We start from the raw sequence: 72,089 nt of genomic DNA, 5'->3' as shown, positions 1-72,089 counted from the left end.
CGTCGCACGTTTTCTGTACATAGGTGACGACCTATATCGACGCGGCCATAGTACCCCTCTGCTGAAATGCATATCAGGAGAGGAAGCTGACTACGTCATGCGCGAACTTCACATTGGAATCTGCGGTTTTCATTCAGGCAAACGTACGCTCAGAGCGCGCGTTCTTCGCGCAGGATATTACTGGCCAACAATCGATCAAGATTGCGAGACGCTCGTCAAAAAGTGTATCTCCTGCCAAGCCCACGGTCAAGTTGCCCGCATTCCCCCCGAAGAATTACATAGTATCATATCTCCGTGGCTGTTCGCTCAATGGGGACTCGACATAGTCGGACCATTACCCCTGGCCAAAGCACAGAACAAATTCCTCCTAGTCGCCGTCGATTATTTCACCAAGTGGATCGAAGCCGAACCCCTATCTATTATCAGCGCTTAACGAGTACAGAAGTTCATCTGGCATTTAATCTGTCGATTTGGTCTACCACAAAAGATCATCACTAACAACGGTCGACAGTTTGTCGAGCGCAAGTTAGAGGAATTCCTCAGCAGTCTGGGCATTAAACATGTAACCAGCTCGGTGGAACATCTGCAAACGAACGGCCAAGCGGAGGCCGCGAATAAAGCTATACTCATTGAATTGAAGAAGCGACTTGGCGAAGCCAAAGGTTTATGGGTGAAAGAACTACCTGAGGTCTTATGGGCATACAGATGCACCCCACACGGCTCATCCGGGGAAACTCCATTCAACTTAACTTACGGCACTGATGCCATGCTCCCAGTCGAGGTCGGAGAGCCCTCGCTGCGACGACACATCACCAACCTAACCATTAATGATGAGCAGCTGCGGATGAATCTCGACACCCTCCCCGAGCGTCGAGAAGTCGCCACCGTTCGTGCTGAAGCTCAAAAGAGAATGCTCTCCCGCCGCTATAACACTAAGGTAAAACCCCGCGCGTTCAAAAACGGCGATCTGGTGTGGCGGAAACGGGGGGCAGCCAGGGTGAATCGAGCGCACGGAAAGTTAGCGGCCAATTGGGAGGGGCCATTCCGCATCATTGAGGACCTGATGAATGGGGCATACCGTCTCCAACTCCTGAACGGACAACCTGTTCCCAACACGTGAAATGCTACTCACCTCAAATTTTATTTTAGTTGATATTCCTTTATATTCATGACACATTATTCATTTCAGTTCAAAACAATGATATATTTTATTATTATTTCATTACATTTTCTCATTTGTCGAGTCCCAGGTTTAGACTCCCCTGATCTCATTCGACATGTTACATAGTCACCACCAAGCAACCCGCTAATAGCAAATGCTCAACCAGATGCACGTTCCCCTACAACACATCCGCACCTGGTTGATTTGGACAACTCCCACTGGTAGATGTTCTCCCTCGAACACCCAGTTCCACATGGGATACCTTCCCACTGGTAGATGTTCTCCCTCGAGCACCCAGTTAAGTTCGAGATACTAATCCCACTGGTAGATGTTCTCCCTCGAACACCCAGTTACGCAGGGGATACAATCCCACTGGTAGATGTTCTCCCTCGAACACCCAGTTAGAGTCGGGATACTGATTCCCGGGTAGATGTTCACCCTCGAACACCCAACGCATCCGACCTAGACGCTCGTTCATAAACTCTATACGCATCTATCTCACGCCCACACAAGACGATGGTGTTCATCATACAACACAAATATAAATGCCGAACCGAAATGCATAAAATTCAAATATTCAAGTCATCAACTATGTCCGACAACACATACAGCACATAAGCACACAAGCACATAAGAGTTTCAATTCCTAATCTATTACAATATTAGGCGACCCGACAGCGTTCTCTACGGCCGCCGCCTCAGCTGGTTCATATACGGCGATCACCTCATTAGGCTCGTCAGCAACGATCGCCTCTTCATCCATACCATCTTCAGCCTCCATAAAGGCATCTTCCGGAATTTCACACAAGGGCTTCAGTTGACCCTCGTACACGTCCTTCCGAATGTCGAACGCCACCCCCTCGGTCGACACCTCAAGCAAATGTCCGACCTGCCTTAGAGCCTTCTGAAAACCCCGGGTATGTTCAACCACTATAGCTTCTTTCATCTCCTCTATTATCTCCTTGTCCTCAACCGACTCCGCCCGCAAATCATCTCTCTCCTTGGTCAACATCGCCATCATCTTCTTTGCCTGTTCCAGCTCGCGCGACACTTGGTCGCGCTCCTTCTTCAAAGCCAGACCAGCGGCTCGGGCACCAGTCAACAGCACTTCGGCCTCGCTCAGTAGTTGCTCCGACCGTTTCTGCTTTTGATCGCAGAGGGCATGAGCCTCAGTCAGCTCCCTCAATTGTGTCTGCGTTTTCTCCAGCTCAACCCGCAATGCGCCTCTGTCAGAAGCATATGCCATATGCCAAGCTAGCATTTGTGCTCGACTCGCCATCTCCAACATGGCGTCGGCTATTTGTTGCTCAGTCATATTCTCTATCACCCTCTTTTCCGAGTTATCTAAGTTAAACTCCACCTTATGACTGAGGGTGAAGGACGGATCCCATACGCCGTTAGGGAGGGGACACTCTGTTTCGTCTGCAACCTCCTTCCTCTTCTTCGATGCTGCGCCACTGGCGTCGACTGCCTTGCCCCTCCTTTTTCGTATCAATGGTTGCTCTTCGACGACCATTGCTTCATCGGTCGACACCGATAGCACGACCGGACCAGTTGGTTGCGCTTGTGTACGCCTGAATGAAGACCCGGGACGGTCAGCTTCCGTCTTCTCGGTGTCGATGGATTGAAACCAGTTTCGGACACTTCCTTTCCTCCCCATTATCTCTGCGAAACAAAGGTCACTCCAGAACAGTCAGCAACAACAAAGCAAAAGATAAAAATAACAAGAAGAGAAACATACCAAATACCCTCGAATCAGCGTCGTCGTGCTCAAGGCAATTTATGAGCCGACGGGAAGAAAAGGGGCGTGGCAACGCCGTCAACACATTCAACGTCTCTAATTCTTCGATCGTCATCTTATCCTCGGCCCACGAGGTGAACCTCAGCGGCTCCTGCGTCCAGTACAGTGGGAATTTGGACCTTCCCTCTCCATCAAAAAAGTGCCTTCGCCCAGAGTCGAGGATCGACACTTTAAAGAACTTATCTTTAAAGCCCATATATGACTGCAAATAAAGCTCTAACAGAGCATTACCCGGCTCGGAAATCAACGACACCCAACCCTTCTTCGCAACCGGTCGACACCTAAAGAAGTACAAAAACAGTGCCACAGTCGGCCTAATTCCCAAGGCCCGACATAACACGGCAAATGCCTGCATGTACCCCCACCTGTTGGGATGCAACTGACTGGGTGCGACATTCAGGGTCTTCAACACATCCATTTGGAAGGTTGTGAACGGCAATCTCAGATACAAATCATAAAACGGTGAAGCATAACAGTAAAAGAACTCGTGGGAGCTATTCTCCCTCCCGTAGAACACTCTCTCATCCTCACGACAGGCAACCAATTTCACACACGTTTTATAGCCTAGGGTTCTCAAAATACAACTATTTTCTACCCAGTCTACTAACACCGCCCTACTCCTAAATCGACTACTGAATTCGTTCACTTCATGCGCCGCCCAGCCGTAATCCCCACCATGAGCCGGAACACGTTCTTCCGGGCCTTCATTCCACACGTTTCCATAAACAAACGCGCTCTCACCACACGGCACAGTGGTGATTTCAGGGCATTCCGCCGTTGACGACGGCCCCGGTATATCGCTACCGGCTCTCTGCCCCTTTTCTTCCATTATCGGCAGTAAGCACACTAATAGGGAGAATGGATTAAGATTTACCTGGCGAATCAGTCTCACAACACACGTTGACGGTATATGAAGACAGGTTCCCTCACAAAACCACCACGAGAATCGTCACCGGCGCACAATGCACTTTTCGTTTTTCAAAAACCCGCGAATGATGAACTCCTCTTATTTTCTTTCGTCTTAAAGAAGCAAGAGAGACAGACCGCCCTGCGCCGTAGGATTCCTTCAATCTAACGGTTTAGATTTCGTGACTTTTCACATTCTCCAGAGGCGGGAAACCCTAAACCTTACCTCAAACGGTGCGTAGCGCTTCTCCCATAACGATACATTCACCGTCCTACAGTAAACTCGCGGACCCAACCCACGCTTATTTACTCGGACTCGGGGGGCATTATGTATGGTAGGATACCTAGAACGACCGATCGCCCACTTAATCGACCACCCACTTAGTCGACCACTGATGGTAGACAACATTCGGTTGTCCTCAGTCGATCGCCCACTCAGTCGACCATTGATGGTCGACAGCATACGATCGTCCTCAACCGATCGTACACTTATTACGATCGATTAAGGACATCCTAGGATTGATCTCCGCCCCCCTTCACAACAATCGTCGTAAACGATCCTTATCTAACGATCGTCTATTGATAGATCTAAAGGGCGGTCGATCAGTTTCGGTTCGAATGGACATATTAATCCTGAGAGAGCGGTTAAACATATCCGGTTATAGTGCCACAAATCACGGAGTCAACTGACCCAATATCTAGCACGACTGAACAGTTATACTCTCCACAACCAGATTCTCAACCAACCGGAAGTTAAGGTAAACGGTTCATTATTACTAAGATAAATAAGCGAACTAAAGGAGAAAAAAGGTACATTTTTCCCCTAGAGAGAGAAAATTAAGAAAGAAAGTAATATCTTCTTCTTTGAGTAAACGGAAAATAGTTAGATTGATCTTTCGTTTGACTTGAGTGTCGGAGTGCCTTTGCAGGTACCCAGCCCAGCTTCTCTCAAAGAGCTTCCGGTAGGAAGGAGACGCGACATCCACAGCATCTGGGAAGGGATTGGAGGTGATTTACTGCGCGCATATCTCGGCCTACACAATTCTACCGAAACAATACTGATTTAAATTAGTTTAAAAATTATACTAAACTCAACCTAATCCATTCACCACTACTAATAATACAAGATAATTATTTGTTATTGCTAAACAATGAATAAAATATGATATCATATTCTACATTAACTGAAAAAGAAACCTCCATTAAACGGTTGACAGAAGAATTTGCTAAATTGGTTGAAAAATTATATGCATTATTCACGCATGTTTTTGAAGGAAATTAAAAAATATTTTTACCTATTAAAGAACAAAGTTTTGTTTCTTTTTGTTGTGGACAATAACTCGTAATTGTGTATTAAAATCGTAGAAGAAAAAAATTGAATAAGAGATGTGATAACACTTATAAGATTTTTTATTTTTGTAAAACATCATTATCGCATTAAATATTTTGTAATAAAAGATTGAGTTAGAAAGACAATGATGCATTATTTGTGCATAAAGAAAGACAATAAAGCATCTGATAAAGGTATTTGTTAGTTTACGTATAGCATAGGAAATGTGGTTCTCATAAGAAAATGAAAAGGGAAAACACAAAAATGTGCATCTTATCTTTCAATGTGACTAGTCATTTCTTTAGACAGTAGGTAGCTACCATGTATACTCTTTCAAAGTGATTAATAATATAATTAAAGTCAATTTGCCTTAAAACCGGACTTCCATTTTGTCCAATATCAACAACAAATTGACGTATGTCTATTATAACTATTTATTATTATTTTATTTTTATTTGCCTTAGTTTGTATCACTGGATGCTTAAGGGTTAAGCAATGGATTTTCACCACATAAGATAATTACTTTACCTGCTCCATTATATAATAAACATATTTTCATAGTAACACATATTAAACCCTAAGCGTCTCATTCAATCATATGATCAAACTCAGCGTTTTAATCTTCTAACAACTAATTAAAAATAACTATTGTTTTTATTTATTTATTTATCTATCCTTTTATAAGTTTAAAAAAATTACATTAATTTCTACAACTCATATCATTTGTTTACCCAACTCTCAATGTTTTATGTATTTATCCAACGTGGGAAAGAACTAATAATAAATTAAATATGATTTTACTTTAAATTAGAATTAACCATGTATTACCTTTTGGAGAAGATAGATAAAATTAAATATTTGTTATATTTTATTATAAATTTATATTTTTTACATATTCTTTTAGTTTTGATATATTGTTAATATTCCTTCCGTTCAATAGTTTCACGTCTTTTAATAGTTAAGATTAAAAGAAGTTTAATTTTTCTTTTAAAGGTTTAGGAATTGATATCAGAAAAAGTTTAAAAATTTATTTCCTCTTTCAACCTTTTTAAACATCTTTTAAAAATAAAATCATGACAAAATTACAAACTTCCTATTAGAGAATACCTTTTAATTATAACAAGATTTATCTCATCATGGATCAGAACAGTCAGTATATTTTTTTTTTCCATCATTTTAGTTACATCATATCTTAAGTATGACTATTAAAAGAGTTATTATAAAATTATCGATTTATGACATAAATATATTTATTTTGTGCTAATATTTTAATTTAATTGGTTTATATAAATTCATGGGATCTGCGTGTGGAAAATTTGGGACAAATAATGGAAGTATTTTTTTTATTCTCATCAAATAATGAAGCCGGGTAGTGAATTATGGTACATAATATTGTCTCGCTTGAAAACAACTAAGGCTATGATTATTTGATTTTTTTTTCATTGTTATTTTCATTTTAAATGAGAGTTGTTATTCTTGAATTAATTGTCGGAATTTTTATGGATATTAATAATTAAGGACACGTGCCTTACAAAGATCGAGTTTTCGAGTTTGCTTTTTAATTAAATCTATTAAACGGGCCGGTTTTTTATTTCATGTCATATTGTTGGTACCCATTTTACTAATTACACTCCCTTATTTCTCTTTTTCTGTATGTTCTCTCCCACATTCTTCAGAGATATCTTTGGAGGAGAAGGCATTGGTTAAATATAGATTCCACCAACTTAGTTTTCGAATTTAATAATAATGAGATATAATTAAATTAATATTAATGGTACATAATAATAATAATAATAAAAAAAATTTGGTACAATTTATTTATTCATTATAGTATCAACATGTTGTCATTTTTATACAAAGAATAAATTGAAATATTATTTACAATTTAAATGTGAGTGGAAAGGCGGTCTCATAAAAAATATTATTCAAGGTTTCAATAGAGATTAATCATTGAATAGACTCAATAATAGATTTTCTATTCAATAACAGTTCAAAAAACTGAAATCTTGTTGATGACAATTATAAGTGATTTTTGAAACGCAATCAGAACTTTCAATGAATCTCAACACTTTAGAACAATATCCTTATCAAATGCTAAATACTAAATATTATACAAATATAAAACAATATAAATTCAACAGAATTACTTTTTTTTTTAATTCTTAAAGCTAATGATCTCATTTTAGAATAAAAATAGAAATTGGATAAATATATAGATTGTTGAATCATATTTAATTTAAACAATAAGTAATCATTCATTCAAGATGTGTATATTATATTATAGTTTAACATATAATGGCTTCAAAATTTAAAACTAAAAAGAGTATTAATTATATTTATGTACAGAACCTTAACGGAAAAAAAAAACTATCCAATCGCATATTATTACAATATAAAAAGTAGTTTAATCATAAAACAGCTTAATATATTAAAAAGGGTTTCGACATTTTACTGAGCATAGTTATTTTCTCGTAGGGTTTAACCAAAGTTGCTGAATGGGAAATATCCAGAAAGATTTATACCAAATTAGAACCATTCAAAGGTCTCCATGTGAAATCCTATATCCTAATTTATTTTATTGTTTCACATCAAAACCATGTGAACCCATATCAAAACAAAAGACAATGAAGTTTTGGACAAGATAACTCATTTTTGGAAACTTCCACAAGCAAGTTTATCCTAGTTTGAATTAGATGCCTTTCGTACAAGCTTTTGCTAAAAGGGACAAAGTTCTTTGTGGTCGGAATTTGAATTCCGAAAGGTTGAATAATGCGTCAGACCACAGTCATAAAACAATGAGTTTCAAACAAAATTCAAAGTTTGGAATTTTCCAAATAACTTGAGGAATAAGTGATAATGGTTTCACATTAAATAAAAAGGATACACAAATGTGTAATTTCCACAAGCCAATGTTATTAATATTCATGATGCTAATCATAGTAGAAATTGTCCACTCCTTCTTCACTCAATTATCTAAATGTAGAAATTGCGAAGTTTTCTTGAAATATTTGATAATGTGATATTTAACAAGTAATCTTGAAGCTTTGTATCTTATAAAGCAACCAACAAATATAAATCTAGCTTTACTCGTATGTTTGAAAATTTAGTTTTATTTCTAGAAAAAGCTTGAAATAAACTATTTTATATAGTTCATAGGATGAATCATTAAAATTGAATTTAATTCATTGAAATGCTCATCACACCACATAATTAAAACCGTTGAAAAAGTGTTTTAAAAAAGTTAGTTTAAGTGATTAAATATGAGAGTCTGTAAAAGCTTTTAAGTGTTTTCCGGTGAATTAAATTACTTAAAATGTGATTTCGATTGATTAAAAAATTATTTTTGCTTTTCTAGTAATTTGAAAAGCATTTTATTTATTAAAATTATGTTTAAATATATTTAAAACTTTCTCACTTAATCTTTAATAAAGCAATCCAAAATTATTCATTTACATGATCTTTGCATGATCAAGGCAATAGAACCATTTACTCAATATTAAACCTAAAATTACAACTCTGAACAAGCAATCAAATCATAATCATAATTATTTGACACAAAATTGAAAGCATAAAATCTTATAATTTTGAACCAACAAACTTTTTTTATACAACCACTCTCATTCTCATTATGTAATAGTTTGATACTGAAAGATGCAGTATCATAAAATAGAAACTTTCTTCTCTTTTGTCATGATCAAATGTAATACAAGAGAAGAATATATAAAAAAGACTTGTTCATTAATAGTTATAAGAAGGGGTTGGAAGGAAGTCAACATATAGATCAAGTAAAGAAATAAAAAACTAGACAAAGGTAATAACACACCAACAATAAGAAACTACACCCCACCAAACAAGCAAAATATAACAAGGAAGTAAGGTAAAAAGACAGACAATATACACACAAAAAAACCTATTTTCCCATGTGAAGTAGCCTCGTAGTGATTTGATTCTGAATAAATTCAATTTGTTCAACAATATTAGCAAACTCCCTCTCCTTAAACTCATTATGTTGTCTCTAAGAATTAGTAAACCCGACCACTTTATCAATTGTTCAAAGGGAGAAAATAGGCTTCCTCTTATTAGCTTCACTGACATCTCATGTTCATCAACAACACCCTCTTCGTGTTCACTAGTGGGTTCACCATCCTTTATAAACCAAGCCCTTATAGCTTTCCCATAACCCATCTTGTGCAAAGTAGCATTACTTATGAGATTAGATTTCCCCATAATCTCAAAAGACTGCCCAGTTTGAATCTTATTGTGTTTAAGTACTTTGCACATGAATATAGAAAATCTACAAATCATTCACTCTTAATTTATGTGATCTTTGACGAGACAGAATCATAGATAGTATATCACATTTAATTAAATATAAATATAAAAGATTCACATTACTTTCAATCTAAAATTTGAAAAACTTATTATATAAATAAATTTATTTGAATCGATCACCAAAATAATCAGCCAATTATGAATATTTTGAAAAAAAAATCACTAGAAAGAAAATACAACATCAATGAAATATAAATAATATTTTCAATCTAAAACCTTAAAATAATAAATTTATAAGTCTTCTTGTCTAGTGTTTAACTTTCTGATTTTTACTTATTTAATTTGGAATATAAAGATTTCTCAACAATTTTTTATTGATTTTAAATTTGTTTTTTATGCCATACAGAAGGTTCAAATCCCCGTTATTCAGCAAAATATAGTTACTGCCTCTAGGATTCAGTTGTCTAACAATAATAAAAGCAAGAATCTTGTATCGGTCTTCATGTCTCCAACATGAAATTTCCGAAGGCTTTGATTTGAATCTCTTATAAACCCGAATTTCACTATAATCCCCGACAACACTAGTGTTTCTTTTGAAACTTCTATACCATCACAAAAAAAAAATTATAAAGAAAGAGTGTCATTTATTAGTGTCAAAACCCTTAACTTAAAATCATAAGGTAGCCTCTTCAAATTTCAAACAGGTGTATATACTTCCACTAAATCATGATAAAATGGGGTTAAGAAGCTGCATAAGGAATTAGCAAGCTGATACAAGTCATCAGAATGCTGATAAATTATGTGAACTATCTACATGATACATGGCAATAGCACCGTCTCAAAGTGTTAGACAATGGAATCAAAGAGAAGTTGGAGCTCAATTAGGATTACATAAAGTTGAAGTTATGTAGTATGGGAAGTCAAAGTTAAAATTGGAGTCTAAGTTTGAAAGACAATGTCCCAATTATATGTATTCTGTTATTTCTTATCTATTTTTAATTATCTTCTTTATTATCATTTTTTTTCTCTCATCCATACCAAGCAAATTATAAAAGTTAAATCATAAAACCTCACGATCAAACTTTGTATAATTAGCCTTTAACAAGATTCTCATACATTGTCATTAAAACAATTGATAAGATGTAAGTTTGTTTATATATTTTTTGAATAATTTAAATGTTTAAATTGAAAAAAAAAACATTTAAATTAGTTTCTAACCACAATTTATTTAAAGGGTTTTTTTTAATGGAATGTCTTCAAAATTAGTTTAAAGTAACAAATTATTCTGTTTATTAAGAATCAAAATTAAGAAAATATTAATAGGTTTTTAGTTTCTATTTTTTCAAATTCTACTTTTTATTCTTTAAACAAAGAATTAATTAATTTGGTTGATACACTTTTCTTCGTTAACAACTTGTCCCAGTTTCAAATGTAACTATTAAGTGGTGATGGCACCATCACATTAGCTGTCATGGCAATAATTTATCTGCATATGATTTTTGAATAAATTATATTTTAGTTTATCATCTTTTCAGAAAAATCAGTTTTACTTATATAGTTATGATATCAGTAGGTTGATGTAGCTTTCACACATCATACATAAAAATAGTATCTGATTAGGGAGAATAAAACAACAAGAATAAAAAGTAAACAAATTAATCAAAATTTAATTGGGGAAATAAAAGAAAATTTCGTAAATAATTATACAAAGTGTTAAAAATATTAAAATGTACAATCAATTGTATTAAAAGATGAAAATGTGAAAAATAATTTATCCAAAAAACAAATTGATTATAAAAGACTTAAAAATGTCAATTTAAAAGCTTAAAAATAAATCGACCAACTTTTCATTTACGGACTAAAACTAAAATTTAGAAAAACTTAGGACCTAGAAGTATAATTTAAAAGCGTTTAAGGACTAGAATCATATTAAATCTGAAATAAATATTATGCTTTCTTTTAAAAATTAGATTTTAATTCTTTCAATCAATATCCTTGCCACAACCGTATCGATGACCAATTTTTAAACTTAAGGACGTGCAAGTTTATGATGTTGCCTCGATTACTCCCACCCCTTTTTACTTATAAATTATGAGCATAATCTGTATAGATAAGCACGGCTGCTTTTAGCTTTGGATGAATCGAGGTAAAATGGCACTGGATCAGTACTTTATTCAAAATATTATGAAATAAAATAACTTGTGGCATAACATCCAATTTCTACTCTCAAACTACAGTTGGTTTATGCCATTTCACCTCCTTTCACTCTTCATTAGATGCTCAAACAAAACCACATAAATATTATGTTTTACTCCATCAGAACGCTGATCAACCTCAATGTTTTTTTGTTTTGTCTACCTGACGTTCAAATCTAGTCTGCGAGAGTAACAGTACATCCTTAATGCTTCAAAATATGACGATGATCTCATTCTCAAATCAATATGAGATAACACTTTCCCTCATTGTGTTAAACTAAACCGTAAAATCTAATTGACCTAAGGTTTTTCGAAACCCAGCATAGTGCTTATTGCTTAAACAAAAAGTGATATCATATTACACGATAGATTATGCTTATTAGTGATACAAATTAAGATGTTTAAAAGATATCCTGACATTTTATTTACCATTGAAGTAAACACATGGCTAGCTAACTAACTACACATGGGTAACAACAAAAGCTATACAAACAACTATGTTTTCTTTGTTTCTCCATGATCTAAGACAGTGTAGAGTTGTCCAAGCCCAGCCAGTCAGTCACTTAATCTCTCCTTTTCTTCTTCCTCTCGTTTCTCTCGCCTGAATTCTTCAACTGTGAAAGGATAACGGAAACCTTGTTTCAACACCAATTCAAAGGTAGGGAACAGAAAAAGAAAACCAATAGAATATTAGAAAACCATTCACCAGTCCAACTCACCATTATAATAAGAATTCGCACAAAGATTGCAGCCAAATCAGTGAACAGTGTCAATGCATGCTTCACATAATCCAGGTCACCAAAGTGAGCCATCTCAATAATTTCTTGGGTATCTACTATGACGTAGCCTACAAATACCAAAAGCCCAAAGTACAACTGCAAAAAATGCAAATAAGTACACCGGATATAATACAGAACACGAGAAAATATAGAAGGATTTTTCTATGTATCTGTCATACTATTAAATTGATAGTTACCTCAAACTTAAAGAGCGCTATTGAGCTCCCGAAGATAGAGGAAGCAAAGTGCAACCACATAAGGATGGACAGCCCAGAAGAAAGCAAACCACCAAGGTAGATATACTCCCTACGCCTTGCAACTAAAGCTGCCGCAGAGAAAGAGCCAAAAGCCAAGGAAGTCGCCACGAAAGCACTAAAGATAAGGCTGGAGAATGGAACAACAATGTCAAACCAGCATCCAAAACTATAAACTAGACACATAAGCAACTGCACATTTATCACATAACATTAACTTAAGAAAAAGGTTAAAGTGAGAGGGTAAGGTAGAGAATGGTATCACAAGACAAAACGCTTGCATGTTGCAACACACTCTTTCAAACCTATTTCTCCTAATGTGTTTTCTTACACATAACCAACCAAGGTAAAGCCAGTAATTCACATCGATTGAGCAAAGAATGCAGAAGCAACTCTCAGTAGCTTCTTGTTTAACACAGATCCTGTGTGGTTGGGTGCAGAACTGAACAAGTATTACGTCTCATTCCTAAACTAGTGGTCCTCACATAAATTTTAACTAAGAACAGTATTATTATTATTGTATTGCTAACACTCCTCATACAAACTATTGGGCAAAAAGAACATTTTGGGGTTGTATGTATGACAGAACAGTATTTGCATACAGTAATGATATTCTATTAATCACATAATCAACCCTGGAAGACAATGATACTCATCAGAAGACTCCACCAATTACAGTAAACTTTAAAACATGGTATTAATTTATTACAGACAGATATGAATAACAACATTGTTGGAGAATATGATCTAAAGCACATTAACCAGAATAAGAAGAACAAAGAAAGGCATGTTACACTTCGTAACGAGTCCTGTTTGCTCCTACATCAAGCACCAATCTAAATAAGAAGAAAAAAAAAACGAGAGAGCACGCTTAGCATCTCTCTCTCTAAACAAGTAAGGGGAAAGGACTAAGGAGTTTGACAGGACCATCATGATAAAGAAAAAACGTGACTTATTAAACTATATACCACGAATTAAAATCATATGCAGTCACTATGGGTCCAAATAAGCTCCACTAATAAGCGAAGGGCACAGCCAAAACGTTCAAAAGAATCATTTTTAGCATCAATGACTCTAACAATAGTAATTAATTAAAAGTGTCCAAAAAAGCAACAACAGGTCATACCTAGGATCAATGGCTATCGCCAGATCAATCAGAGGTCCAATGGAAGCGCCCTGAAACAGGGCAGAAGCCATCAACAGAGACAACCTCTTTTGCTGAAAAAACACAGAACAATGAGTGAGAACAACGTCACATAAGATTTACGGAGCAGAAATCAGGTAGAATCGCATTCAAACCTCTTCAAAAGGGGGTGTCGATAGCAACCAAACCATGGTTCCAATAGACCCCACCGTAGTGAGAAAACCCCCAATGTTCCACAATACATGAAGAAAGGCTCCGACAGCAGCAGCCACAACAGCGCAACATAACGTAAAATAAACCTGAAATCAATCAAACAATCAAATAGATTCAGAATACACATACAATATGAGACTAACCGTTTGCACACCCAAAATCAATTTCCAATCCGAGGGGAGACTTAATTAGTAATTACTCGTTTGATGTGATTCTGAACGACCGGAGAGATCTCGCGGAAATTCTTGAGAGTATCGTAACTCCAGCGGCTTCTCGAAGACGATTGGGAATTGAAGAAAGCCTCCATTGAAAACAAGGAATCTTATCGTTCGCTCAATACAAACACAAAAACAAGCACAATTGATTCGGCACGAAATGGCTCACGGTTATATATAGGGCGCGTTTTTTTTTTTAATTCTTTATTAGGGTTCGGCTTCTACCAAAATTCTAGTTCTATCCAGAAAGAACCACACCATCCATCAGGGCGCGTCGTTCCTTATCTAATCACACGCGTTATGTAATGACTTCTTTTAAAAGTAATATTTGTAATATTATTTTGTATTTTCATAATTACATATAGGTAAATATAATAATAACTTTATAGGTAAATAAATATAAAAAAAAATCGAGCCTCTTTTTGTATTATATATGATTAATTTACTTTTTTTAATAGAATATTACTATTGATATAAATACATATTAATGTATGGAACTAAGAGTAATCATAACTAGAACTTTCCCTTAGTAGAAGAACATCTATATTAAATGTACATATAATAAAATTAATAACTGCTTTAAATATAAGTCACTTCAACTCAATAAAATAAAGTTTCGATAAAATGAAATTTATACAAACGAATAACCCAGGAGGTAATTATTTATAATACTATAAAATAATTTAATTCTATAAACATTTATAGTAGATAGAAAGTCAGTTGTCGAAAAGTAATTTAATATTTTTTTTGGTAGATAAAGTAATTTAATTGATTAAATATGTTATGCCATCGTTCTATAGAATATTAAATGGGTAAGGTAATGTTAATAAAAGAAGAAAGGCTCTTCGGTTCATCTTTTGATCAGATTTGCATATTATTTAGTTCTTAAGTGTGGAGATTATAGCTCTTGAACTTTGATAAAAACTATACAAGGAGTAAACAAAAAAATTTATAAAGGTGTAAGAAAATAGATCAATTGATTTTTTTATTATTTTATTCTATACCAAAACCTGATTGAATTTGATTAAATTCTTTTTATAATAGTAAGTGCAGATAATAATATCCGTACAAAAGTAATCTCCGCTTATTTTATTAAAATACTTACATTTTAAATTATTAATAAAATACATATATTATTCTTAACCTTATGTGTGAGCACTTTTTACTTTCTTAATATATACTTATAATTTATTCTGATCGTTACTTTATATTTACATGAAAATTAAATAAAAATGTTATTTTGATATAACTCACACATAAAGTTTTAAAATTTAAGATAACATATATGACGTATATATTAAAATAATGTTTTTCCTAAATTCTTACAAGCAGCTTTTACTATAAATCTTATTTATATTTATTAAAAAATGTATTAGTTGACTTAATAGCAAGGTGTTAGAATTTATCTTTATAGTGTAAAGTTAAGTCTGCAATTTTTAATAAAAAAAATCGAAAACGGTTTGTATTGACTCCATAACTTCTTGCATTAAGTCATTCTTTATTTTCTTTTTTGCTTTAAATATTTTTGTACAAAAGTTGGGAAATAAATTGCTCTAATTCTTAATTTGACCAAATAATGTTAAATTAGCATATATCAAAGTTGTGTTTTTCATTGAAATTATTTTTCATATTATTTATCAAAAGTTTCATCGCTCTAATTTAATCCTGTCTGTTAAAATAAAACCATAGTTATTTAAAATATTGCATGATTTCTCTAGTATTCAAAACAATATTTTTATTATTTATATTTTATTTAAATATATAAATACAAATACAAATATCTGCATAGAATGATAAATTTTCTAATGCAAAATAATATGTAGGGACATTTTAGTAATTTTGGGTAAAGGATGAAAGTAAAGAAAGTTACTAGGGTATTCCATTTCAAAAAGATTCATATGAAGATACCTATGCAACTCATTTTTAACCAGCAATTTGCTTTATTAGTCTTCTTGTTATTACCGTTCTCTACGGTTATAACCATGAGATTGACTTATATAATCTATAAAAAGAATAATACGAAAAAACATATTTAGTATAAATTACTTTTTTAAAAACTTTTATAGATTTCACAATAATTTTTTATAAAAATAGTTTAAAATACAATTTTTATACTTGGAATCTTGCTCACTAAGATAAATATCTTATTTCTCCTCTAATATAAGATTTTGTAAATAATAAATTTTATATTTAAGATTTTCTGTAGCGATTCACAATTAAAGATGTTATTTAGTATATTTAAAAATCATGAGTACTATAGTAATTAAAATATGTTTAATTCACCAAAAATATTTTTATAAATATTTAAATTGATTTTATGAAAATTAAAAAGAAACTTGATATTTTGATTAATTGTCATATCAAATGATGTAATGAAAAAATATCATATTTTGATAGCTGTACAATATATTTCTATGATTTATTGATAACCCACATCAATGTAAGAAATAGTAATATTTTCATTTTTAATAAAAACTATTAATTTTTAATTAGAAAAATAGTTAAACTCGAGTTTACTTTTTATAAATTTCTAAAATTACTTTTATATATAAATAAAAGAAAAATGTATATTCACATTGCTCCCATATGAAAAACCAAACATTGAAAGCAGTCTGCTGATAAGGAAAATCGGTAGTGTGTGTTGGAATTCATGGTTGAGCCAGCACTCTTCCACGCGTCTTAGCCAATAACAAGTTGACAAGTCAGCTTTTACACAGGCATACAAAATATTCAATTAAGGTTGTTTTTGTAGAATAGTACTAACTACTTCTGGTGACGTGTTTGTTCGTTGCTATAGCTAAGAAAATATGCAAAAGAAGAAAGATGTCATTAAATAGAAAATTAACTTTTTACAATTAAATGCATAAAAGGGGTCTGAACAGAAAACAAAATCATTGTTGTAAAGGAAGTTTCCAAAGCAAACCAAACAATAATCAGACGTGACCCACAAACATTATATAAGTGGGTAAGGAAGATAGACCTAAGAAAAATCATAAATTTATTATTAAGTGATATTAAATTTTTTTAGCTTGATTTGATTTAAGTTTTGTTATTATTAATTTTTTTTTTTATTTTTACTTTAAAGATTGATAAGGAATATTGTATAGATTTATTTAATATTGTGAATCTTACTTATTTTAATAAATAATGTTTAAAAATTTATTATTTCAACTAATTTAATTAAATAAAAGTAAGTTTTTTAAAAATTTTGAAAAAAATTGTTAAATAAATCATTTCTTATACACAAAATAAAGACTCACAAATAAAGGTGAACAAAATGAATTATATTGAATTGCACGGTTAGAAGTTGTATTGAACTAAAAACTAGTTTACTTGAACTTAATTGAAAATTAGTTCAAATAAGTTTAATTATTTTTTTGTTTTACAAACTGCAATGTACTAAACTAAGTTAAAATTTGTTTTCTACTTTGACACACAACACAAATTTGAGATAAGTCGAAATAGGCTAAAGGTTGAGACATATTGGGTTGAATCAAGGATCGAGAAAAATCAACCTTACCCAAATTTGATATGGGTCATGCCAAAGGTTAAGATAGGTTAGGTGAGACCAACTGTCAAGATGGGTCATACTCGACTTAAGGTTGAGATACATTAAACATGACTGAAGGTTGAGATAGGCTAACATGGGTCAAAGTTTGAGACAAGTCAGGTCAAGCCAAAGATTGAGATGAGCTATGTTGGGCCATTGGTTGGGACAATCTAAGTCGGGCCAAAGGTTGAGACGGGCCCAATTTGCAAAAATGTTGGGACGACCTTAGGTTGAACTTCTGTCGAATTATGTTGGAATATCCATGGTCAAAACTTAGTTGAGTCAGTCATCACTGCAATTTGGTCATAATGACCTAAGTAGAAAATCGGCAGGGACCACCACGTCCAAAACTTGTTTAAGTCAGTTCTAACCAAAATTTGACTAAGTCGTCCCCGACCGAATATCAAACGAATTCGACTAAGAAGATCACAACCAAAACTTGGTAGAGTCGGTCTCGACTGAAATTTGGCTTAATACGACCGAGTTGGTCACAGTCTAAACTCAGTTGAGTCGGTCTTGATGAAAGTCTCTAACTCAACCACGACTAAAAATTTATCGAATTTCGTCCAAATAGCCACAATCGAAACTCACTCGAGTCAGTCCCAACAAAAATTTGGTTGAGTCAACCCCGATAAAAAAATTTGGCTGAATTCAACTGGGATAACCACTATCAAAACTCGATCGAGTCATTCTTGATCAAAATTTGATTGAATTCAACCAAGTAGGCTCTGATTGTATAAGACCCATGAAAAATATTTACCTTAATAGTAACAAATTTATTACTAGTAGTAATAAATTTCTTTGTGAATGGAAAATATAATTAATAAGTTTATGTAAAAAATAAAATGTGGAAAGCTAAATAAGAAATTTTTGTAGCTTAAATGATAGAAAATTGTGGTGATTTCAAGAACATGGGTTCAAACTCTTTTCTACCTTTTTGTTTAAAAAAAAATTAAAATAGTGATAGTGGATAAGCACTCCACGTTTGAAGTCATTATTGAAGGATCAGATATGTCAAGTGGTGATTAAAATATTAATATAATAAATAATATTAAAATAATAAATAATATTAAAAAATTGTTAAATAGTAAAATTTTTGGACTATAAATAGCCATGAGAGGGGAGGTTATTCTGCACAAAGAGAGGAAGAATCAAGTGAGAAATCTTGAGAAATAGAGAAGAAAGAGTTAGGAAGAAATTTTAGTTGCAAGAAGAGTAGAAGTTCTGGAGGGTTTTCGGGAAAACAAATTCTAAGCAAGAGATTAAGTCTGGAATAGAGGTAGGGGAGCTAACCTTTCTAAGCTTTTATATTATGATTTAGTATTGTTTTATTATTATTCATGTCTTGAAATTCTGTGTGAATATTGTTAATGAAAAACATATGTGCTTACTGTATATCTATCTATATTGAATTTCTGTGTTAATATTATATGTTGTTGTTTTGAATCTGTAAATAAGAAATTTGTTAAAAACTAGTTGAGGAACACTTTGGTTAAGGAAAGACTTGGTACTTAAGTTGTCCATTGTGACACATCTATCTTTCCTGGAAGTCTACTCGATAGGTTTTTAACTTAAATCCTATTGAACAGATTAAGTATTGTTAAACTATTAGGCAATATACTCAATTGATATAAAATATATGATGGATTCATCTTTTTGGAAGGATAAGAAGATGTCTAACTGGCTATGCCAGATTCAATTCCTTAGTTCCCCAGAACGTTTATATTAAGGTTATAATTGTGATAGTAGGATAGAGGAATCTTAAAAACCGGAGTTGGTACATCCCTGATCATAGAGCAGCCCTGGTCAAATCCAGTAAGTTGTGACTAGTCATATGTACTGGCGTTTATGGTGAGTTTGATTTGTCAAACATTTGATTCTTCTCCGGTGACCATTTATGGTGATATTTTAGTATTGTTAATTTATTTTGTGATATATTCATTTTGTATGATTTCTGTGATGATTGTATTTTATTATATTGGATTTGAATTTATCCATCTGAACATGATACTAGTATTATGGGAATATTTTGTAATGGTATAATATGAGTTGAGGAATATGAGCATGGTATGAGTCTCGTGGAGAGATTTTGTAATGATATGGTATTAGTGTATATGTTGATTTTGAGGGTCTTGTTGTTGGAGGTTATCCTGATACTAGTATTATGGGGAGATTTTGTAATGATATAATATGATTTGAGGAATATGAGCATGGTATGAGTCTCGTGGAGAGATTCTGTAATGATATGGTATTTGTGTATATGTTGATGTTGAGGGTCCTGTTGTTGGAGGTTATCCTGATACTCTAATAATCATCCAGTCTCAAGTAGAGAATGATGAATTATGTGGTGAGAGGGGCAGGAAGTCCTGGTCTATGTGCCGGTTTTGGACATAGTGTTGAGGACTAACCTTGTGGGTATGGAGTATTTTGGAAGTGTATTTGTAAGAAGAAGTAGAAGTCATCACAAGTGCATAACCTCCCGTGACCGCTCATCAACGTATCATCCGAATGAGTGTCTATTGGGTATTGTGGGATGAGTGTCTATTGGGTATTGTGGGATGAATGTCTATTGGGTATTGTGGAATGAGTGTCTATTGAGTATTGTGGGATGAGTGTTTATGGGGTATTGTGGAATGAGTGTCTATTAGGAATTGTGGTATGATGGGATGAGTATCTATGGTGCGATTGTTGTATGATGGTATGAGGGTGTCTGACATAATTATTATATGATGTTTGTTGAGTGTATCAAAGTAATTATGCATGTTTTATGAATGATTTGTTGCATGTTAGCTCACCCTACTTGTTTGTATTTGTGTATGTGCGATGATCGTATAATTCGTTATACGGGAGCAAATGAAGGAATGTCGTCTGATTCAGTGCCAATGAAGAAATAGATAGAAGAATAAATTAGAAGAATTCGAGTTATATTTATGAGTTTGTAATTGAAATCTGAGTTTAAAATATATATATATATATATATATATATATATATATATATATATATATATATATCAACTATGAATTATCAAGTGTGAGATTATGGAATGTTACCTTAAATATAATAATACAATATGTGATGTTACATATTGAAATTTTTTTGAATTCGACCAAGTCAGCCAAGACCAAAACTTAATCAAAATTTTTTAACCAAAATTAAGTTGAATTGGCTACAACAAAAATCAATCAAATTCAACCAAATCAACACGGATTGAAAATAAATTGAATTCAATCGAGTCAACTCAAACTAAAATTTCTATCAAATTAGCTTTAATGAAACTAAACTACAACATTATATTGTAAGTAAAAAATATGAAACAAAATAATTTTAAGTTAACGAGTAGGTAACTGAGTATATTTAATTTTTTAAAAACTAAACTGTAAAAAGGTACTATTCAGTTTTTAATCTAAATAATTCAATATTTTTAATATAATCTAGTGTAATTAATTATACGAGGTCGATAAAATAAATTAGTCGGCATTTCTTTTGTAGAACTGCCAGTCTAGTCTGCTTTTGTGAATTAGACCATCTTTAAGGGAAGAAAAAACCCTATATTTTCTTCATTTTTTTTCTTCTAATAATGAATAAAACGTATTCACAATTTCTGATGTTTGAATGTTAACTTTCACTATTCAAATTTAGGACTTATTCTCTTATATTAGTTTTCTAGTGGTATATAGGAACAAGTGTTTTTAATTCAGAGTCAGAGAAGTAACTCCTTCCATAGAATAGGTTTTACATTAATGAAAATAATGTTTCTCACAAAAAAAATATAAAACAGAAAATAAAATCGGTATAATTAAGTTAAAATTAAATTATTAACAAGTTAAAAAATAATAAATTATAAATAATAAGATGAGAGATCAGTTTTTATTTATTGGCATTTTAATTTTTCTCTTAAAATAACCAATCGATCATCTTAATCTTATGGAAATTTAAGATTTTTTAGTATTTTTTAAACCTTTTCTTATTTAAAATAAAATAATAAATTTTATATTAATAAATTTTATTTTTATGTCATTAAAATTTAAAATTTTGATATTTTTTTCAACATTGTTCTATTAATTTTTAACGTATCGTTTTAAATTGATGAAGTTAGTAAAATAAATATATAAAAATAAAAAACTACATTTGATTTGTCGTGAAATTGGAAAAAAATTAAAGAAATTAAGTTCTATAACATTATGAACACTTCAAATATGTATAATGTGAAATGTGGTGAAACCTGCAAAAGCGTCTAAACAGTGATGAAAAATAATCTTCAAAAACACAAGGCAATGCACATGTGAAACCAATAATACAAAATTAATTTCCCAACCACTCATTGCATCTACTGTATATAACTTCTCCATCAATTTTCAGCTGTTGCATGTGAGTTAAAAGACAAGGAGAGCATGCTTTTGTGAAGTACATTATATATACCCTAAACCTAAATCAGGAGAATATTATCAATCTCTTAATAGTTAGCTTATTGTGTCGTGAACCTCTTCCTCTATAAATATTTATGAACACCATATTTATTAATGATTTATATTCAATTATAATGTTTAGTGATAGTTTATTGTGTATTGTTTAATGTTTATTTATAATGAATGAAATAATAATATTTATATAAATTAAAGTACGATGGTTAATATTCAATCTAAGGTTTATTAAGTTTTTCTAATATATATAAAAGTTGAGTATAATATTTACGGTTAGTTCATGATGAGTTTGGTGAAAAGTATTCATTCTAGTTTGTTTATAAGACAACTTTTTAGTGTTTGTTAAGAGCTTTTAGGCTTCTTTATAAACTTGAACTAAAAAAAATTCAAAATGTGAAGTTGATCTACGAACATTTAAGAATTCAAAATATGAAGCTGAGTAGAAACATTTAAGATGTGAAATCAAGCTAGAAACATTTAATTTGTGAAGCCGACAGAAAAATGTTCATGATAGAAAGTCAGGGTAAAAATGTTTTAAGTGTCAAATCAAGTTAAAAAGTGTTTAAAACACATTGTCTTACTAAAAGTGTTCAAGGCACAAAGCTAGGCCAACAATTCTCGAGATACAATAGAAAATCTTCAAGAAAAAAAAAATAGAAATGCTCACTGCTAAAAAAAACAAAAATAATAGACAAGTATATATGTTGTTAGACACACCTTTTCTTTCAAATATAAGAAAATATAATCATAAGAAAAAATATATGTTGTAATATACTAAGGTGAATTAATATAGTTTTTCTTTTAAATTAACTTGTCAATATGAAATTACTTACTTGTATTTTATCTTATGTATCAGTATAATTTTATTTATTTATTTATAGATATTTTATATGAATAAAGTTAAACACCAACATATTAAAAAATATAAACATTGCATACGTAAAGTTTAATAATAAAGAAAATCACGACTTGTGTAGTCAATTTTTTACCAACTTTTGTCTAATTCATCTTACTTATAAAAAATGACTTGTGGTTACACCCATATGGATATAGGAGGTGCACTTGAAAAGAAAATACATTATAATTTCAGTCATAGAGGCCTGATTGTGCCCTCAGATATCAAACAAGTGTTGGAGTTACACCCATATTTGTCAGAGAAAAAACATAAACAAGATATAAATTCTAATTAGATACTATGATAGATGATGTTTAAACTTTAAATTGTATAGTTAAACAAGAAAAAAAACATTTAAAAAGTATTCATATGCCCAAATAAAAATAATAACATGAGAAATAATATGAATTAAAACTTATTATAATCTTGTTAATTAAATTTTACATAATCCAAGTATACGTAGTAATAATTACAACATAATATCCAGTTTATAGATAGATAATGAGAATAATTTGTTTTTTAGTGGTTATATTAATCATGATAGAAAATAAATAAATTAATAGTAATCCTCCAAATATATGGATAGCTAGTCACCTAACTTAAATGAAATTATATTTAAGTTTATACAAAACTGCATACTCCTGAAAGTCTATGTAATTAATTAGATGCTAATATACTTAATCTTATAAACAAACAGTGATTGAAGATTGGGGTCCTATAAATCATCAATTGTGGTGAGGTCCTAAAAAAATTATATGTTCATGTTACTACTACAAGAGAGTAACACAAGCCAGGTGTAGCAGCCAAGGTGAACGGTGGTGACCGCCGAGTCGTTCTACACCACCGGTCTCTCTAACTCCACGTGGCAGTCTCTGAATTCATCAATCATTGCCACGGTTTTCTCTCTCTCTCTCTCTCTCTCTCTCTCTCTCTCTCTCTCTCTCTTTCTCTCTCCCTTCCGCCATTCTCGCTCCCCCTCTTACCCCTCCCCAAAAAGCTCTTCTCTTTCACCACTCCGACACCAACCAACCGTTCCCATCCCAACAGCAACATCAACCATGTCTCGCCATTGCGACCTTTGTGCCACCCCACCTGGGATTCTGCTATTACGAGCCAAAGAATGGAACTATCACACGCACCGCTACATGGTGCTGTTCATCACCTTCCTTGCCTACGCCTGCTATCACGCCTCCAGAAAACCCACCGGGATAGTGAAGAGCGTGTTGTGCCCGGAAAACGAGGATCCAAAGGACGGTTGGATACCCTTCAACGGCTACGATGGACCATCAAAGTTGGGAGAGATCGACGTGGCATTTCTCGCGTGTTACTCCATTGGGATGTACGTGGCGGGCCACTTGGGAGATACCCTGGACCTTCGATTGTTCCTAGCTTCTGGAATGATCGGTAGCGGCATATTCGTCGGGCTTTTCGGAATGGGGTACTTCTGGAACGTCCATTGTTTTTGGTTCTATCTCTCCATGCAAATGATCGCGGGCATGTTTCAAGCCACGGGTTGGCCTTCGGTTGTAGCCGTTATCGGTAACTGGTTCGGAAAGAGGAAGAGAGGGCTTATCATGGGAGTTTGGAACGCGCATACTTCGGTTGGTAACATTTGTGGCTCTCTTATTGCTGCCAGTGTTTTGGATTATGGATGGGGTTGGTCTTTTGTTGCGCCTGGTGCTTTGATCGTGTTTGGTGGGGTCATTGTTTTTCTGTTCTTGGCTCCTTACCCAGAGGATGTGGGCTTCTCTTCTTCTTCTTCTTCTTCTTCTTCTTCTGTTCATGTTGCTGATGATAAAGAAGCTCTGGTGCATAAAACTGGTGATGGCGCTCTCAGACACGCGTCTGTGAATAGAAAGGGCATTGGGCTTGTTGAGGCGTGCATGATTCCAGGAGTAATACCTTTTGCGTTGTGCCTCTTCTTCGCCAAGCTTGTTGCCTACACGTTCTTGTATTGGTTGCCGTTTTACTTAACTCATACAGGTAACGATTGATAGGCAGATTTTATGGTGTAGCTTCCCAACTAAGTTACAAACTATTTTCTGTGAATTGATGAAAGTTGAAAATAATAGTTTATGGAACCAAATAATAAATGTTTATATCTTCATTTTGCAGAAATTGGAGGAAAGTATATGTCTGTTAAGTCTGCTGGAAACCTTTCAGCCTTGTTCGATGTAGGGGGCATTGTTGGGGGTATCCTTGCTGGCTATATATCTGATAAACTCAATGCCCGTGCTATAACTGCGGCTAGCTTCATGTATGCAGCTATTCCTTCTATGCTTTTATACCAGCATTATGGAAGTGTTTCTATAAATGCCAACATTGGTCTTATGATGGTGACTGGATTATTAGTAAATGGACCTTATGCTCTTATCACCACTGCTGTCTCTGCTGACTTGGGCACACACAGTTCTCTCAGAGGTGATTCTCGTGCTCTAGCAACAGTGACTGCCATTATAGATGGTACTGGTTCTGTTGGTGCAGCTGTTGGTCCTCTTCTCACTGGGTTCCTGTCAACAAGGGGATGGACTGAAGTTTTCATGATGCTAGTTGTTGGTGCTTTTATTGCGGGGCTTCTTTTGTCACGATTGATCATAGCAGAAATTGGAGAGAGAAGTAGTGGAATTCAAAATCCTGAAGGTAATGAATGCTTCCAAGTCATGTCATCAGTTTCAGTCCATGCCTTTCTTTTATCAATCTTGTTCCTTTTGCATGGAAAAATCTATTTGATAAAAGGATTGTCCAACATACCCCAAGCAAAAATGGGGTTAAACAACCCAATCATGACTGAGTTTTGCAATTCTCTTTCGTACTTTGAGATAGTTGATTATAGGTGATGATTGCACCAATAAACTATCATAAGCTCTTTAACCTCGTTTTATCTGGGTTAAGTTTGACAATCTCTGTCAAGTAGGTTGTCTAACTTGTCCGAAGTAAAACTGAAGTTAAAACACCCCATCATGACTTATTGGTGGAATTCTTTTATGTTCTTCATGATTATAGGCTGTAGGTATTAATTGCACCGATCTTCTATGCATATACTCACTCACATTCATGTTGCATGGAACATGTTGTGTCCTAAGGCGTTTGTTCGTTTTCTTTGACTAGAGTATGAACAAATAGCATTCTCATGTTTGAATTACATCAAACTCATAATATTGAATGTGTGCATGTGTTATCATCCCTTGTGATGTTTTTGACATGCTGTTTGATCTTTGGCAGCCACTGCATCTCAACCGCTTCTGGAGTAGGAAAGATGACACTGATCAGGTCCTCATGAATCATTAAATCTAATGCTCAATACATGTGTTGTAATGTGAGAAAATTGTACAGTTTTGTTAATGACATCGTCTCTAGCCTGCAGCACCCACTTCACTGTTCATTTTACAGACGATTAAATCATCTAATAGACTTAAAGTCCATTCATTCAGCCTTCCGATCAATTTTTTGTCTATACTGTGGAAGGTTTCAGAGGATCTTGATTCCTTTGCATCGTGAATTGGATGTATGAAGGGATAATTGCGGAGACTGACTGCTTGTACTGAGTCATCTTGACACTAGACATTCCAAAGTGTCATTTATTACCTTAATCCTTGTGTGACACTGATTCAAGGAGCCACCACTTTCAATTTTGTCAGCAGTAGATTAGGATATAGAGCCAAGTTTCTTCTATCTTGTTCACAACCCAAATCCCCCTCCAGCATCTCAAATTTTGTTATCACAAGATGTTAGTCATTTCGGCTCGTGTATGAAAATAAATAGATGAATAAATCTCGGTATATAGTATGATTCCTATGTTACTTTTGGTTGTGAACTCTACTTTGTGTATGAGTAGCAGGTAAACCATAATTTCTCTCGCCTTCGTTATGATTTTCCTCCCTCCTCAGCCTTCGTTATAATTGAATTGTATCAATGTCTGTGTTTTCTTTATTCATGAAGTCATGATGTACATTTTAACTCAACATATTTCGACCGTGCTTTTCATTTTCCTGTTTCTGAAGAAATGGCTTCATCTGATATACGAGGACTCTGTAAGAAACAAGTGTAGATTTAGACCAAAGGAAAAACAAGTGGCTTTGCAGTTGGGATGTTGCTAGAGACTGAAACAAAACTAAGGTTTTTGTTTCATCTTACAATAGGGTTTATTAAGCACTGTTGAATGCAGAGGATCAAAATCAATGCTTAAGGTAGTTTTAAGTCTTTTCTGAAGTGACAATTCTAAAACTGAAATCACTTCCGATGCATTACAGCTAAATACTTAAACCTGTTTATTCAATAAAATAAATAAATTTAAGCAGACATTTAACCATTTAAACTCATAATTAGAACTCATCTTATGTTGAAATTTTAAAGGCTTGCAAAAGAAACAGGGGTCCAAAAGAAAAATGATACCTACCTTAACATTGTATAGTGGATCGACACCAAACAAAGGTAGACAGCCAACGCCATTAACATCGTTAATGTGAAAGTGACAGATGGATAAATCCTTTACCAAAGTTCAAACATGCATAAACATAATCCTATGATTTGATAGAACAACAAGGGCTGCAAAAAAGCACCCCTTCTTTCCTTTACATCAAGATGCAGTTCTAATTTTAAATTAACGAATGTTAATAGGTTGTTTATAATATCAAAATTACTCTTAGGCATATTTTTTAAAATATAAATATTTTTAATTAACTTTTCTTAGGTATATTTTCAAAATAACTCCAATATATCATTTATTTTCTACTTCAACATACTCTCCATTGCCTAATTTAACTTCTAAGGCAAATGAATCTATGTTAATGAAAGCCTTTTTTATCTCCAGTCATATATAACTACTGCAAGTGATATCTTTCATTTTTTTTCTTTTATTCTCAAAATCTCCTTTGATAGATTGAAGTTTGACTCTTTTCATATTTGAATCTCACTCAAATTCTTATTGAAGAGTATTCTATTTTGCTATCACAATCCTTGAAAATATGACTAACAGTGAGACTCCTTAAATAATTTCAAGAACTTCAAGGGAGAGAAACAATGATCACAGCAGAGGCCTTTTCCTCCAGACATGGAATTACTACAACGTTCCCATCAGCAGCAGCAATTGATCCAATCCAACGAGAAACAAGGACAGGCTTGTTTCCTTCATGAAACATTACGAACTCTCCAAAATCATTCCACGTGCCACCACTGATTTCATTCTTTAGGCTTTGGTCCAACACTTTCTTACAGTATCCACTCTTTGAGTGACCCTCTACCTTGATCACCTCACACGATTCTTTCACAAACAAACTAAATTCTGTCCACACCCTCTTGTCAAGCTTTTTCTCTGCTTCCTCAACGCACAGCATGGCAACTTCCCTCCAAAATTCCTGGTTCAAATTTAAGTCTTTGCCAATGAACTTGAATGCCATGCTCTGTGCCTTTCTGCATCTGGTGCGGTTGATCACATCAGCATGGAGAGGCTCGTCGTTTTTTACGAGAAGAGAGTGATGAAATATGGGTGCTTTAATCTCTTGTCTTTGGAGTAACATGCTGCTGTGAATGTCAGCCCAAGTCTTGAGGAAGTTCTCTACCACCAACGCATCTGCCAAGAGAAGGCTGCAGCTAATACCTACTGTGTATCCTCCACATTCAAACCGGGTCACCTGAAACAAAAAGCAAAAACAAAAATCAAAAGAGTCCTTCAATTTGATGCATGATTAATATATAACTCAGTATGAAACCTTATGGTTAATATACACACGACCTTATCCATCTCGAAAAGCTTAAGGCTAAATGATAAACACAGCATGCTCTACTTGCCTGGACGTAAAAGAGAGGAGAGAACTGAGGATTGTGTTCATCAATTTCCTTCCAAAAGACAAGCTCAGCCTCAAGATGCTCCTTTTCAGCTCTCAATGAAAGAAACTCTGACAAGACCATGGGGAAGCGAACCTCGTAGAGTCGAATGCCAGAATCATTGGACACAATCTCCAACACTGCCTCGTCCTCATCACTGCCCTTCCTTTTGAGCCTCCCAGAAAGAAGTGGGTGTTCCACCAGGGCACTGCCTAATGACTCTACAATCCAACCAGCCAAAAACTTATCACCCTCTTCCTCGTTCAACGACTCGTAGTAGAGAACGATTTGGTAGCAACCATGAATGCCCTTTATCTTCATAATTGAGTCAGTGTCACTCATCAAAACCTGGCGAACTCGTCGTGGTTCTGACACCTTCAGCGGTCGTACACTCAGCACGGCTTCAATCTGCAGCTTTGGGAGGTTTTCGCTGGCATCACACACAGCCATTGTTTCTTGAACAAATCAGTGTTCATTCTGGCCATATTTATTGGGAAAAACTTTGGTTAGCTTGAGGAATTCTATTTTCAAGTATGTTCTAATTTTCTTTTACTTTTATTTATTTATATTACTATCAATAAAATTACTTGTTTTTACTTTGAAAAGAAATTGATGGTTGTGAGTAGTGTAATACTTGACAAAATAATCTATTTATCCCATTTTTATTATATATATTTATTAACAAATCTATCCATTCAATACAATGATAAAAAAAAAAGATTAAATCAACTTCCTCCTTTTAATTTTATTAACAATTAATCATCCATCATGACTACTCAAAAATCAATACACTAATACGGTTTTAGCTTTTTAAATAATGCAATATGTTTTACTTTTTAAGAATACTAAAAATATAAAGACAGTTATTGACACAAAGGCTAATAAAATTACTTTCTTTTTTCACGGTTTTCATATTAGACACAATTTTCATTTGGTACTAAGAATATTTGTGAGGCTTCCGGTTTCAACTTGTTTTGTGCTTCCAAGTCTATGGAAAATTTTAAATTTTGTAAATTTGTTTTTAATATTTTTAATATATATTTATGTTAAAGTATATCTTTTTTATGTTTAACATATTTTTGTATCTAGATTTTACCTTATTATTCTGGATGTGATAATATAATGTATTGTTTTTATGCTGGTTTTGTATTATTTTGTATAGGTATAATATGTATAGGTTATAATATGTAGGAAGAAATAAAAACAAAAAAATAATATTAAAAAATGTTAATATTAGATTTCGATTATAACCATAATTGAAGAATAAAGTAGTATTTAGTTTCAATTCAATAAGAACCAAAGCCAAATACCCTATTTTGCTTTAGTTCTAGGAGACCCAAAGCCAAATACTCTGTTTTGCTTCAATTTTTGTTAGAACTGTTATTTTGTCTTGATTTTTGTAAGAACAGAGGCTAAATATCCTATTTTGCATCGGTTTTCGTAATAATTATGGCTAAATATTTTTTAAATTAAATATATATTTTTTTAAATTAGAAAGAGTGTAAGCTTGAGTTGCTATTTGAATAGTAGTCTTAAATCCACATTTTTTTATATTTTTTATTATTTATTTATAGTTTCATGTTTCTGTTATATGGAATTGAATCGTAATAAAGACCTTTATACTTCTTTTGAAAACTGAAACAAAAAAACCATCATTTTTTACATCTGCTGGATATGCTTAAATTATAGAATCGATAAAAAATGTCCAAAATAATTAATGTGAAAACCAATTCCTGCACTAGTGATAACAATAATTAAATGACAAAAATTAATTCAACCAATTTTTCATAATTAAATATTTCTTATTTTCATTCTTTTATAAAGTGTTTTGAAATTATATTTTTAAATTTGTTTGAAAATTTTAAAGCAAATGCATTTTAAGAACTATATTGTTCTTACATAGTCAAATATACTCCGTTAACTCTTCAAATCCACTCCAAGCATATTCTTTGCTAACTCCAACTTCATATTTTTAGACTAATATGTCTTATGTCGCTTTTCTTTTGGATCGAGTGTAACATCCCGATTATATAATAATCAATATTATATAATAAGGACGTTAACATTCAAATATAGAAAACAGTCGGAATTTTGACGTGTAATTAAATGTGAGAAATTACAGTCATCCAAAAATAAAAGAAACTGAAAATTTAAACTTGAACAGTTGAAAGGATTAAACACTACAAGTGTTTAATCAAGAAATTCTAAGAAGACTACTCCGCAACATCAGCAACCTCCAGCTCTTGGTCCAAGGAAACTCCACGACAAGATCTGCTCCCATCCAAGTGGATGATCATCGCCAAAGAAACATACCCAAACAACACATAACGAAAACAATGCAAGGGTGAGCTAGATATAAAAGCATGTTATACATATAGCATAGGTAATTAATATAATCATACTTAGATTCGTATAAAAGAACAATTAGAGCATACTCATTAAACCACAATTCACCCACTTACACGACATGCAAAAGTCATTCAAACATGGTAGACTAACATTACAATACTTGTTACTTTATACCCCGACTTGTTACTTTATAGACCGACTCGTCCGGACTAGAATGTATGTAGAGCTGGGGCGGGTTGTGCACTTGTGATGGCCCCTACTGCTTTGCAAAGCCATTGCCGAGGGGTTTCACCCGACCATACACAAGGTTAGTCCGTTACCGCGGAATAGACCTCCAGTGATAGCGTCTACCCTAGGACCTCCCACTACTCCCACCACACGCGTCAATCCTCTCTAAGTGAGAATGAAAGACCGTTGGAGTGTTAGGGATAACCCCCCATATGGAAGCCTCTTACATTCATTCAATACACTAACCGATCCCACCGAGAGATCTTAATTTCCGATTAAATCCTACTATTTTAAATCTCATGATATTTCTTTTGGATCAACAATGTACATCATAAACCACTTATAACCATACACTTCCAACCAATCTGGATCACATGAAGATGCATTCATAAATTATAACCGAAATATTTAATTAACATAACTTACTGGATGAGAGAAAACATAACAGAAAATATCACCACAGTAAATCCAACCTATCTCTTCCATTCACGTAAATCACATCACAATATATATTCCAAACATTCCTCATACTTGACAATCTGTTAAGCAAACAACAATAATCAATCCAATACACCTTACCAGACAATAACAGTCCTAAAAGAACCACTAAACAACACAAAACCCCGTAACTCATACTTAGACAAAGAAAATGGCTTTGAAACCATCACCAACAGTTCCGGAAGGGTTCAAAACCTCCAAAACGACTTAAGAAACGTCCAAAACGGACACCCGAAACCCCAGAAACTATCAAAAACAAAGACGAAACAATTTTCTGCGAACACCTCGCGCCCGGGCGCCATAAGAGGGGCGCCGGGCGCCATAAGAGGGGCGCCGGGCGCCATAAGAGGGGCGCCGGGCGCGACTTTCTGCGAGACTCTCGCGCCTGGGCGCCACCGGGGGCGCTGGGCGCGAACCAGAAGTCGTCCAGCCCCATACCAGTTGACAGCAACCATTTTGCACCTGTTTTGATCAGTTTGATGACTCTAACAAGTCACAAATGACTTACCTAAGATATCCCAATAGCCCAATTGTACTCAAAATCCTTACTTCCCAAAATCACTACCTCACTTCCTCTCAAAGTGACCCAAAACTCTATCAGCTTGTTCAAAACAGTGTATACTTTCCTTACCTTCCACTTGATCACCCCTCCAACATAATACATACATCAACATACCAATCTCAAATATCATTTCAACCCAACCACATCCACAGTCACAAATTTCCAGCATACAGTTCATACAAAGATCAACACATGTATTGTTCATACAACTCATAGAAAAGATCTAGCTCCCCTTACCTCTTGAAGACTTCCTTTGTAAATCTTTGAATCTATCTTCTCCATGACTTGCAGCACCAAGGTTTCTTTCCCACTCCAGCAACTATGAACTTCACCTTCCTCACTAATTTGTAGCAAGAGTTTTCTCTCCCATTTCAGAACCCAGTAACTCATTTTATCTCTTACGCCTAATGCTTTTCTGAATGGTGCCAAAGTGAGAGCAAAAATCTGAACGTGTTGCTCCCCATCCTCCAAATAAAACAAACTCTTCCCCTTTCCAGGCAATTGGTGCTTCCCTCCTTGATTTCCTCTCCCAAATTCCTTTTTAAAATAATTGCACTTCAATCATACAACAAATGGGTGTCCCCACCACTTAAAAAAAAATTTGAGGTCCTTACATCGAGTAGAAGTGTGTCTATAGAAGCTTTGACATTCAAGTACGTCAATGATAGTTAACACAGTAATAACAAAACGTAATTAATTTATCTCAGGTATCATGTTATTTATACAATATTTATAGGTCTTTTCTTGAATGAGTTTGATTCGAATTAACTTGGTTAATCTTTGAATAATCATTATGCTAATCATGTCTTAACTTGACTTATACAATATTTGTTATGTAGATTGATATGATATGGTCAAACACATCATCTATTCTCACAACATGTGGATCGAGTACATCTAGACTCATGTGGTTGAAATGATATTAAGTGTATTAAATACACTAAGATTCCAAATTCAATATATATTCAATGTAATCTCAGTGTTATCATACGAAAAAAAATTATATTTATCTGATATCATTATATAGGTATATATGTCATAGTTCTTTAAAAAGATACTTCAGATTTATAATTAAAATTTTAATAGATCATAAAAATTTATGGCAAATTTTATTCTATGTATTATTTCAAATAAAATTTATTTTATTTATAATCAGTAATGGAGAAAAAAAAATGATAGAAACTACAATAAATTAAAATGATTTATTTGTTAGAGCAATAGGACGGGTAGTTGGAATTGCAGTATTCTATGCATAATGATTGGCGTGTTTAAATTAGAGTTTGGTGTACGGATTTAGCTAACATTTGTATCTATTTGGTGTTTATGCAAAATTTGGTAATCCGACCAATCTAATCTTTTTCAATTGCTACCACAAATAGTAGTTAAGTTAGCTACAAGTTAATATCACTGTGTACTAACTAGTGTTTAACAACACGCAAACAACAGTTGCTAGTAACAAATTTCTAAACGTTTTCAAAAAGTATTAAAGCAAAATTATTTTATAGTTTATTTATATATATATAACTTATTTTAATATTTGAAAATATAAGAAAGTATAAATTATTTTTTATTATTGTTAAAATTGTTCACGTAAAAAATTTATATATATATATATATATATTCATGTTTAATTTTGAAATAAATATGATAACATATGGCAACAAATTCTATTTATCTATTTTTATTTTTTGAAATATAAATTTGTTTACTTATTATTTTTATTGAAATTATTATATTAATTTACCACTTTTATTGTTATTATATTTATGACAAGATTATTATTTTATTATGATTATTATTGTTACTGTTTGTGGTAATGTTAAGTGAAGTTACAAATGAAAAAAAAAGGATTGGAAATTGATTTTGTCATTTTCGATATTGAGGGAAATCAGAAAGAAAAAAATAAAATTATAATGTTTTAGACTGAGGATAAGTGAGTGGAAAACTTGTAATTAATTTTATTTATGTAGTAGAAAATATTTTTTTAAATTTTATTATAATTTTAAATGTAAATTAAAATTAAAATTAATTCTAAATTGAGATAATTTTTTAATACATATATAAAAAAATATTTAGAAATAATATGATATTAAAATAAATTATTTTACCTAATATTAAAATTTAAAATAATTATTTTTAATTATTTATAATTATTATATTTATTTTAATAATTAATTTACAAACTTATTAATTAATGAAATATTAATAAAAATTAATCACTTTAACATAATCATAAAATTTAAATTATAAATCTATAAATAGTTTTCTAACTTCATAAACTCGTAAAAGTGTACTTAGTCAAAATTAAAGATTGTGTATAATTTGTTTTATAGATTTGTTTGTTGAAAGTGTAAATTTAGTTTGTTTTATTTAACACTTAAATTACGTTATTATGATAAAGTGAACCGTAGTTTTTTTATTTAGGATTCAATATAAAAATTACATGCCATCTTCAATTTTAAAAAATTCATTCTATTTCTTTGACATAAAAGTAATAAAAGGGAGTACTAATAATTATTCAAGAACTATTTTACTTACGATAAATGTATGTTGAATGGTATATGAAGATTTTGAAAGGGTATATTAAGAGTTAATATAAAAACATATAATATTAGTCATAATATTTGAACTCCAAAAAAATTATTACCAGTTTTATTTTTAGTAACTTAATATTATTTTGTATTAAATTTTATTTATATTTGAATTAAATATATATATATATTTTTTTTAAAAAAAACTGAGTTCAAATTTTTTTGATTCGCTAAGAAGTAAAACAGATTGAATTGACTCACTAAGTGACCAATCCGTAATGAATCAAATTGGGTTAAATCAGATAATTCATTTTGACACTAAATACGTACAAGTTGTTTAATTGAGATAAAACAATAATAAAAAAAACAAACCAAATTATACAATAACAGCTATAATTGTAATAGTATTATAATTAATAAATTTTTAATATGATGAAAATTTTGCGAAGAATTGTTGGAAGTGATATATATGATAACAATTTGAGTTATCGTTATCAATTTTTTCAATAATGATCATAGAATAATCCTTACAATGTAATTTAAATCATCGTTAAAGATTTTGTTGAGTAGTGTTGGTTCTTAATGAACATACAAATCTTTCAAAAACTAGTTATGAAAAAGACATTGTAACTCTAATGAAGATATTTTGAATGGATTTGAGAAAAAATAAAAACAAGTTATTATCATAAACCAAATAACATTTAATACTTTCCATTAACATTCTACCTACTATTTGATAAAATATCTTTGAATTATTCAACAATATTAACATGCAATATATATATATATATATATATATATATATATATATATATATATTTTGTTTGTGTACCCGTAAATGATACTTCATCTAATTAGACAACTCAAAATGTTTAATTATTTATCATTACTACAAATAAGGATCTAATTAGACATTTTTTTTTTCAAATTTCAAATTAGAAAAAATCGAAGTAAGAACGGTCTCGAATTGAGATTACCTTCAACATAACTTCAATGTAAACATACTTAAAACCTATAAACATACTTCAAGTTGATCTGGCTAAATAAAATTTCAATGTATGAAAACACAGATCTCTCTATAGAGAGAGAGAGTATAAAATTAATAATATATACATATGAAAAATATACAGCAATTGAAAATAAAATAAATATAATTAAAATAATTAATCTATTAAAAATCTAAAAGTTAAAATTAGAAATACAGTCAAATTATATTTTATCAATAAAAAATACAACATTATATAATATTTTTAATTCTATAATTTATTAAGTTAATTTAACTGAAAATTTCCATCATACACTCTTACAACTTGATAAATTAGTTCACTAACTTTCAACTACCAAGGACCAACTCTAGCGAGTTTCTTTAACAAAATTTGCAACTACTTTTTCTAAATCATAACCTTGCAGTTTAGAAAAGAAGCATCTCACAAAACTTCCTTCGATCCTTTCTGAAAGTTGCATGCTTCTTATTTTTGTGAAGTAAATGACTTCGTTATATTAATGCCTAAGGAGCACACAAGAAAAAAAAATTTGATAGAAAAATAGATAAATAGATACAAGAAATTAAACATATATAAATAAATATAAATTTATTATCAAAAATAATCTTTTTAATATGTTATTTTATATTTTTTTACGGTTTGTTGAAGGTTTAATATTATAGTAGAAGAAGTTAATTAAGCTAGGTTATTCCTCCAACATACATAAATTAACCTATGTTACATTTTATAGACGTTAATTTATTTTTGTTGTATGGGACAACTGACATCATTGTGGTATTTTAATTTTTAAAATTTTTGTCAAAATTTATCTCTATTGAAGTCATGAAAAATCAATATAATACAAAAATATACTATAAAAATTTACAAAATTTTCTAAGTATTATAGTATCTCAAATAAAGATGTAAAGTATAAAAAATGGATAAAAAATAGGAAGAAAATAGAAAACTTATCATGAAAGATGAATTTTATGAAATTCTAGACTTCAATCTCCTTGGAATATTTTTCAATGTATTTGTCATCTCGTTTTCAACGAAATTTTTTTAACATCTTTATTTGAGGTTTGTGATAAAAGTTATCACTATTTGAAATTTTTCATCATCAAATCTTGATAACTATGAATCTAGGACAATTTTATAAGTGAATACTCTATATTTAAATACAACCTAATAGAAGTTATTACAAAAAAAACGAGTTAAAAATAATTTTCTAACTATCTTTAGTAAATTTTACAAAATCAAGATTAAACTAAAAATGTAATATTTAAACCATGTAACATGAAAACATCAATCTAATTAAGGATAATAAAAGTTTAAACCCAAACAAGCACGATAAAATGAAATAAAATAAGTTGACTGTTTTTATGAATTTAAGACTATGACTACTCTTTAATAAAAGATTTCGTACAAAAAAAAAAGTCTTTCATGCTTATAAAGTAATTTTGTAAGTTCAAATCAAATTAAAATTCGCTTCGGCTCCTTACTGTTAGGAACCTATACAATTTTGTAATGGAGACTTTTTGTGTTACTTTTAAGTTAAACGTCTTTACATTGTGAGGTTAAGATAATTTTTGGAGATTTTTTTTATTGTTCATATTTCGGATTTATTATGTTTATTATGGGTTTGACTTGATCGGGTTGAAAAAAAATAATTTTAACTTCTTTTGAAAAAAAATAATAGTCACATAATTTAATTAATGAAAATAATTTAATAATTAAAATATATAAAATGTTTGAATGATTATTAAATAAAAATAATTTAAAAAATCAAAAACATCTAAAGACTTAAAAGTTTAATTAAATCTAAAATAGAGTTAAACTTATAAATTTTTTTGTTCAACATGTACAGTTGAGTCTATTCAGTCTTAATATGTCAAATAATTATGCATCTGGTGGTGTGTTTCAAAAGTAGAACGATAATTATCTGGTTGTAACGGGTGAAGAGCAAATTTTAGGTTTAGTAGTAGAAAGGGTTTGAGCAAAGTGTACTAAAAAATCATCTTAAGAGCTCTTAATTGTATTTTGTACATGTTGTACCTGCTTAATAAATGTTTTTCTTTGGCCATAAGAAAATGGTGCTGGCACGTGTTTTTCAACTATAGACAGAAATTTCGTTAAATATTATATTGTACACGTTCACAAGTGGATCTGTTTATATTTGATTTTAATTTGATCTTACATATTTTGATAGCATATTATTTTTCAACTTAGTATTTTCTAAATTAGATAACTGATTTATGAGATAAATATGTGTATTCTAATATACTCATCAAGATAAACTATTAAAGTTCATATTTATAATCAATCAATATCCATTTACAATATAAACAGTTTCGGTAGATATTTTTGGGACCAAGAAACTAACCTGCTGATGTTTCTGGGCCGCTCGCTCGCCTCCAAACTCCAGCTGTTGGCCGATCGGTGTTGGCGCAAGCCGATCGGTCTCCTTTTGGACATGGGTGGATGTACCTGCAAAAGATACTCCGACGCTCAAGTTAAGCGTGTGATTTGAAGAGCCGCGACTCTTAGTTGAATATTTAGTGAATGGTTATCACTATTGAGTATTGGAGAGTAACGTAGAGTAAATAATGCGTAAGTGGAACATACCTGGCTTTCGGCCTTGGCTTTGTATTTATAATTTACCTCATGAATCCTAAGCTGATATAAGCCCAAAAAAATATAAACAGAATAAGATATAAACAGATTACCTGAATATCCGGTTGGTTGTTTGTAACCACTCGGTTAATATTTTATACTGTACATTATGCCCCCCAAGTCCGAGTTAAGCGGTTGGCTTTAGCCGTGGTTAACTATAGGACTGATGAGTTTGAGGGAGGCTGCGTTTGCGAAACTGAAAGCGTTTTACCGCTCGACCTTCAACATTAACCGAGCGGGATTTACCGCTCGTCCTTCAATAGGAACCGAGACGAATTTACCTCTCGGTCTTCAACATTAATCGAGAGGGTTTTACCTCTCGACCTTCGACATTAACCGAGCGGGATTTACCGCTCGTCCTTCAACAGGAAGCGAGAGGAATTTACTTCTCGGTCTTCAACATTAATCGAGAGGGTTTTACCTCTCGACCTTCGACATTAACCGAGCGGGATTTACCTCTCGTCCTTCAACACGAACCGAGACGAATTTACCTCTCGGTCTTCAACATTAATCGAGAGGGTTTTACCTCTCGACCTTCGACATTAACCGAGCGGGATTTATCGCTCGTCCTTCAACAGGAACCGAGAGGAATTTACCTCTCGGTCTTCTACATTAACCAAGAGGGCTTTACCTCTCGACCTTCGACATTAACCGAGCGGGATTTACCGCTCGTCCTTCAACAGGAACCGAGAGGGATTTACCTCTCGGTCTTCAACATTAATCGAGAGGGTTTTACCTCTCGACCTTCGACATTTAACCGAGCGGGATCTACCGCTCGTCCTTCAACAGGAACCGAGAGGGAATTACCTCTCGGTCTTCAACATTAATCGAGAGGGTTTTACCTCTCGACCTTCGACATTTAACCGAGCTGGATTTACCGCTCGTCCTTCAACAGGAACCGAGAGGGATTTACCTCTCGGTCTTCAACATTAATCGAGAGGGTTTTACCTCTCGACCTTCGACATTAACCGAGCGGGATTTACCGCTCGTCCTTCAACAGGAACCGAGAGGGATTTACCTCTCGGTCTTCAACATTAACCGAGAGGGCTTTACCTCTCGACCTTCGACATTAACCGAGCGGGATTTATCGCTCGTCCTTCAACAGGAACCGAGAGGAATTTACCTCTCGGTCTTCTACATTAACCAAGAGGGCTTTACCTCTCGACCTTCGACATTAACCGAGCGGGATTTACCGCTCGTCCTTCAACAGGAACCGAGAGGGATTTACCTCTCGGTCTTCAACATTAATCGAGAGGGTTTTACCTCTCGACCTTCGACATTTAACCGAGCGGGATCTACCGCTCGTCCTTCAACAGGAACCGAGAGGGAATTACCTCTCGGTCTTCAACATTAACCGAGAGGGCTTTACCTCTCTGCTTTGATCGAGGAGTGCTTCCTAGTGAACGGGCTTTACCGTTCGAGTTTGAGAGGGCTTTACCTCTCTACTTTGAGCTAGGAGTGCTTCCTAGGGAATGAGCTTTACCGTTCGAGTTTGAGAGGGCTTTACCTCTCTGTTTTGATCTAGGAGTGCTTCCAAGTGAATGGGCTTTACCGTTCGGCTTTGAGAGGGCTTTACCTCTTTGTTTTGATCTAGGAGTGCTTCCTAGTGAACGGGCTTTACCGTTCGGCTTTGAGAGGGCTTTACCTCTCTGCTTTGAGCTAGGAGTGCTTCCTAGTGAACGGGCTTTACCGTTCGGCTTTGAGAGGGCTTTACCTCTCTCCCGAGAGGGATTTACCGCTCGGTCTTGGACTTGATCGTTAATTATGAACTTTGCTGACGAAATTGGCAATCAGTGTTTGCAATAGGAGACTTCCCCTTCGTTAATTGAATTCCATGAAGTCTGTTTATGACTAGATCTTAGTCTGCACTTGCATATTTGATGGCGTGGATTTTGATATATATTTCTTCAAGATCTTCCTTGCTGAAATTCTCATGATGATATATATTATGGTATATAACCGTATAATAAATGATTCGGTTACCAGATATTATGAATTGCACCGAATAAATCACATAGATAATAAACAAGGTATCAAAACCGTCTTGAGATTTTATAATATTGCTGTTGATAGTTATCTTTCACACAACAATTTCTTTGACTATTTTAATCATGCCAGAAAATATTTCGGTTATAATAATTAGATAACTATATTTATAGTTATATACTATATTATATATAATATATCATATATCATATAATATATTATGGATTATACTATATATATTTAAAATATCTATATAAAATAGTTGTTATAATATCTATTAGCAATTAGATATTTTATGAAATATTCATATTTCAAAAAATACTTATCTTGTTGATGACGTCTCAAGTAAAATAGTTTTCACTTTGTCGAAAGTTTCTGGTGTTGATCTGAAATAGTGATGTCGAGACCGAACGCTCGTCTTGGTTTCTTGTGGTTTCTAATCATCTTTCTGGTGCTCTGTTCTTCCTCCATGCTCCTCGTGGTCACCATTGGGTTTGACGCTCGGCCCCACGGTGGGTGCCAAAATGTTTCGGTAGATATTTTTGGGACCGAGAAACTAACCTGCTGATGTGTCTGGGCCGCTCGCTCGCCTCCAAACTCCAGCTGTTGGCCGATCGGTGTTGGCGCAAGCCGATCGGTCTCCTTTTGGACGGGGGTGGATGTACCTGCAAAAGATACTCCGACGCTCAAGTTAGGCGTGTGATTTGAAGAGTCGCGGCTCTTAGTTGAATATTTAGTGAATGGTTATCACTATTGAGTATTGGAGAGTAACGTAGAGTAAATAATGCGTAAGTGGAACATACCTGGCTTTCGGCCTTGGCTTTGTATTTATAATTTACCTCATGAATCCTAAGCTGATATAAGTCCAAAAAAATATAAACAGAATAAGATATAAACAGATTACCTGAATATCCGGTTGGTTGTTTGTAACCACTCGGTTAATATTTTATACTGTACATAAACTTTTTAAACTTTTGATGTATTAAGTGAGTTTCCTTTCATTCATTCTTATATTTATAAAATATGTTCGACTTTCTAATATAGAGAAGAAATACGGTATTTTTATATTTAATATTAGACTAATTTTCTAAAACAATTTTACTTGTGTCATTAATATTTTTTGCTCACCTGATTATAGAGGGAAGTACTCGTTTGAGTTCGATCACCATATCTGAACCTTGGGCTCTGATATCACTATTGTGTCTTTTGAGGAGGAGGTTTCTTGTGGGTTACACAAACACCAATAACATTTGAGCCAACTATACCACTTTTTACTCCAAAACCTTAAGGCAATGAATTAATGGATCTTTTATCTAAATATAATGCTCTACTTTCTCATTTCTATCAAATGTGAAACTTGAACTCAGACTTGAATTCCCAACCATGTTATACCTTGTTGACATATAACATTTAAAGTATTTATTATAAAAATAATAAATTACTATGCATAAATTTATGATTGACGGACTCTACAACTTTTTTTACGAAAATTATTTACTCATATAATGTTTTATCAAATAAGACACGAATGTAGGCGTTGTAAAGCGTGTAGCTTAAATGTTTGCCAGCTAAACATGTGAGAAAAATAGTAAGATAGAAGGAATCCCATATAAAGTTTGGAGAAGAAAATTGGAAAAGTATACATACATAACAACTGAAAAAAAGGTTCATTCTTTTGTAAAGAAAGGAGAAACGTTCAGGGATGAAACAAAATACTTTCCACGTTCTTATCTTTCCTTAATGTTATCGCTCTAAAAGGACGCAACTCAGTCTTTAAAACTTTAGCAATAAGTAATATATATATATATATATATATATATATAGATAGATAGATAGATAGACTAATTTCATTTTTAATTAAAATTTATTAATTATTTTGGGATTCATTCAATTTATAGTATCTTAGAGGTGATCCATTCAACTTATTTGTAGTTCAATCTGAGCAATTTTGCACCCACCCATGTAGACAATTGTGGTCTCTACCATTAGAAATAGCCTCCTTTAATTCTGTTTCAAATAAGACAATTTTTTTAAAGAAATGGCTATATATGTTTTTATTTAGTAAATTTGAATGTAAACGTAGAATTTATCTCCATCATAAATTTTACTATATTTTAATATCTAAATTTTAAAAATTTAAAAATAAATAGGTATAATTATTTGAATATAATAATATTAATTTCTTTTACTTATTAAACGACGTTGATATTTAAACTGAGCTTGTTTAATGGTATAAATGACATATAACAAATTTAATCTAGATTAAGACAGAAATAGGGATAAATTTAAAATTTAAACTATTCATTTTAAAATTTTAAAATCAAATTATATCAGATAAATACAAATTTTAATTTAATATTCATTTAAAAATTAAAAATATATTTAACTTTTTATTAAAAAAAGACTGCACTTTTGATGTGGTAGGGTTTCTGATAAACCGTATTTAATGATTATTTAAATGTACGCGGCATTGCCACTGTTGCATAACAGGCTTCCTTCATTCTGAGCACGCGTAACACAACACTCCAAAACGCGTGTGACCATTCTCTTTTTCTTGATTAGGGATGACAAAAAAATCCGCTCCGGAAAATATTTTTTGGATAAAATCCGCGATGGATAGTTAATACTCGCGAATATTTACTACCCGCAACCCGTGAGTAGTGGATATTTTAATACCCGCTTATAAACATGTCGGGTGCGGGTATTATACTATCCATACCCGCGGATATCCGCTACACGCAAAAAATAAAAATAAAAATTTAATTTATATTTTATTAAGTTAAATTTAATTAAAATTAACATTAATTTATATTTTACAAGATTAAATTTAATTAAAATTGAATTTAAATTTAAATTTAATTTAATTTATATTATATTATATATATTTTTTGTAATTCTATTTAAATTATTTTAATAATTTATTAAAATATATTTTTTTAAAATATTTGCGGGTATCCGCGGATATCCACGGGTATTCGCGGGTTTTAAAATACCCGCGGATATTTTTTAAGCGGGTATCCGTGCGGGTAGCGGGTCGGGTAGCAAGTGAATATTTTTTTGTCGAGTCGGGTTGCGGGTAGGCACTATCCGTGCCCGACCCGACCCGTTGCCATCCCTATTCTTGATCTTCAAATAATTTTTGTTTTTATTATTTAATTTATTCTTTAACATATGATATTTTATTAAGTGGACTTTGTAGACATCAACTTAAATATTTTCATCTTTACCAAAAACTAAATTCCTTTCTTATAATCTGGGAGGAGTGCATACAAAAAAAATCATTTAGTTATTTTTATGTATTAAATTCCTACATATGTTTATCACAAAATAGTTTTATTTTCTACTCTAATATTATTTGTTAATATTCTTTATTATTTTAATGTTTTAAATTAATTTGTAAAACAGTTATGTATCTTTAATATTACAATTTTTAATCTATATTTATAAAATATTTTGAATTTAAAAATATCTATATTGCTTCCATGCAAAGTAAAAATGAATTATAACCAATTATAAAGAAAAATAGGTTACAATATTATTAAAAGGGTTGAATTAGTGTTTTAAAATTTTTAATTAATTAACGAAATCCCATAACAAAATTGTCAAATACTTGATTCATGTATAGGAATACACTAAAATAATATTGCATACAATCCAAACATACATAAAGACTTCGAGAGTAAGAGGAATGACACATGTGTTTTATACTAGTTTTATTATTCTGAATTTACTATTAATTTCAATCACCATAATCATAATTAGATTGTTTTACTATCTTAAACAATTATATTATAACATATTCTGTGTGTGAAAAATCTAACAAAAACTATTATAGTTATGTAAAAATCTACTACATAAAAAAATCATATTTAAGTGTACTAAAAAATAAATCGGAAAAATTTTGTTATGATTTCGAAAATTTACTTTGTTAACTAGTATCACTACAAAAATAATATAATTTAAAGGGGGTTTATTCCCGGCGGTTTTCAGAACCTCTGATAATTCTCGCGGTTTTTGTTAAAGCTGCAGTAAAATTTTCAATTTTTCTTTTGAAATAAATTTTCGACAGTTCTGAGAGAAATCCGCCGGTTAGTGTTGATATTCCTTTTAAAATAAATTTCGCGTGGATGGAGACCCTTATCGTCCACGGACAACCGATACGCCTCTGGAAACCCTAGTACACTACATCAAGAACCACCACCTCAAGCACACAGTACATCCACAACACTTTCGCCGTCAGCGTCCCCTCCGTCACCCTCCCCGACCGCAAACCGCTTCTCCAGTACCTCCAGGGTACCCTCACCTCCACCTCCACCGATTCCATCGAGTACTATCCTGAGGACCCCTCCTTCGCCCCTAAATCCACCCTCCCTTCCCAGACCCAGGCTCACCGTCGGTCCCTCCTCGAGTGCGAGAATCGTGACTTCTACAGCGTCCTCGTCTCCGCCACCAAGCGTTAGGAGGACCGCCAGAGGATGGAGTCGCAGTAGAGGAAGGACGACCTCTGCAGATTAAACTTTGAAAATAAAATGTGTTAAACTTTGAAAATCATATAAAATGATTCAAAACATTCTAATAAACTATTTTTAATAAAACTGGATTATATTATGTATTATTAATATGAATATTCAATAAATGGTAGTTGATTGGTTATTACATTTTAAAAGTATAACATGATCATCTTATTTTTAAACCATGCAACAATCTTTCTTTCAATATTGTTTTTCTTTTTCTAGAAACTGTAACTTAACTTATTTAATTTCTACAATTAAACAACTGTAGTGATCACACCAAAAAATCCTCACTAAATCATTGTTTCACTGAAAACGATACATTAAATTAAAAGTTAAGTCATCCAACAAACTTTATCAGCCTTAATATTCTGTTTTTAAAACTTAAAAAATTGAAAGAGACCTATAAAGATAAAAAATACATGTTTATTTAATTACAAATTCTAATAATAAATTTGTTTACAACCATGTTAAGATCTAATGTAGAAAAAATATATTAACACTAAATTTTTCGAAAAGCAACTAACACTAGAACATGAAAGAGATATTACATTGGTTTTTTTAGCATATTTGATAACGATTAATTTTACGTGTTTTTATATGTATATTTTGGTAAATAAATCAATTCTTTGATAACTTTTACCTTATTTTGTTTTCAATTTTAATATGTTTTCATGTTCTTTTTGTGTTTTAGTTTGTGTGTGTTTGTTTATCTCTAATCTTTATTTTGAGTGTGTAAAATAAGTCAACAAAAAAACAAATTTGGTGGAGGAAAAGAAACTAAAATTCAAGGAAGCATGTTTTGGATAAGAAATGATCATGTTGTCAAATTGTCCGGGTCTAAATGCCACAATTGTAGGCTAAGCCCCACCAACCCCTGCATAGGTAGCTTGAGCAATGGAAAAGTTACATTGAGCACTAGGTAATTTGAAAGGAATAGCGTTGAGTCGTGCAACTTATCAAAATGAGTTATCTAAACATGTTTCTTGCAAGGTTTTGGTCATCCTCTTCCTCCCACACTTCATTCTACACCTAGAGCGACTGGGAGAGGCCTTTGGAGGCTATTTGGGATGCTGGGAAGTTCTCCCTTCTCCTCCTTAAGTTTTAGGGTTAAATATGTTTTTAGTCCCTAAACTATTGGCCGTTTCTGGTTTTCGTCCCTCTTTCAAAGTAAGGTACGATTTGTTCCTCAATCTTTAAAAAACGTTCGTTTTAGTCGAAAAAACGAACGTTTTGAGGACTAAAACGAGGACTAAAAACAAAATTTTGAGGACTAAAACGAACGTTTTTTAAAGATTGAGGACCAAATCGTACCTTACTTTGAAAGAGGGACGAAAACCAGAAACAGCCAATAGTTTAGGGACTAAAAACATATTTAACCCTAAGTTTTAATCTTCATCAATAGTGTTTTCTTCGTTTTGGGTTGACGAGGGGGAGGATCTAGAAATTAGAGGTGTTGATACGAAAGGGGATGCAATTGGAACATGAAACAACTGCCAATGACCTTGGGAAGGAGCTTGCATCTTCTCTTTGGTTTCCATTTTTCCCCTATCTCTTCAATTTTTAGAACCCTAAGTTTTCCACCATGAAAGATCATTCCTATTTGTTGAGATTAATTGTAAAATATGAAACTCTTTGTAATTTTGTGTTGTTAGTAATATATGCTTTTCTAATTCATGTTAGTATTCAATTTCCATGTTTAATACTTGATATAGACTTATTCCATGTTTGATTTGTGGTTCTTGATATATTGAGAAATATGACTTGAACCTAGAACTGAAATTGAACACCTAATGAAGCTTGTATCTACGGATAAAACATGATTTATTAGTAATTTTACGACTCTTGAACTTAATTCATGGTTGCTTGTTGAGGATTTAAGGGATTAGAACTTGATGAGTGATCCTAGGTTCAAAGGCTCTAAGGATAGGATTTGAGTATAATTGTAAATTGATTTTGAAATGAATATTGAATTGAGATGATTATTAATGCATGAGAATGAAATGGATGAACTATAGTCTTTACAACTTGTAAATACTTTATGTTAAATTTCTTGTTGCACACCAACTGTGTAATAAAAATATAAAAAGAGTTTATTTCTACTTTTGTGAATTTTGTAGTCTAATTGAGTTATTGAGTGCAATAATTATTGAGTATTACACAAGTCCATTGGAGATAATTATATTTATTACTTGCTACGTGCAATCGGTGCACTTACCATTTTTCATTTACAATATTACATCGATTTTTTGACCATTATTGTATCAAGCGATGTAATAAGTGGGATGATCTATTATATCAGTGTCACAAACTGATATAATATTATATAAATATAACCTCAATTTAAAGAGAATCATTTTAATGGAGAAATAATTATAAAAAAGGAAAGAATATTACATCGGTTGTTTGAGGAAACCGATGTAATATTTATTGTTGTATTTTAAAAAAATAACAATATATATTATATCAGTTATGGTCAAAACCGATGTAATATGCATTGTTTTTTTTAATACAACATTGGTTTCTAGCTTCTAAACCACAACCTGCGAAAAACCAATACATTCCAGATTACAGACAAATCAAATACCAGGTTGCAAACATCAATACTTGTCTTAAGGTATACTAAAGTACTAAAACATATGAAAAATATTATGCTAAAGGTTAAGGCCATAAAATACTTAAACATCTAAATAAAACATTCCTAATGGTTATGTAAACTAATTTTTATGCCTCAAAAAATATCTTGCCCATTTTATGCAAATTTCATTTTTGTTTGTTCCCAATGGTTTGACACCATAAAAAACTTGTAATATGGAATATATATTAATTATGTTATAATAAAGCATATATGAAAGTTAAATAGTTAAAAAAAACACTTACATCTTGTCATAAATCAACAATGTTAGCATGAGCTATGGTCCACATCCAATATATAATGTAGTATCCACACCCAAAGCTTACATGTCGCTTATTGCACTAATATATAAAATTTATGTAATTGATATATAAAGAACTAAGAGAATTTAGTTGATAATAAATTCAATGCAAACTACATGCCATAAGATAAATCGAAACAAGATGGGATGAAAATACAGTGGATTTACCATCTAAGACATTTTATTTTAAAATAATTAAAAATAAAAGTAGAATTGAGTCTTTAAATAGAATCTTAAACATGAAATTAATACATAATACAACTATAACATTGATATTTAAAATAATAACTTCTAAAGGGTTGAACACCCCTTAGTCAACCAAACACATTCAACATATAAGAGTGAATGCACAATAAAAAATATAATCTTAATTAGATATTCAAATGAAAGTTAAATTTAATTCTAAATAATCCAAAATATTCAAATTAAATACTATTTTAAAAACTTATAGTTAAGAGATGGGAAACCTTCGCTATTGTGGTTACACCTTGAAAACCATTAGAGCAAGTAGAGAAACCCTTAATGGAGCCCCCAACAACCTAAGGGAGGGCAACAACAACAAAGGGATAGAGGGGCAAGTGGTGACAACAAGATGATGAGATGAAGAGTTTTTGCGAAACCACTTTCAAAACCACCAATGTAGGTAGAGCAACCCTTAGTGGAGCTCCCAACAACCCAGGGGACGACGACAACAACAAATGAGGGTGAATAGACAAGCAATGTCAACGAGATGAAGGATATTTGAAAAATCTACTCCTTAGAGCAATGTGCAGTGCGACTGAGACCCAAGACTCCTTGGCGATGTGATTGAGTCTGTGAGACACTATGATCGAACGAGTGTAACGGTGCGATAATGCACGACGAAACAAATAACTAGATTATAACTGTGACAAAATTAACGAACTGCGTAAGAGTTTTAAACAGACGAAAGTGATAACCCACGACCATTTTGAATGAACAAGTGTATGAGACACAAATGAAAGAAAATCAAAATAAAAAAAAGAATGAAGAAATGAATGAAGCGTTAAAATAAAAAAGATAAAAATGTGAAAAATCATGTGCGTGGAATTAAAAGTGATATTGTATGGATATTCTCTAGGATAACCCACCTAGTATTTAGTTTAATTTAAAAAATGAGTTTTAAACATAAATTTTAATTTTTTTCCAAAAAATAATGGACTATATCTGTTAAGCCAACAAATATATTTATCAGAATTTACAAAATGTCATCACGCAAAAAACTACATCATTTTGTTTTTTATAAATGATGTTATATGTTGTTGTTATATCAGTGTTTTACACTAATGTAAATGACAACTTTTTTAATACCGAAACTATTAAATTAAGATATATAATCAAATATAAATTAAATGATTTAATAAGAAAATTATAAATTGTAAGATAGTTATATAAAATAAATAGATCACTCTTTGTATTAACTGTTTTAAAAATAGTAGATATGGTTTATAATAATTAATAGGTTTAATAGGTTCGGAGGTCCCTATATTTGTGGGTTCGTTTCAGTTGGGTCCTCCAATTTTTAAAGTGATCAATTGGGTCCCTAATTTGGTAAATGTGATTCAATAATAGGATCTCTGTTAAATGTAGTTAACGTACGTTAACTTTGTTATGAAGTGGAAGCTGAGGCATCCAGGTGGCATCCTTCGTAGATTTTTATCATTTTTAGAAGATTGCGGCGTCCATGGCATATTTTAAAAGCCATTAGATTAAGCAAGAGCTTGGTAATCATTCTTCTTGTTCTTCTTCCCTCAGATTTCGTCATTTTTTGTATCTTGAATCAATTGTATTTTGACCTACACCCGTTGGCAATGAAGCTCCCTGTGCGGTACTTGATTGTTATTTTGACCTTCATCTGCACCTCAGTTTGCTACATCGAACGAGTAGGGTTTTCCATCGCTTACACCGTTGCTACATCGAATCGAGCAAAGGTACAATATTGTCCACCTTCTATTACGGATACGCCTGTTCTCAAGTTCCCTGAGGATGGGCTGCTCAGAGAATCGGGGGGAGGAGGGTCCTGCTTCTTTCGTTTCTTTTGTGGTCATTGACTTGTGCACTTCTTCCTCTCGATCCCAATCGCGTTATTCTTTTAGTCGTTGCTCGTTTGCTCGTTGGTGTAGCACAGGGTTTTATTTTCCCTTCCATTCACACAGTTCTAGCACAGTGGGTTCCCCCTCACGAGAGATCTAGATCCGTCTCTCTCACCACTTCTGGGATGTATCTGGGTGCAGCTCTAGGAATGCTTCTTCTTCCTACTCTGGTCAAGTTCAGAGGCCCTCAATCTGTGTTCCTTGCGGAGGCGGCATTGGGTGCTTCATGGTCTTTACTCTGGTTCAAATACGCCATTGATCCCAAATCCACTATTTCTGGTGTTGGGGAATTAGTCTTACCCATCAATAAAAAAATGGACTCTCACAACAAAAAAATACTTTCAGCCAAAATCCCATGGGTCAAAATTTTAACCAGCTTCCCTGTTTGGGCGATCGTTGTCAATAACTTCACCTTTCACTATGCTTTATATGTGCTCATGAACTGGCTCCCAACCTACTTTGAATTGGGCCTTAAGCTTAGCCTGCAAGACATGGGTCCTCTAAAATGTTGCCCTATCTCAACATGTTCCTGTTCTCCAACATTGGCGGTGTTGTTGCCGACTACTTGATCACCAGGAGAATATTATCTGTCACCAAAACCAGGAAATTCTTGAACACCGTAGGGTTCTTGGTTGCTTCTCTTGCCTTGGTGGTGATTCCGAGTTTCAGAACATTAATGAGAAACATTGGTTAATAATTTCTAAAAATGATAAAAATCCACGAAGGATGCCACCTGATGCCTCAGCTTCCACTTCATAACAAAGTTAACGTACGTTAACTACATTTAACGGAGATCCTATTATTGAATCACATTTACCAAATTAGGGATCCAATTGATCACTTTAAAAATTGGAGGACCCAACTGAAACGAACCCGCAAATATAGGGACTTCTGAACCTATTAAACCTAATTAATATTATAAAAGTGTTTGAATAGATGGAAATGAAATTTAAATTTAAAGTTTTACGAATCAAGTATCAAGAGTAGCAGTATAGATGTAGACGATTGGTGATAGAAATTGTCTACACCGACAGCACTATCCTAACTAACCAAAAAAAGAACAGTCTCTCGCTTCTTTAGTTGATATGCTTTATTCTTAACATCAACAAGAGAAGAAGACAATAATTGATTGTTATCACAACTTTACGCCCTAAACTTTTTTTCTTGTCTCTTTTTAGATGCTACCTCATCCTTCAATTATTTTAAATATTCTTTATACATGACTTTCGAAAACATTGAAATGCTATAACATAACTCTTTTGGGTATAGGTGAAACGTTAACTTAAATAGTTTTTTTTTTCTCGTATGTTCAGATGATCTTTTCTATATTTCTAAATGTATTCTAATGTTAAAATAAGTTCAAATTTCATCAGTAAAATAAATGATAATAAAGTAATTAATGTTAAGTTCAATCAATAAAGTAATTAATATTATAATAAATACGTAATAAAAGTCTTAGTAATCGCAAAAACATTATTAGACAGTGTAATAAAAAATGCAACAGTGCGGTGGTTTGTAGTTGGTTCTTTCTTAAACATCTATTAACTTTTAATTAATAGTGCCACCGATATTCTTTTAAAAGTTTCTAATAACAAATCATTATATACTAATATAAACTACCTAAAATTAAAAACTAATGATTCGAATTATCAAGTTTTATTTGCAAGATTAATTTATCTTAGCAGATGCTTTAATAAACTCATTAATTTAAATACTAGTTATATTTTTTCATTGATTTATAATCTAAGGTGCATGTCTATTATTTATTTTGCTTCTTAAATTATCATTTAACAACTTATTTTAACTCAATTGAATTCGTTCCAACTCTGTAACAAAACTTTGTTATAATACTTAACAATTCAGCTGAGAGTTTTTGGTGTTCCCGAATTCTGTTCATATCTAAGAAGGAAATCATGAATATTATGATTCTTAGAAACGTTGAAAATTTATTTATTGATAACAACAATTTTTAAAAGTGTGTGTGTATATATAATAATAAAAAAAATAGTGTTGTTTTTATTAAGGATACTTTTTGGCACATTAAATTATTCAAAAGTTTGATATTTAGTTTTTATATAACAAAATTTTTATTTTTGTTTAGAAAAATTAGATTAATCTTCTCTCATGAGAATTATTCGGAAAGAAGCTTACAAAATAAGAAATATGTTCTCGAGTAACGTTGGTTCCTAAATATGTTATTTTAAAGAAAATAAATGAAACATAAAAACAAAAAATTGCATTAATGTAGTTATGTGGATTTAAAACATTTATGTAAATTCGTTATTATAGTTATCTGGATAAAAGATATCGATATTTTTTATTTAATTATATATTTTAGTACCTAATTTTATTATTTTATAATTTTATTATCTATTATTTTACTATTTCATTATATAATTTAAATTTTTTATGTATATACATTATCATTGAAGATAATGACATGTCATGTAAAAGGATTTTAAAAATAAAACAGAATAAAAAATATTAATTTATAATTTGTTAAACATTTTTATGGCATGCTATTGCACTGTTACTTCGTTTATAGACCGATAAAATTCATAAAAAACTTAATTAGAAAAAATTTAAAAATATGCTAATTAAAGAGTGAAATATAAAATGAAGTTTGTTTTTATATACACAACACGAGGCGAGAAGAAGGAAGCTCCAACCTGGTAAATGGAAGTATGATGCAATACACGTGGCAGCGGCTGATCCTGATGATACGTCACCCCACTCGCACCCCCTTCACCCTTAAGACCTCCGACACCCGCGGGTCATTTTAAAACGCCACTTCTACACGCTTTTCTCCATTTCTCTCTTCAATCCCCTCACTCCGCTTTCTCCGGCGACGATCAGATTTCGCTCACTCCTCTCGCCGGTGACTCCTTACTCCTTCCTCTTCCGTCTACTTCTCTCCGATTCTAACCGTTCCCAACCTCGCACCACCATGAATCCCGAATAGTAAGTGCATGTTCTCCTCACTGCTTCAATTGCAAAAATCCCGCTGCGAATCGTGTTTTGTGTTCGTTTATTGATTAAGCTCGTTGAGATCTGCAGTCGTATGTTGAATTTTGTATTTGCGAAGTGTTGTTTCGGTTATTTGAATTTTGTTTTAGTGGATCGTGCTTCTGGAAACTTCCTCACTGATTAGATCTGTTTCTTTAGACCGTAGATCCGTTTGTGCGTATTCAATTATATTAGAGCTATTTGTGAAATATTTGTTTCTCGGATCCGGCTTAGGACTTAAAAGTTTTATCTTAATACCAGTCTTTTTGTAATGATGAAATAACTGCAGAAACTGGGTCAGTATATGCTATCTAGAACAAGAAGCCAGCTTGTTTGTTAGTTGAAGATATGTGAATTCTAAGGACTAGGTTGGTGGTTGTGACTTGTAAATTTATTATAATTGATACCTTATTCTCTCTCTCTCTCTCTCTCTCTCTCTCTCTCTCTCTTGTCGCGGTGATTAGTGATGTTGTATTCTAACTAAGTATCGTTATAATTTGATTTTTCTGTGATGAAAAAATTCCTATAGATAGATCTATGAACGTGATGGTTAAGCAACGGGTGGTCCTTCCTACAATAAACTGATTTATAAATTTAGAGGCATTTTGAGTTGTTAGTGTTGATTCTTGCTGAGGTCATAAATATATCGTGTAATCTACTCGGGTAATGCGAAGTGGTCTAAAGTTTATCGAAAAAACTTCCGACTTTTGTGCGAAGTTAGTGGAGTTATCTGGATTTGAGTGGACAAGTATTGTACAAATCACGAGACAAATTTAATTGTAAAGAGTATGCTGTCGGTGCATGACTGTATCTACGATTATTATAAGTGATGTCCTATACGTGGCAGCTTGCATGCTACCTTTTAGACGGTCATGTTTTGCTGTGGCATGCTATGGAACCCGTGCTCGTCTTACGAATTATATTTCAGTATTATTGGTCATGGATTGACAGTTCGTTAATAGTATTTCTTTGCTGTCTTTGATTGGAACCATGTTTTTTGCAGCGATTATTTGTTCAAGCTTTTGCTGATTGGAGATTCTGGTGTAGGCAAGTCATGTCTTCTCCTTAGGTTTGCTGTAAGTTCTGAGCATCTGTCCTTTTTATTATTGTTTATATATTTCCTTTCTTATTTTGCAATTAATGAAAAAGAATTTGAATATTCCAAATTTATGAAATATTATAGATGCATGCTCTACATATGGTGTAAGTAGTATTATAACTTTGGACCCTCTGGTTAGAAATAAATATACGGTAGTGTGTCTATTGGTGGAGGTTGCAGTGCAAACCAACAGTTTTTATTGAATTTGTTTTAAGTAGTGGAGGTTACCCTGAATATTTTATTTTGTTGTGAAACAGGATGATTCATACCTTGATAGCTACATCAGTACCATTGGAGTGGACTTTGTAAGCATTTGTATTTAGCATTAACCTAATCTCCATTTTATTTTCAGCACAAATATGCAACTAATTATTTACCACGCCCCCTTTTATAGAAAATCCGCACTGTGGAGCAGGATGGGAAGACTATTAAACTTCAAATTGTAAGCACATGATCTTTGACTTTAATAAATGTTATTTGTGTTGTGCTTTGCCTTAGACACAAATTGATTATGTGTCAATTTGTTTTGTACTTCTAAATTACATCTTGTGAAATTGTCTATTACTGGAATACTTGTATAATCAATTTGAGAATGCTTAGAAAATGCTGAATCTGAGTTATCACTCACGTACTCAAGAATCTCTTTATTTATGCTTAATGTAATAATCATGTAGTTCATTGGCTAAGACTCTTAATCCAAGTTGTTTTCTGTCACCAATTTGTAGTAGGTCCGTTGAACCTGTATTATTTGAGGATTTAAGGTTACCCGTGAAAAAGTGGGAAATTATTTGTTTAAACACCTGTCCCATTTATCTGGGATCGTTGCTTTACTCTATTTTGTGATTGTTGACAGATTTTTCTACATTTTTTTACCATATAGTGGGACACTGCGGGCCAGGAACGTTTCCGGACAATCACTAGCAGCTACTATCGTGGGGCTCATGGCATTATTGTTAGTGTTTTAAACTGGTTCTCCTTCTTGAGTTAGTTTCCTTTGGTTCTTTGGAAAATATTGTTGTAATCATGTTGCTTTTTTTTACAGGTTGTTTATGATGTCACTGACCAAGATAGCTTCAATAATGTTAAGCAGTGGCTGAATGAAATTGACCGTTATGCAAGTGAAAATGTTAACAAGCTTCTAGTTGGAAACAAGTGTGATCTTACAGCAAATAAAGTTGTGTCCTATGAGACAGCAAAGGTAATTCTAAATTTTAATTTGTTTCATCGTGTATATTTCCCAGCAACATGTCTTACTTTTGTCTAATGTTCTGAAGTTTGTGCTTTCTGCTCTTATCTTTGAAGGCATTTGCGGACGAAATTGGAATTCCGTTCATGGAAACTAGTGCTAAAAATGCCACTAATGTAGAGCAGGTTTTCATGGCCATGGCCGCTGAAATTAAAAACAGGTCAATAAAGGACCTCTTTTTCCCCTTCTACTAATTATTGCTATTCATTTTGTTTTTAATGATGTGAATTTAAATGAAATTTATTAAGTTCCTTTAATGGGTAGTGTTCAGCTTGATATGATCTCTTTGGTTCTTTTCCACAGAATGGCAAGCCAACCAGTGAACAATGCCAGGCCTCCAACCGTCCAAATTCGAGGACAACCAGTGAACCAGAAGGCAGGTTGCTGCTCGAATTAGAGACGAAGTATTTGTGATTTTTAGACGTTTATATGTGTCTCACTGGCATGTAAAACTAGTTTTTCACATATTGCTTTTTTATATGAAGATTGTTCCTCATCATTTGCTCCTTGTCGTTAAGTCGTTGTTAAAACTTCCATTCTTTTCAGTGTATTTGATTTAAGAAACATTTGTACAAAATTAGGAATATTGGTGAATAGCAGTATTTGCCTTGTTCTTTCTTCTTTCTTCCATGCACATTCACCTCATTTCAACGGCTTCTGCATACATTGTTCTCACTTGTCTCTCTCTAAGGGAGTAGAATCTTTTCTTCAATTTCATCCACTCTTGTAAGTCTACAAATAAAATAATAGAAAACTGGATTTTTATAATAAAAAAGTTTGCTAGTTATTGGCGTTTTTCTTTAGATTTTGCTCTTTTATTATCTTGTCAATATTCTCTCTTTGCCCTCTTTATCGAGTATATAATAAGTTTGGAAATAAAATGTGGTATTTGAAAAATATGCCATGAATTCACTAATTGATTGATCCATGTGAATAAATTATTTAAAAATTTAAACTTAATATCTATGTTATGTCTCTATTTTTGTTTGTTAATTTTATTTGAAGTGAGATTATTTTTTTTAGAATTTTAATGGAGTCCCTTATATTATAATTTAGTCCTTTTGGTTAAAGACGTCTAAATAGTTAACGGCTAAATATTCAGACGAACAATCATTGAATAATATGCCTAATTGACGGGACATTTAAGACATACTGAGGTGAATTTATATTTTTTGAAAGTTATTTTATGATATTAGGGTTTTTATTTTCTGATATCATGATTGTTATCATACACTAATTAAAGTTTCTTTGGCTAAATTTATTCGCTCAAGCAAGAAAACGCATGAGAATCAAATTGGGGATTTTCTCTTCTCAAACACTCAAAAAGTCATTTTTGGAGTGATAATGGCTTTGTGGCTCGAACAACAGCCTCTTGGCGGCGAGGACAGTGACACTGTGGATGTGCTCTTCTTCCTCCCTTTATAGCGTACTGGTTTGCACTACAACAAACCTTTCTTCTCCCTTTGTTTTCTGGTTTGGTTCACTTCGCAGGAGGGAGTCGTGATCTTTTTTCTCTTTATTCTTGATCTAGTTTGTGTCGTAAGGGAGAGAGCTTCATCCCTCTTCTCTTTGGTCTTGTCGAGGGTTTGTAGGAAGGGGATACACGTTCAGGCGAGGCAGAGGCGTGACGAAAGCGCCCAAAGGCATGGCGGAGGCGACGAGAGTGCGACAGAGGCGACGAGAGTGCAGCGGAGGATTTCAGTTGTACATCAAAATTTGGGGATTTCTATTATGATTATCTGATTTCTTCTGCGAGTTAAGATGTAAGATTTTGTTGAACTAAATTTGGGGTTTTCCTATTCTTCGATTAAGGTTGATGGTTGTGGTATTCATCTCTTGAATCGCGAGTCTTGTTTTGTTATCTGATTCTTGGTTATTTTTTGATTGCACAGGTAGTGTCCATGGAGAGCTGGTGAATGCCATCATGGGGTCGAGGTTGGTCTGATCGTAAAGACTCATTGTTAGATAGTCTTAAAAGAGATTAATAATAAAGCAAGAGAATTAAAAATAAAAACCCTAAAATCAGAAAATAACTTTAAAAAAATATAAATTCACTTCACTATACCTTAAAAAAATAACTTTAAAAAAATATAAATTCATCTCACTGTAAAAATTACGTTAAACATTTTAAAAAAATAAATCCCTCAATAACCAAAAAAATAAGAACCAACAACATAAATTACAATATAAATAATTACATTAAACATTTAAAAAAACAAATCCCTCGTTAACAAAAAAAAAATAGAAACGAACACCAAAAATTTATTATGATGTCTCCTTGCTGTCCTGACTTACAGTAAAACATAACGACTTTCCAGATTTTTCTCCCTGCATGTCGGCATATATACTTTGTTTCAGTTTCTAAATGGAAAATACTCGTACATAAAAAAAAAATTGAATTGATCAATACATTGATATATTTAAAAAGAGAATAAAAGTAATAAATTTATAGAATATATAACGTGATAAAAAGAAAAAGATATGAAGAAAAAAATAAATATATAATAGACATCTAAAATTAAATAAAATTAATAGGTTTATAATGTATGTTATAAAAGAATATAATAGATTTAGAGTTGCTCCTTTCTAAAGTAGGACTACGGTTTTTCGTTCGAATATACAATGAGGCCAAAATTATGGGTGAGTGGGACTGATCATTCTGGAAACACTAGGGCCAATGTACTTCCCATCTTAATAATGATCAATCAACATATTAGACAGTTTTAAATAAAAAATCAATTTGGGGGTAAGACTCCCAAGCAAGAATGAGTATAGTAGGACTTTTTTTTTTTACAATGTTAGTATTAGTATTTGTAAATGGATAGAATTAAATTTATTATTTATCTTATCCTTCATTTCAAAACCTACCAAACTAATTTTATATTTTTAAATTATTAGTGGGGAGAATTACATTTACAGCCTTCTCTCATTTTCCTTTTCATTTTTACCATTTAACCATCCTTAGATCCCTCATGTATGATGGGTTTTTGAATGAGATTAAACCTCAACAAGAGACACACCCCTTTCAATCAGGATCCAGGACAACTTGAAATCATATTTTGAACAAGAAACAAGCTGCAATACCTAATAAGGCTCGCACACCTGACCCCAATCTACATTCCTCGACAACAAGCTACCATGGCTGTCCTAAACCACCGCACACCATACCCAAAATTACTGCATTCTTACCATTACATTGTATTGCTTTGTTATAGTTCATGCATGACACTACTTTTGGTTTCAAAGTGGTTCAGGAAATGGATTTGGATATTTTTCTGTTCATGGTTAACAAAAGAGTCTTGTTTAATTTATCTAACCATTTATTTATTTATTGGTTTAATACATCATTTTGTTCTTACTTTTGGGAGTTTGGTTCAAACGGATCTTACTTTTCGAAAAAGTTCAGTAAGATCGTCCCATATTTCGTTTAAAAATGTTCAATACGATCATTTTTGCTGACGCCGTTAAAAATCTAACGATGTAGATGTCACCGTGGCCAAACCTGAGTGAGTTGTTATGTTTGATGATTACGTGACATCTGAAATGATTAAGGAATCGGGGATCGGGGATCAATGTTAAGGGATCGGGGTTCGGAGTTCGGAGTTCGGAGTTCGGTGGTCGGTGGTCGGTGGTCGGTGGTCGGTGGTCGGTGGTCGGTGGTCGGTGGTCGGTAGTCGGTGGTTCGGTGGTTGTAGCCTAACCTTAAAGGCCGTAGTACATCCTAAGACAACATCTAGATCCTCTAGAAAACACTTGGGATCGTCCTCAGCATTCTAATATTCAGTTCTACAACTTGTGCAATTACAAATTTATTAGTCTTCCTTCATAGTAGGAAAATATTTTTTCTATAATATAAAGTGCTTCTTAAAATCTTGTAACTCAGGTACATCATCACCCATTATCAAGTGAAACTGACCATGGTCCTATTCAAAAATAATTACTTTAGCTAAAAGAACAAAAAAAACCACGAATAAGTTATCAATCTGTTAAAACCTTATGCAGGATTAAGTGTTACACGATTTGTCTTCCAAGAAGTCATGAATTTTAGACAATACAAATTCCACCACACCCATGACATCTAAATTGTAGAAAATTATAAACTACATCAGCAAGTAATTAGAAATAAATATATCTATCAAGGAAGAACATATATATGCTTTTGAAGAAATCAACAATATACTTTACCAATCAACAAATCAACATAGTATTTTCCATGATATCCTTTATACTTCGCATACACTAAATTCAGCTCATGTTCTTTAAGATTTTAAAATTATACATTATATAACTTTGAACCTCTTATCCTCCCACAAACCCATATCTTCCTTCTTAATCATTGCAGGTATCACCCTGACCATCATAATATTTATCATGTTATATATATATATATATATATATATATATATGATGAAGATTTGATATACATTAAGCACAAAGTTTAAGTCATGCATTGATACTTTAGATTACTATGTAAGAATCATCTCCATATATTTCACAACAAGATTCAACGTTTCTCTTCTTGATCATGTCAATTTTGTTTTTGTCTAATACACGATGGAAACAGTTGAAGAATCAATTTAATGAAATAAAAATACAAACTTGAAGCCAAAACCACAAAGATACACACGAAATAGAAGTTGGGTTATAAAATACGTAACTTAATAAACTCAATGTTCGCCAAATCTTTAACAAAAACAGAGTTCGATTAACAAAGTAGAAGTCAAGCTACTGAGTTCTATACATGTAAATAGAAGGAATAAGTAGAAAGAGACGAAGAAAGCCAAAAGTTGAGAGATGAGGTCCAAAAAGGAGAAGAAGATGAACATAGAAAGCGAAAAAGTGGACAAAGTAGGAAAAGTATATGTGGATGACTAACCTTTCACACGTCCAAAGATGCATAGAACACGAAAAAAGATAACATAAATGAAGGCTGATATTTGTTTGCAGAAAAGGTAAAAAAAGAAGAACAGGAAGCGGGAGAAGCAGAGATGGTCTGATATTATATAGAAGAAGAAGGTCCAAACCATTCAGACTCACGTGAAGCGGAAAACGTTAAAAGACAATACTCCCACTCATTAGTATGATAGTACCGAGAAGAAGGCCATGCTAAACTGGTAATTCAAATGGGTCAGTTCAAATAACGAAAAAACCCTTATTTTAGACAACTGTCAGTTGATTAGGATGGCTTAATTAGTCATTTACCTAATGAGGTAATTTTCTTAGCTTTCTACCAATGACCATCTTCTGCGTATTAAAAGAAATAATATTGTTATCACCTATAAAAATCCATAACAATAATAATAAATAAATAGAAAGAATTAGAGTGGCTGTGTCTGCAAACCGCCACTATTTTAGACCGCAAATGTATGCAAAGTTCTAACCGCCACTTTTTGACAAGGTAAATGTCTTTGTTTAGTCTTGTTCCTTCCTCTTTTCTCCTAACCATTCTTGGTTTCCTTCTCTTGCTTTTTTGAGCTTGTGTGCACACCTCCTCCTTTAGCCATCAAAATTCATCATTCTTGCAACAAAGAAAATTACCCAACAAAACAAACCTCAAGGCCAAACCTTAAAAAGAATCAAAGCCTACCTTGCCTTTCAAGAACTTTTTTCCTCCTAAACTAAACTCAATCCTCTCGGCCTCCTTAGATTAGCAACATCAGACCTTCATAATTAAAATAATTTTCACCTCATGCTTCTCTTGCTTGGCCGAAATATCAAAGCAAGTTAGGATCCAAGAATCCTTCAAGTATTCAAGAAACATTATCCTAATCTCTCCTAATAGCTTCCACAACCTACGGTTGCGCTTACCTCTAAGTACGAATCAAGAAATTTAACATAGCCGAGAGCAACCTCACCGTGAACCATCAAGTACCCAGCCAGACCATGTCCAACCAAGAAAGCCTTCAATAACTCACGAAGATTCCCAACTGGTGCAAGTTCTTACATCCAAGAAGGTTCTCTAAAGTCATGAAGCTTGAATGGAAGATCCAACCCAACAAGAGTCTAAGAAGGTCTCTATCACTTTGAGTGCAACCGTCAACAACATAATAAATGGTCAATTGAAGAAGCAAGGGCAATTAGGATTGAATATACTAGGTCAAGTCTCAATAAGGGTGCGTACATTTGGATAAACTTTTGAAAACGGTACTTCTGCTTTAATATTAGTTTATTATTGGAAAAGCAACTAAGCACCAAAACTACTTTTTTGGTTTTTTTTTCAAAAATAAAAAATATCTAATCATCAGACAAATATTTAAAAATTGTGCGGGAAGGAAGTAACCTTTTATCTTACAAGATTTAACTTTTCCCTACATCCTATGACTACTTCATATGTTGTAGGGGCTCAAATCAATGACAGAAAAATATTGCAGTATGGCCATTATGGATGCCAATCAATTATTTGTGTGCCCAACTTTATGACATGTATACAGGAAACAACAATAATCTTCTTTGACATATGAAGAAGAGTACAAAACTCAAAGCACAAAAGTTCACTGAGGTAAAGCTCCAACATTACACAATACAAAAACAAAAGTTATTATTTATTAACAGGATAACAAGGAACTAACCTCACTAAAGCAGAAGAAATCCATCAAACCAACAAGTGATCGAGCTTGATCACGACCAATATGCCGACTGCCATATATATCATGTATTTCTCTTTGATTTAGCTGTAAAATTATTCAATGGAAAGAAATTGATGCAAAAAAATAAATATCTTTTACTGGCACTATTTTAATATATGAAAAAACAGACAAACCATGTTGGCTGACGTTTATCAAATATAACTACCATTTAATTTGCCAATGTGAATTTTCAGAACCAGGAAACAATTCATAGAGTTTAAAACCAAGTTATAAAGAGGTGCATTCAACTGCCAATGAAACAAAAACAATGAGTTCCAAATACCTTCCGTCTAGAAGCATTCATTCAGATCAATCCAACCATAATCATAATTATATTATGTATAAGGTTATCTATTTATCATGTTTCTTATTTATCATGATTGTATACTTTAATTATATTATATAACCATAATCATAATTATATTATACTCTAATTATCATGTATCCTTTATCAATTTATTCTTATAAATAGAAGATTATGAGAGGATTAAACCCAAGCAAACCTCCGAATACCTAAGCTGAAAGAAACAAAAGACAAGTAAAAAAATAAAAACACACAGCCAGAGCTCTGTGAGAGCTAACCTCACCAACCAAATGCTCTTTGACAAGGTCAAAGTCTGCAAATGCGACGAGTAATGCGCCAAAGTGTAATCATAGTTGAATCCATAAACTTGCAATTTATCCAATTCCAAGTTCCTATTCACATATATGCCTAATCTAATAAACATAAGATTAAAAAAAACAAAAAAAAACTATCCAACATAATTCCGAAAAGAAATATTAAAGCAACAAACCTTTAGGATTTATATTCGACATTCTTCTGAGCGCATCTGGAATATCTGTTTAAAGGTTTCGAAGTATGGATATCTCTTCCTCATCGGGCTTCAGTAAACAAGGTTGCGAAGATTTACCCTTTTACGCGCCCATTCCCAAGGAGTTTTAGTTTTTATACAACCACTATTGATCCTATCCTGTTTCTGAAAACTACTGAACTGTCCAGTTTAAAAATCTCGTCCTTCATTTATGTTTTTGTCTTTTATAAAAGTGTTAAAATTAATAAAAAAAAATGTATATTTTATTGTCTGTGTGATTATAGAAATTTTTTTTCCTGCCACTAAAAATGAATTAAAAAGACAAAAAAACAAAAAGGAATAATGATACTAAGCACAACAGATAGAATAAAAATAAAGGTAAAAATATTGATAAATAATAATATAACTAAATAAGTATTTATTTGTTTGTTTATAATTATAATTATAATTATAATTCTACTTTAAAATGAATGAGTAGATTCTAACATTAAAAAGACTACTGTATTTAAAAATTAAATATATAAACTATGTTAATAAACAATTTAAATTATAGTGTGAAGTTGTTTTTAGTACTAGATGAATACATGATTAAATATTAATATAAATAAAAAATGTAAAAATAATTTAAAATGACTAAGAAAATTATTTTCACCTAATTATAAAAAGTGTATGAAATATCTCTACACGAGATATTGAAATTGAGAAACTAAAAAAAGAATGTAATGATAAATACATTCGTTGAGGTGACGATAAATTCATTAAAGGATGAAGATATTAAAGACAAAATTAAGAAGGAAAAGATTACATAAAGAATCAAAATAAGAGGAAATTGAAATAAAGCTAACATGGGAGTGAGAATTGAAAAATGATTGAGAATTTAAAAATTTCATTGAGAAAGACGTCTACTAGATATGATTGAAAGGTAAAGTTTGCAAGATCGAAATAAAAGTTAAGACATGTAATAATTACTATAAAATACGAGCTTAGTAGCCATAACATATATGGAGGAGACGATTTTTAAATAATTATTACGAATTGTGTAATTTTATTTTGTTTATTTTCATTTAACTATAAGAGAAAATGGAAAACAAATATAAAATAAATTCTTTCTATACAAAAAATTATGTAATAAATTGAATTTACAAATTAACCATTACAAAACTTAGGATAATAGCAAATATAATAATAATTGTTATAAATCTAATAATAATTGTTATAGAGGTTAAGATAAATTTATTAAATTTATTGAAGGAAGAAAATATTAGAGACAAGATTAAAAACAAGATGATTATACAATAAAAATAAAAATAAAAAACAAACAAATTTATTCTTCTAATTTAAGAAATTACAACTAAATCAACAAAAGCTTAAAAAAAGGAGTTCCTAAAGAGATTATATATTTTAAAAATAATATAACTAATTCATAATAAAATTATTTATATTAAAAAAAATTAATATTAAAATAATTAAATTTCATTATTTTTAAACAATTATTACTTTTAAAATGTCAATTTTTAAGTCTTTACATATACTTTCGTAAAATAATCTAAATTTAAGCAGTAAAGTAATAAATAATTAAGTTCAAACATTAAAACAAAAATGAATGTTTAAGTTTTAAAACAATGCCACTAGTTTCATTTTTCTATCACTAATGTGACAAATAAGCTACACTTCAATAACTTCATTTTAATTTTAATACTTCCAAGAATTTAGTTCACAACGAATTACGTTTTCAAATAATTTGGTGTATCCTTACATTTTTCTTTTGGTCCTAACCTAACGTTCGATAACTTTAAAGAACTATCGTACATAAGATAGTATATTTAACTATTGAAATTATAATTATATATTCTTTTAAAAAAGTACTACGCAGAATTTTATACATCTAGCATAGCCCTCATTATATCAAACAAAATGATTAAAACATCTAAAAATTCTGAAGTTAAAAAATAGTTAATGAAATGCATTTCTATTGGCTGTTTTTACTAAATCAATCTCGGAAACATTTTTTTTTTGGAAGACCCTCACCCAATTCTATTCTGGATAAGATTTTCCGGAAACTTTGATGGGATATAAGAAAAAAATTGATAGGTTGCAGGAAAAAAAACAGCCTTTTTTTTTATTTTAGTTGTAGCTGGCTGCCCTATAAGGGCAAGGGCTCGTTTCCTAAACCATAAAGACAGTTGAACAAATTTGATTATACGAGAAACTAAATTTCCTAGGGAAATTAACCATTTGTTGCTTCATGAAAAGCTTCAACTTATTAGGTGGTCTGCAGTTCATGCATACCTCTAACCCCTATTACTCACCTTTCTTGCCAAATGAACAAAAGAACAAAGACTCATAACGAACCAAATACAACCTCCTACATATTGTCAGGGCGATCCGTAATGGGGAATGGATTCTTCCTTCTCGATACTATCTCTGATGCCCAAGCTTTGCCAGTTTCAGTCTGGAACTTCCCTGCAAAAGGGTAAAGTTTTCCCCCAACACATTATCTAACCATAAAAAGCAGAAAATGGATACTTCGTAAATAGGTGAAAAATCAATCAAACATTTTCTAATCCAAGATCAACTATTACCAAGTGAACTAAAATATGCAGAATATCAAAGTCGTGGGATAAATTCACAAATCAAGTAAGAGACTTAGAAATGTCGATTTTGAGATGTTATATATGACAATCAATCTCATGTTAGCAAGCAGTTACTGCTGAGGCTTAATGTTGTTGTTCCACACACAAAAAAGGGCAGGTAAGAGAAAATCATAAATGTGGAATTTCTTCTTATTAACAAACCACGTAATATCTAGCTTCAATCGTTCAATTTCCGAATACAAAGTAATAAACCACACTTAGAAAAAAATTCATACCAGCAATTGACCGGAAAAATTCTTCCAAATTTTTCCCCTGCTCTGCAAAAAGTCAAGAAAGAGAATTCAGAATATCTAAACCATGAGTATTATAACACTGAAAAAAATAACCAAAATACCCCTTCATTTCAATGTTTACTAATATAAAGTTTTAACTCTAAATGCAACATGTACTAGAATTAAAAACCAGTAGGATGCAACCTGTATAATTCCCCACAATATCATTACAACTGAGAAGTCAACACGTTATAAGTAGATGGTAGAGGATATTCTATTCAATCTAACCGAAGAAGAAACATATAAGGTTATTATTTTTTAAATTCTATGAAAAAGGCCCAACATTGCATAAAATAACTGATTACAAACATTTGTATAAAAAATATATGAATGCGCATTTAAACAGTTGTTTGCCCTCATCATTCTTATTTTAATATAACATATCATTAATGATATCCTATAGACAACAAATTCCGAAAAATTCTAGCCAAAATATTAGATATAGTTGATAATCTGTCAAGGAGAATGATAAAACTCCCACGCCTCTGACCCTCCACCAAGCTTGTCTTAATTATTGAGACCATCCACTTGGTCCAGGAAACCATGTGCCCAAAACTCAACATCACTTCCCTTATACAAGTTCCTTGAACATATATAGATTAATTTGTAGATATTTATTATAAGAATTGTCAAACTATCCAGATGATTTAAAAAGGCCTTAATATGATCATAACAAAGTTAAAAGATATAAAGAAAAAAAAATTCAAAAAATTGTCTCACCATCTTCGTATTCCAAAGCTTGGAGTATCATCTCAACCTGTATGGAACAGAATTTAGAGAATCGGGATAACTAATTGTGAATATGGCAAGACTCAAAGGCATGCAGGCAAAAATGTGACAATAATTTTAAATAAATTAAAATCATCTGCCTGATAGAATATTAATAATAAAATGAATCACAATATCTCATTATTAAAATGAATCAAAAAGTAATCCTGAGCCTAGCCCACTTGGATGGGACATGGCAAGTTCTCAGGATAAGTTCAATAAACCCTACAGCCCCCCATCCCCCTCCAAATGGAACAGCCCTTTCTCATTCCCCCACTTTCCACTTTCTCTCTTCATTCTCTATATTCCCCTCATGGGACCTATTGATCACATAGGCACAAAATTACACACAAGTCAAAAGTTAACCTATGACTCGCTGAAAGACATTAGCAGAAAAACCACCAACCTTGTCAAGGTCCTTCACGAATTTAGCTTCTAGAGAAAAATTTGATTCATACTCCATCCACAACTTAGTTATTTCCGTCGCTTCAATATGAAAATTCAAATAAAAACCAAGGGGTGTGAGTTTTCTCCATCCTCACATTAACAAACTCATGTACAGACTACAGAGTGAAAAATACCTGCAGATCCTCCTCCAAGTACTTCACACATATGATCTAATGCTGTTTTTTCGAGATAAGTCTTTTCTTTTTTAGACACACCATCTATTGGCGTTATGTCTCCAATAATTGCTGTTAAACAAAACACCAAAGTGAACAAATGAAACTGCAAACCTGAACTCAGACAAGAACGCATGAGAAATGTGATGATATTGTAAAACACTTATATTAAAGCTTCTAATAACTTGAAAACCCAAATTATGCTTCCATAGTAAACCAAAAATAGGGGTTATGAAAGCATAGTGAATTTACATGTAGTACTAAGTAAAACTTATTTACACATGTGGACTTCTAGTAGTTTTGGCATTTATCAAGTTCTCATCGTGTGAAACATGAAAACAGTAAAATAGAGGGCAGAAATGCATGTGCAATAATGTATATTAGTTTCTAGATCACTGATCGCTTGGCATCATAACATAACTTGTTGCAGTCAGGATTTCCATCTAGAACACTATATATTACATAACGAATCTAATTCAAATTTCAAACCTAAACTTTACCTTGTATTCACTCAATCTCGTCCATTGTTTCAAGTTTATTTACATTTCCAGCAGAAGTTAGCTTAAATTGTTCACAAACTCAATCTCGTCCACTGTTTCAAGTTTATTTACGTTTCCACCAGAAGTTAGCCTAAATTGTCCACAATATTATATTATTATTAGTAACAATGCTTTAGGCTTCCAGAACCACTTTAACCAGGCATAGACAATTAACTGAAAGCAAGTGGCAGATTAGCATACCTTCTGCAATGTCATGGACAATAGCCAATTTAATGCACCTGAAATAAACGAACACAAACAAGTTTCAGGAAACCTACCTCTCTTTATATTATTGCCCATTTCATTACAAAAATAAAGTCATTAAGAAATGTATAATCATCTAATAGAAAAGGAACGTGAATTTACTTGTTTCGGTCAAAACCCGGAACATCTGGTGCAATTAAAGCCATCAAACCCATTCGATACATGTGATCAGCAATAGATTCTGGATTTTTAACACCTTTTAGTGACCATCCTGTTCTCTTTGTTGTCTGTTTTACATACCACACAGAACTCAAACAAGTCAGAGTACTGTAAATTAAAAGCAGGCAAAGCAGAAAAGACCAAACGAAGCTGCGCAAGTGAAATCTAGCTTTTATTGAAATCACTTAAAGTCAAGTAATACAAACAAATTCCACTCTGAAAAACAAAGTACTACATTACAAAATAGAAAGCTCGTTTACAGATAAAACACCTTGAGGTTTTGACAGAGGGAGAGGAAGTCAATGACGGAGGAAGTAGAAGGAGCGCCATTGCGAACCACGTCGTCAGAAGGTGAAGCAGCCATGTGACAAACCCTAGTGCAAGAAGATTCAAGAAGGTAGCAGAAAGAAAAAGGAAAGGAAACACGGGAAATAAGAGGGAATCACATCCCACTCTCAGCCAACAAATTCCTTTGGATTGGCTTCTCTCCAGATTTTGAGGAAAGTAACTGTGATTTGGTACAATGTATGGAATAATACATAATGAATTACGGAAAAAAATTATCGGTAATAATTAATTTGTAAGTGTTAAAATTAATTTTAAACATATATATGCTGAACTATTTCAAATTTTATATAGACGATATTAATAAAAAAATCTAACTAACTGTAAGATGAAATCTATTTTATAATAAAAATGTTTTATAAATATAAACAGAGGTAAATTATTCAGATATAGTATAATAATGTTGATGATAAGTATAATATAAATAAAAATCATATAACCAATAATTAACATGAATGTGTATTTGATAACATAAAAATGTATAGCATGAGGCATGTGTTTTTAGTATAAGTATCACTTGCATCATCTTCATGTTTATTGTAAATTCCTGGTAAATATAATGAATTTTATATATTTAAACACATTCTCTGGAAAGTAAAATAAATTATCATGGTACACTTTATTGAGTATAGTTCTTGAATGTGTATTTATTTATGGTTAGCTACACATAATCACTCTTGATAAAAAAAATATAGAAATAACATTATAAGTTAACTTAAATTTAAGGTGATAATGATAAAATGATAAAAGAAATATTTTATTTAATTTTGTCATGCACAATTATGTATTATTTATATTATTAATTATATCATACTAAAAACTAATATTTTACCTAGTCCAAAAACTTTAAACAACAAAAGTATAAATTAAGAATAAGAATGAATTCATTATAATCCAAATCCACCCCCAGTATACAAAAATTTACTATTTCATTATTTAGGCTTTGTTCTTTTGAGATAATTTTGGGAAGATGATTTGAATGAATTTGAGTGGATTTGAGGATAATTTTTTTTTTTTTTAGTGAATTTGTGGGTAATTGAGAATAGATTTGGAAGTAAAGTTTGTAAGAATTAGTGTAAGATTTGATTGATGGAACATATTTAAAAAATTTGTTTAATTGGTATAAATTAAAGATTACCAAAATGCCCCTAGTTATTAAAGTAATATAAAATGATATTTGTTGATGTTATATTTAATTGTAAAAAATGTTTATAAAAAGTAAAATATTAAAAATACTTAATAAAAATAATTTTTAAAATATAAAAACATTAATAATTATTTAAACAATACCATATTTTAGCTTAATATAATTTGAAGATTGCCTCTAATAATAATAATTATTATTATTATTATCGTTATTATTATTATTATTATTATTATTATTATTTATTATTATTATTATTATTTATTTTTTTATTTTTATTTTATTATTATTATTATTATTATTATTATCAAGCATGAATGATTTGGACATGAATCTCTGCATGGAGTTCATCATGAATCTATACTCACCAATTAAAAGTAGAAATGAAACAGAAATAAAATTATGAGAAAAAAGTGAAATATAATTATAAGAAGTTTTGTGAAATAAGTAAAAGTGGGTTGATCTTTTGCGCACCATATATGAAAGGATGAGAAAAGGTAGTTATCCCGCAATTACTAGCCACCTAAAGAGTAAATTCACTTCAAACGAACACAACATTAGTGGTATCTTAGTCTATATAATTTAAACTATCCTAGATACAAGAACATCTCTGACACGTAATATATGTTATTTTGCTTAATATACAAAATAGTTTACAAATCATACAAGAATTTTGACATGCAACCTTCTTACATATACATTATTTCTAAACATTATCTTTAAATCACAATGACATTATTTTATAGTATCATGCATCATTTAAATAAATTAAACAAATAAACATCTTTTGCTTCATTATGCATATCACAATTATTTGTTTCCTTTCATATATTTAATTATCTATGATGATTAAAATCATTAGCATAATAATCAATAATTACTTTTTATTATAATTTTAATTTAAATAATAACTATATGGTTTAATTTATATATCTATTTAATTCTAAGTAGAATAATTATTCTTGATAGTTTTTTTTTGTTGTTTAATACTTATTTTAGTCGTTCCCATTTGGTTATGTTTAAAGTAGTTCTACTTTTTTTTTCGATGTTCACAGTTGTCCCATATTTTGTAAAAATCATTTTAGTGAGTCCTTTTTTACTTACAGCATTATAACGTTAAGAATGTAATTGTCCTTGGCGGCCAAAAGTGAATGATTTGTCTAGTTATTGATTGTGGGACACGCTGAGGTCAATTGACTTGGTAATATATGTGAAAATGTTAAAAGTTGAAGTGATGGGGTAAAATGAAAGGGTTAGGGTTTATACAAGTTCTTCCCTGAAGTGAGCAAAATGATTGCAACGTTTTTTGGGTTTCCTTTTCTTGTGTTTTAGATCTTGCAAATTTTAGGAATTTTAGAGTAGGGTTTTGAATCAGGGTTGATTTTGTGTTTTGGGTTTTTTTCTTTGTTTGCGAATTGAGTTTCTTTTTCTTGGGTTGATTTCGCGTTTTAGGTTTTGGTGTTCATGATCTTGCAATTTGAAATTTTCTATTCTTGCTTTCTCAAATTTTGAATTTGGGATTTGAAGGTTTGCTGGTTGTTGAATTGGATTTTTTGGATTCTTGATTTTTCTTTGTTGGTTTAATATTGCAATTTGAGACTAGGGTTGAACTAGGATAGTGACGTTTGGAGTTTTGTTTATTTTTTTCTTTTTCGTTTATGTTTTTGAACTGAAAACGTTAATGGCGATTGCTCAAGTTGCGGCGAGGGAGGTACACGTTGGGGCAACCATGGGGTGTTGTAGTGACATTGAAAGTCCTTTCTTTAGTTGATTTTTCCTTATTTAAAGTCTTGCATATTTGTTGAGATTTTAGATGGAGATTTTCAACAAATTCTTTTTGCATTGGAAAAGGGAGAAATAATTGAAGGGGCAAAAGGAAAAAATGGAAAGAAAGGTTAAAGAGTGAAAAATCAAGAGAGACGGCAGAGGAAAGAAAGAATAAACAAATTAATTTGGATAAAATTAAGGAAATTGTCACGCCAATTGTCCTGAGTTTGTCACGCAATCAATAACTGGACAACTCATTCATTTTTGACCAAAGAACAATTACATTCATTCATTTTTGACCAAAGAACAATTACACCATTAGTGTTTTTAACACCGTAAACAAAAATATCAACTTGAACAATTTTTTACAAGAGGTAGAACAACTTTAAACACTTTAATCAAACCTAGGGATCAAAATATATATTAAACCTATAAATAA

General features: G+C 32.1%; 5 protein-coding genes, 1 long non-coding RNA gene and 1 pseudogene across 10 annotated transcripts; 3 read left to right on the top strand and 4 right to left on the bottom strand.

Annotated features, from left to right (window-relative positions):
• Positions 1–11,972: 11,972 nt before the first annotated feature.
• LOC108345296 (bax inhibitor 1) lies at positions 11,973–14,443 on the bottom strand. Its single transcript, XM_017583920.2, has 6 exons — positions 14,256–14,443; positions 13,999–14,142; positions 13,826–13,917; positions 12,643–12,829; positions 12,386–12,541; positions 11,973–12,280 (listed from the first exon to the last, which is right to left on the bottom strand). Exons 1-6 carry the CDS (start codon positions 14,361–14,363, stop codon positions 12,230–12,232), a joined length of 738 nt encoding a protein of 245 aa, XP_017439409.1. The 5' UTR covers positions 14,364–14,443; the 3' UTR covers positions 11,973–12,229.
• A 9,468-nt stretch (positions 14,444–23,911) lies between these two features.
• Positions 23,912–26,673, top strand: LOC108336172 (putative glycerol-3-phosphate transporter 4). Of its 3 annotated transcripts, none has more exons than XM_052879287.1 (4): positions 23,912–25,121; positions 25,254–25,778; positions 26,361–26,408; positions 26,604–26,673. In XM_052879287.1, the coding sequence occupies exons 1-3, from the start codon at positions 24,197–24,199 to the stop codon at positions 26,387–26,389; spliced, it is 1,479 nt and encodes a 492-aa protein (XP_052735247.1). In that variant the 5' UTR covers positions 23,912–24,196; the 3' UTR covers positions 26,390–26,408; positions 26,604–26,673. The 3 variants fall into 3 exon arrangements, with proteins under 3 accessions (XP_052735247.1, XP_052735264.1, XP_017427997.1); XM_052879304.1 differs by having other exon boundaries at positions 25,254–25,395; positions 25,549–25,778; positions 26,361–26,651; XM_017572508.2 differs by having other exon boundaries at positions 26,361–26,651.
• A 1,318-nt stretch (positions 26,674–27,991) lies between these two features.
• Positions 27,992–29,411, bottom strand: LOC108329126 (protein ECERIFERUM 26-like). Its single transcript, XM_017563177.2, has 2 exons — positions 28,926–29,411; positions 27,992–28,768 (listed from the first exon to the last, which is right to left on the bottom strand). The coding sequence occupies exons 1-2, from the start codon at positions 29,409–29,411 to the stop codon at positions 28,142–28,144; spliced, it is 1,113 nt and encodes a 370-aa protein (XP_017418666.1). The 3' UTR covers positions 27,992–28,141.
• A 20,533-nt stretch (positions 29,412–49,944) lies between these two features.
• On the top strand, positions 49,945–51,023 carry LOC108329132 (probable anion transporter 5; annotated as a pseudogene).
• A 2,012-nt stretch (positions 51,024–53,035) lies between these two features.
• Positions 53,036–56,301, top strand: LOC108320547 (GTP-binding protein YPTM2). Its single transcript, XM_017551997.2, has 8 exons — positions 53,036–53,290; positions 54,339–54,411; positions 54,692–54,739; positions 54,829–54,876; positions 55,315–55,386; positions 55,477–55,632; positions 55,737–55,840; positions 55,984–56,301. The coding sequence occupies exons 1-8, from the start codon at positions 53,277–53,279 to the stop codon at positions 56,075–56,077; spliced, it is 609 nt and encodes a 202-aa protein (XP_017407486.1). The 5' UTR covers positions 53,036–53,276; the 3' UTR covers positions 56,078–56,301.
• Positions 56,302–57,840: 1,539 nt separating this feature from the next.
• On the bottom strand, positions 57,841–63,316 carry LOC128196233 (uncharacterized). 2 transcript variants are annotated; one of them, XR_008248406.1, is made up of 3 exons: positions 63,101–63,316; positions 62,250–62,351; positions 57,841–58,008 (listed from the first exon to the last, which is right to left on the bottom strand). It is a non-coding gene; the product is annotated as an uncharacterized LOC128196233 (long non-coding RNA). The 2 variants fall into 2 exon arrangements; XR_008248407.1 differs by having other exon boundaries at positions 60,557–62,351; positions 63,101–63,315.
• Positions 63,317–65,210: 1,894 nt separating this feature from the next.
• On the bottom strand, positions 65,211–68,919 carry LOC108335965 (uncharacterized). 2 transcript variants are annotated; one of them, XM_017572219.2, is made up of 8 exons: positions 68,666–68,919; positions 68,338–68,462; positions 68,173–68,210; positions 67,394–67,504; positions 67,219–67,298; positions 66,765–66,801; positions 65,988–66,024; positions 65,211–65,581 (listed from the first exon to the last, which is right to left on the bottom strand). In XM_017572219.2, exons 1-8 carry the CDS (start codon positions 68,756–68,758, stop codon positions 65,566–65,568), a joined length of 537 nt encoding a protein of 178 aa, XP_017427708.1. In that variant the 5' UTR covers positions 68,759–68,919; the 3' UTR covers positions 65,211–65,565. The 2 variants fall into 2 exon arrangements, with proteins under 2 accessions (XP_017427708.1, XP_017427700.1); XM_017572211.2 differs by having other exon boundaries at positions 65,353–65,581; positions 65,988–66,029; positions 68,666–68,917.
• Between the last annotated feature and the right edge of the window lie 3,170 nt (positions 68,920–72,089).

Source organism: Vigna angularis, chromosome 1 (assembly GCF_016808095.1).
Source record: "Vigna angularis cultivar LongXiaoDou No.4 chromosome 1, ASM1680809v1, whole genome shotgun sequence".
In the NCBI taxonomy this organism is placed as follows: Eukaryota; Viridiplantae; Streptophyta; class Magnoliopsida; order Fabales; family Fabaceae; genus Vigna; species Vigna angularis.
Note: the sequence above shows the minus strand (reverse complement) of the source record. Positions and strands in the feature narration are given on the sequence as shown.

Bases quoted from the DNA above. Each gene is read 5' to 3' on its own strand.
- LOC108345296 (XM_017583920.2), bottom strand. From the start codon at position 14,363: ATGGAGGCTTTCTTCAATTCCCAATCGTCTTCGAGAAGCCGCTGGAGT. The intron at 12,542-12,642 runs GTAACTATCAAT...CATTTTTTGCAG, and splicing joins TAGCGCTCTTTAAGTTTGAG to TTGTACTTTGGGCTTTTGGT. The intron at 12,281-12,385 runs GTGAGTTGGACT...ATCCTTTCACAG, and splicing joins TGCGAATTCTTATTATAATG to TTGAAGAATTCAGGCGAGAG.
- LOC108336172 (XM_052879287.1), top strand. From the start codon at position 24,197: ATGTCTCGCCATTGCGACCTTTGTGCCACCCCACCTGGGATTCTGCTA. The intron at 25,122-25,253 runs GTAACGATTGAT...TTCATTTTGCAG, and splicing joins GTTTTACTTAACTCATACAG to AAATTGGAGGAAAGTATATG. The intron at 25,779-26,360 runs GTAATGAATGCT...GATCTTTGGCAG, and splicing joins TGGAATTCAAAATCCTGAAG to CCACTGCATCTCAACCGCTT.
- LOC108329126 (XM_017563177.2), bottom strand. From the start codon at position 29,411: ATGGCTGTGTGTGATGCCAGCGAAAACCTCCCAAAGCTGCAGATTGAA. The intron at 28,769-28,925 runs GCAAGTAGAGCA...TTTTTGTTTCAG, and splicing joins CTCCTCTCTTTTACGTCCAG to GTGACCCGGTTTGAATGTGG.
- LOC108320547 (XM_017551997.2), top strand. The intron at 55,387-55,476 runs GTTAGTGTTTTA...TTTTTTTTACAG, and splicing joins GTGGGGCTCATGGCATTATT to GTTGTTTATGATGTCACTGA. The intron at 55,633-55,736 runs GTAATTCTAAAT...TTATCTTTGAAG, and splicing joins TGTCCTATGAGACAGCAAAG to GCATTTGCGGACGAAATTGG.
- LOC108335965 (XM_017572211.2), bottom strand. From the start codon at position 68,758: ATGGCTGCTTCACCTTCTGACGACGTGGTTCGCAATGGCGCTCCTTCT. The intron at 67,505-68,172 runs GTATGCTAATCT...TTTGTTTAACAG, and splicing joins TGTCCATGACATTGCAGAAG to CAATTATTGGAGACATAACG. The intron at 66,802-67,218 runs GTTGGTGGTTTT...TGTTCCATACAG, and splicing joins TCGTGAAGGACCTTGACAAG to GTTGAGATGATACTCCAAGC.